Source organism: Convolutriloba macropyga, chromosome 6 (assembly GCF_964194025.1).
Source record: "Convolutriloba macropyga chromosome 6, txConMacr16.3, whole genome shotgun sequence".
In the NCBI taxonomy this organism is placed as follows: domain Eukaryota; kingdom Metazoa; phylum Xenacoelomorpha; order Acoela; family Convolutidae; genus Convolutriloba; species Convolutriloba macropyga.
In genome coordinates this window covers 25,657,079-25,729,167 of record NC_134473.1, presented here as the reverse complement: position 1 = coordinate 25,729,167, position 72,089 = coordinate 25,657,079, and the positions used below count along the sequence as shown (strand labels likewise).

The 72,089-nt window shown below is 34.8% G+C and overlaps 3 protein-coding genes across 5 annotated transcripts; all 3 read left to right on the top strand.

Moving 5' to 3' along the window:
• The first annotated feature begins 21,100 nt into the window (after positions 1-21,100).
• Positions 21,101-22,884, top strand: LOC142341593 (spliceosome RNA helicase DDX39B-like). The gene is made up of 2 exons (XM_075392663.1): positions 21,101-21,801; positions 22,008-22,884. Exons 1-2 carry the CDS (start codon positions 21,154-21,156, stop codon positions 22,632-22,634), a joined length of 1,275 nt encoding a protein of 424 aa, XP_075248778.1. The 5' UTR covers positions 21,101-21,153; the 3' UTR covers positions 22,635-22,884.
• Positions 22,885-27,351: 4,467 nt separating this feature from the next.
• On the top strand, positions 27,352-38,098 carry LOC142340893 (uncharacterized). Of its 2 annotated transcripts, XM_075391665.1 has the most exons (5): positions 27,352-27,489; positions 27,558-27,599; positions 31,632-31,769; positions 37,497-37,592; positions 37,647-38,098. In XM_075391665.1, exons 1-5 carry the CDS (start codon positions 27,402-27,404, stop codon positions 37,976-37,978), a joined length of 696 nt encoding a protein of 231 aa, XP_075247780.1. In that variant the 5' UTR covers positions 27,352-27,401; the 3' UTR covers positions 37,979-38,098. The 2 variants fall into 2 exon arrangements, with proteins under 2 accessions (XP_075247780.1, XP_075247779.1); XM_075391664.1 differs by having other exon boundaries at positions 27,354-27,489; positions 37,497-38,097.
• Positions 38,099-51,762: 13,664 nt separating this feature from the next.
• Positions 51,763-58,985, top strand: LOC142340892 (uncharacterized). 2 transcript variants are annotated; one of them, XM_075391662.1, is made up of 3 exons: positions 51,763-51,931; positions 51,996-52,037; positions 58,344-58,985. In XM_075391662.1, exons 1-3 carry the CDS (start codon positions 51,829-51,831, stop codon positions 58,604-58,606), a joined length of 408 nt encoding a protein of 135 aa, XP_075247777.1. In that variant the 5' UTR covers positions 51,763-51,828; the 3' UTR covers positions 58,607-58,985. The 2 variants fall into 2 exon arrangements, with proteins under 2 accessions (XP_075247777.1, XP_075247778.1); XM_075391663.1 differs by lacking the exon at positions 51,996-52,037 and having other exon boundaries at positions 51,769-51,931; positions 58,344-58,983.
• Positions 58,986-72,089: the final 13,104 nt, after the last annotated feature.

Below are 72,089 nucleotides of genomic sequence, written 5' to 3'. Positions count from 1 at the left end.
ACTTGTTTAAGTACAGAAAACAAAACGTGCAATTTGATAAGTGTTCCTCGACCCCTATAAATGTAACAAGCAGAGTGTCAGAGCGCTCAATACTGAGGGGTCGGTTGTTATTGATCTTTATTAACAATTTTCAATGAAACCTGTCAAGTAGCCAGAGAAATTGAACTCAGTGGAGATCGCATCTATATGCCGCGTTATATGCAGTTTTCAAAATTGCAACATCAACCAAACGCTGACAAATCCGAATAATTGAATAGGATTTATCGAAATTTTTGGACAAAAAAAATACGATTTACAGATGTCTGGCAGAAATTCTTAGGAAAGTAATACAGTCAATTTGCATGAATAAGAATTTTCGTGATGAAACAACCCAATAAACTTGTAGAACAGACAATTTATTGGCGCTCCTTCAACAACTGCAATTGTCTCGACAAGGGAAGTATCTTAGTGGTCTGCTCTGGTAGGTATCACTTAGGTTCTTTCCTGAAATCAGCATTCAGCGGCCTCCTCCAATACCGGTAACTCTAAGATTCCCTATTCAAATCCATCTGTTCTCCGTAGCCCAAGTATTTATACTATTCCAATACGTCTTTTTATGATCAATCGGTATAACACCAAATACCTAGAAAACTGGTCATCAAAAATCACAATCTAGTATATTAATTAACAGTATGCAAAACAACTTAGCCTCAATCAAGGAAAAAGCCACCTGCTACAAAGCTACTGCCTGAATGGTCACAAAGGTCAAAATTATAAATGCCACTGGCTTTCTAAGAAAAAATCAGGGCGTCTGCATGTGTGGTGTGCCAGAAAGCAACGGAAAACCTGAGATAAGACAAATGAGCAGTAAATCACTCAACTATCAAAAATTAATTTTTGCACATTACAATACTTTAAAGGAGGTAGTTCATCAGACAGTTTACGAGTGCCCCTTAAAAATCTGCAATTATACGTACTGAGTAAGAATTGTAATGGTATGTTGCGATGGGTATCAATTGATATTATATCCTTTAAGGCGAAATCGCTACTGTCCAGATCAACAACCAACTGTCTCCTCCAGTACCATTAGGTGAAACTGGAAGCTTCTCCAGTCAAAAATATCGGTTCTGAGTAGCCCAAAATTTTACCTTACTCCTATATATTTTTGTAAACAGTCAGTTTATATCCAGCAATGCTGGAAAAATTGAATATCAAATAAGAATAATTTGGTGAACTGTTTATCAGTAAGAAAAGCAACTTAACCTCAGCTACAGAGCAACTGGCTACATAGCAACTTAATGAAACCTCAAAACCTGGGCATCCATTTACGTGGTTTGCCAAAAGCGACAGCAAAACCGAGATAAGACGAAGGCATGACAACTTAGCAACAATTGAGAAAATATTACTCTACGACGACAAATCAACCCCGTAGAGGCAACGATATTCCACCGTGGAGGAACCACAGATATTGTTTGTAGCACCCATGGAAACATTAGCGAAAACCTAATAATTAATCCAACCTGAAAAACTGGACAATTTACCAGAAATGAATTTATCAGTCCGGAAAGAGCAAGTGGTTGTCCGAATGGTCGCCGACATGTTTTTTTGCGAGAATTCATTCAAAACTACTGAGAGTGCGAAATCCGATTCTAGCTGTGTTTGAATACAGCAAGCGCAAAGCTTTTGAAAAAAGTCTTAAAAAATAAACGATAGCTCTAGCGAAGGGCGGCATAACCCATGATACCAGTCACAAAAATCAATAGCAAGACAATAGAAGACTTAAATTTTTGCACAATTGGGAGACGTCAAAGAAAACCCAGAAGTACAAACCGGTGTAATGATTTTGGACTTAAAACTATTACAAACACACTGCAAATCTTTGTCCTCCAACAAAAATTACAGACAAGAGACATTATGTTAGACATTCTTAATGAACTGAAACTTACAAAGATCACAACAACACAACTGGATGTTTTCTTACCCAACAATCTGGATGCTGTCATATCATGTGAAACTGGCGCTCCGCTTGACAGCAAAGTGAAATTTTAATCGACAAGTTTTTTCGATCATTAATTAACTGTTTGCAAATATCATTTTAAGTTCCAGTTATCTCAGCGAAAAACTGCATAAGTGTGTATTCAAGCGAAGCCGACTGAGCTCAATTGAGTTTTTCGAGTGTAATTGAACCATTCCCTCTGTACTTCTAAAGCAATCTCAACAACTTTTTCAGACAGGTGTAGGAATGGATATTGGAGAAAATTGATGTTAAGGCCAAAAGTGACGAATCATAGGGCGTCCCTTCAGCCATAGGTCTCAAGTGCAACCTCGCATCACATCAAAAATTAGAAACATTAACAGGAAAAATGTAGGAAAGCCCACGCGTACGTAATCAAACAAAAAAATTGAAAAAAAAAATACAGATGTGAGTACAAAATCATCTAGAAGAATTTGAAAATGGCGTCTTCAAAAACGAAAACTTCTAACAGTGTTCACAAATATCTAAAATGAATTCGCAAAACATCCAAAATAACGCAGACCATCAGATATGGGAAAAGACAGATGCGAGTTCTCCAATATTCAATCTTTCAGCGTGTTTGGGCCTCTACATGCAAAGTTGGAGAAGCGGAAATTTGATTCAATAAAGCGGAGGTCTTCGATACTCTCCCGCGCAATTATTTGCTACTGCAGACAGCTTCCTTTAGAGTTGGTGTTTCAATGTCAAAGATTTAGTTTAAAATTTGTTTTATTACCTGATTTATGGCTGATACAAGGTTGATAAGTGTCAGGAAAACAAAATAGACATTTGAAAAGACAAAGCTTGAGCTTCGATTAATATCAAAAAAATTGACATATCATTGTTGACTTTGTAAATTTCCACGGTGAATGAACCGATAATTGTTACAAACCAATGAAAAGTTTTCTTTCAGATATTGAGCATCCATCCAACCAGCCGAGCTAAGCACTCTAAATAAACTGATTTTACCTTTATATTTTTTCTGCATATTCTACCTAATAATTCATCTCCTTCATTTTCATTAGTATTTTCACTGGTACCACGCTCAATTAACTCAAGACGAAATATGTTGTAACAGAGAAATATGCAACAGAGACGGGATGTAAATAGAAAACCACCACCCAATTATATTAAGCATTGTACTGATTACACAAATATCAAATTTTTGCTTGAAAACCAATTTTTAACTCAAATTTGATAAATCTAACTCACGACCAGGAAGAAGAATTGTGAATTGCGGTCGAAACTCAACAAGAATAGAGTGTACCTTTCACACAAAAAAATCAACCGGTATTTTCATTTACAACGTTACATTAAAGTCTCAATACAAAAAGTTTGTAATGTCCATATGGATGTTTTAATGTCAATTTTCAGTCTTTTCCAGTATAAAAATATTGTATTCTTCTCGCGCTGCATCATGTGACAAGACTTGAAGTGCACGATTGATTGTCTTGAAACACTCTTCATCCCAACCAGCATCAGTGTGCGTCAATAGGTTTTTTACGACAGTCGAGCGAAACCACTTATGTTGATAGGCATTCTGAGATTAGGGGGAAATCACACTCACCAAAATTTTTCAAATTAGAGCAACCAGTTTCAAACAGATTTTTTGCTAGCAAAGGAAACAACAATTTTACTTCACTTAAAAACCAATTTCTTACATATGGTTAAAAGCTAAGGATTTTGCTGTGTCATTCTTAACATTCTACCCCATACTTCAGTTGGTAAAAAAATTTTTTTAAAATGTTCATATACTTGCGTTCAGTCTTTATTGGAACTTCTTGGTAATAACTGTTGCGGAATCTTGACTACGTAACACGTCTGTGTAATCAATTACTCAAAATAAGTAATGTACGCCGAGAAAAGAAAATGACTGAAGAAAAAGGGTTATCGCTTGTCTAAAAGACTGAATTTGTCTGTGATTCAAGACTAAGAAAAATTAATATGTGTTTAGTTCAAGACCAAAAAAATGAATATGTTTTGATTTCAAGACCAAAAAAAGCCTTGTGGTCAAAACTAAAATTATGAACACGTTTTGAGTTCAAAACCAGAAAAACGAATATGTTTATAGTTCAAAAAACAATTACATCTTCAGTCCAACAGCAAGACGAAAAAACTTGAACATTAGAAGCAAAAAAAGTTTTCATTCGATAAAGCAGGCAACGGGAACCCAAAAATCGCTGAACATGTATATACTATACGCCCGAGTTGTGGAAAATTATATCCAAAACTTCCGCTGACGAGCTTCGACAAAAATTAAACAACTTTTGTGATGAGGCCAAATAGGAGACAGAGGAAACAATGGACAAACTGAGCACCGAATGTAGGGCGCTAAGAGATTATATGAACGCAGCGGCAGGCAGAAATGCCGAGTAGGAGAAATTAATCACTTTATTGAAACAGGATTTGGCCGATGGTAAATTCAATAGTGCTAAGAAGACCGAAGCCACGCAGATGCTGAAAAAAGAGAATGATCTCATACGGTCAGAGCTTAAGCCGCTAGAATATTGCAACCAGTACTTGGTCAACGATTGTCGAATAAAATTTACTGTCATTGGAAGACAGAAAAATCCGTTGGAAAACAAGAAAGCCGAAATAAAAGCGAGGAATATCTCTCAAATTCGAAACGAAAATATAATGCAGCGGCCTGCTCCGTTCTATGAGACCTTGTTGGTGCTTCTAAAGAACAAATGCTGAAACATTATCACAAGGTGAGCCTATTGATGCACATTGCTGCTAGATGGGAAGGAGAATTCAAGACAATTAATCGGGCATCCCAAATCATTTCCATTGATGCAGCGCAAGAAGCATGCAATTTTTTATTGGCTAGAGGAGGCTGGTAAATTTCTGAACGCCAAAAACTGAGATTAAAGTTTATTTATGACTAGTACAAACTTTTATACTGACACCTTCATGTAACTTTGTAAATAAATATACATTTTGATTTTTTTAGTGAATGGTTCACTTTTTTCCTAATAATTGTGAGAGGGGAGAGTGTGGCAGTTTTATGAAAAGATTACAAAGCTTCAATGTCAAAGATTTAGTTTGAAAATTATTTAATTACCTGATTTTTGGCTGACACAAAGTTGAAAAGTGTTAAGAAAACAAAAAAGACATTTGATTAGACAAAGCTCTGGCCAGAGCAATATCAATAAATTTGACAAATCATTGTTGAATTGATTAATATACCACGCTGATAGAAACGACATTTAGTACTGACCAAAAAAAAGCTTATTGAGAAAGTGAACATCCATCCAACCAAACAAGCCTACCACTCCAAAGAACCTTATTTTAATTTAATAATTGCTTCTGCATAATCTACTTCTACCTCTTTCTTAATATTTTTTACTTATACTACGCTCAATTAACTTAAAATATCAAATAATGAGCACGAGAGGCTACTATAATGAAAAACTACAGCACATAATTCTGTACTTTTGTGAGCGTATTTTTTGGGCATAATTCTGGTGACGCTTTGCTACCACAAAGCAGTACACGGAACATGGACTGTTCCTCAACTTAGGGAGAATGGAGTACCAAAGTACTACGAGCTCTACTGTCACTGCTTTTCATCAACGATCTACCAGAGAACCTGTCAAGTGTTCCATGCTTCGGTTACCTGATGGCTTTAAAAAAAATTCCAACTGACCAAAAAACACAAAAAAAACGAAAGCGATGGTAGCCCTTGTTCAAATCAAAAGAAATGTAACCCGCAATTGTTCAGTTCAGAGTAACCTAAAATCGTATACAGGATATGCAGTGCCATTTCCCATTATAGCTCCCCATGATATAATTACCGTGCTTGGTTTATACGATTTTTGAACAATAAACTACGACTTTTACTTAAACTCAATTTCATTGTTGTATCGTACGTTATCAGTGAAAAAAAATAAGATCAGCTATTGCTTTATAATTTAAATTCATCCCGGAAAGAGTTTATGAAGAAACTTCTCTTTGTGATAATCGTTATTGAGGATTTAATTTTTGGCTTCTTTTTCAAAACTACAAATTTGTTCCACAATTGATTGAAACATTACGCAGTAGGGGCTATATGAAATTGAATTTTCTTCAAATTAGTGTCGTCTTGCGTTGCCGTCTGTCAAAGTCAGCAAAATTGTACATTTGGATTACAAAGAGACAGAGACAACCCACCATCCAATTATATTGACTGTTGTTCTGATTTCACTTAAATCGAGTTTTCGCTTGAAAACTAATTTTTAACTAAAAAATTGACTGTTCCAAATCACGACCAGGAGGAAGAATTGTGATTAGCTGTCAAAACTCAACAAGAACAGAGTGCACCACTCACACTGTTAATTGTTTCCGAATTTTTTATCCCAACCAACATCAGGCTGCGACAATAGGCTCTGTTACAACAGTCGGGCAAAACCACTTATGTTGCGAAGCATTCTGAAATTCGGAGGAAAACAAAGTCAGCTAGTTTTTTTTAAATTTGAGCAACCAGTTCCAGCGAAAAATTTTCCTAGCCCAGGAAATAACATTTCTTTTCTAACATAAAAACTGAAATATTTAACATTTGGTTGGAGGATAAAAATATTGCTGTGCCAGTTTTATTGGTCTACATCATATTTCAATTTGTGAAAAATTTTCCGAAATAGTTCATCTATCTAGGTTTATTCTCTGGTGGAGCATCTTGGCAAAAACGGTTGCGGAATCTTGACCCGGTAGCGGGAACAAGTATGTATACTCAATTACTCAAATTAAGTAATGAACGCCGAGAAAAAAAATGACTGAAGAGAAAGAGTTGTTGCTTCGTTAAAAAACTTTAGGACAAAAAAATATAGGAATTTTTTTTGAGTTCAAGATAAAAAAAACGAAGGTATCTTGAGTTGAAAACCAAAAAATGAAAGTGTCTTGAGTGCAAGATCAAAAACTAAATAGGTTTTGAATTCATGACTGAAAAAAAATTTTGAGATCAGGACTAAATAAATGAATACGTCTTGAATTCAAGACAAAAAAATTGAATATGCCTTTAGTTTCAGACCAAAAAAAACTAGTCCAAGACAAAAACGTTAAATTAATAAAATTTAGAAGCAAAAAAGATTTTAATTCAATAAAGCTGTCAGCGAGACCCCAATAACCGGTGAATATGTCTACTAAATGCCCGAGATGAGCAAAATTGAATTCAAGGTTTCTCCGGGAGTATTCTGAAAGGGAATCTTGTCTATCTCGAAATCGGAAGCTGTCTGCGCTAGAGCTTCTGGCACCCGCCAAAAAAATGCCCCGAGTCCTACAAACTGAAGTGGAGCTGCAAAAACAGTGCGTGCAACTAGAGATGTTGAAAATTACTAACTTTTTACTTCAAAAAAACCTTGTCGGGTTTCGACGAAAATTAGACAGCTATTGTGAGCTGGCAAAAGAGAAAAAAAAACAATGAACAAACTGATATGGCGCTAAGCGAAAAAATAAGGCAGCGGCAGGCAGAAATGCTGAGCAGGAGAAGTCAAACACTTTACTGGAACAAAACTTGGCAAACTTTAAGTTCAATGCTGCTTAGAAGATCGAAGCCGCCAAGATGCTGTAAAAATTGAAAAACATCAAGTACTTGTTGATTTAGAGGTGGCATTGTTAGTGTGGCACGTTTATAGAAAGATCACAGAAAATTTGTGGGCTTCAAGGTCAAGGATTCAGTCTGAAAATTATTTTGTTTCCTGATTTATGACAGAAAAAAGGATGAAAGTTCTTAAGAAAACAAAATAGACATTTGATCACACAGAGCTGTGGCTTCGAGCAATGTCAAAAAAATGATATATCACTGTTGACTTGGTCAATTAACCATGATGATAGAACCGATATTTCGTACTGACCAAAGAGGGGATTTTGTTCAGACAGTGAACATATATCCAGACAGACGAGCTTACCGCTCTAAAGAAATTTATTTTAACTTCACAATTTCCTCTGCATAATCCACTTGTTAATTCAACTTTAATAATTAACAAATTTTAACAGTAAAACTTGTTTTAAAAAGTTTTATCCGCGTTTTTGCTAAATCAGCACAAGAAAGTACCCGCTAATAGACAAACTGTTCTTGGTGTTGTTGTTGTTGTTGTTGCTGTTGTTGTTATTGTTGTTGTTGGAGACTCAGAGTGGTACTAAATTGGAAAAGGTCCAAAATTTTAAATTAAAATAATGTCCTATTGTTTCTACAGTTTAGATAAAAACGATTGCCAAGTGCAAAAACGTACTGTTGGTCTATGCCTCTGAATTATAGAGAGGCACACTTGTCCGTTGCAAGATTTATTTTATTTTAAATTACACAGTTCTCAATCCAATGTAGATCATCTTGAAATTCCCAGTATTTTCTTTGCACAGCCAAAAATTTAAGATCATCAGTGATAATAAAGGGCTCAGAAGACATCAGGACATCTGAAAAATCGTTAGTAAATATACAGAACAAAAATGGACCTAGGAGTGTCCTCTGTGGTACACCGCTTTTTATGTCGAGTGTCTTTAAACTGATATTGTCCACAGGCACATATTGTCGTCGATCTTTCATGTAGTCGATTATTATTTCAAGTAAACATCCACCGAAACCAACGTCAATCAACTTGGAATTAATTCATAATGTGGTACTTTGCCAAACTTTTTTGAGAAGTCAGAATAGAAAGCAATTATTTCTGAGTGAGGGTCGTTATCAAGCGCTTCAAGTCTTCTTTTTAGGAAGAGCAGCATGTTTGTTTGCAAAGATCTTCTGCTGACAAAACCATGTTGACTCTTAGTCAGAAACTGTCGAAAACGATTGTACCAGGCAATGTATATACAATTTTCCAGAATCTTGCTATCAATGTCCAATATTGAGACAGGCCGTTAGATTTCAACTTTTCTGGGGTCTCCTTTTTTTAAAATTGGCGGTATGGCAGCAACTTTCCAGCTGTCGGGCATTTTTTGTAGCCTATTTATATTCCGAAGGCCTGAAAGCATGATATTGCACTATCCTCGGTAGCCTTTACATAATAACCCGGAGGTATACCGTTCGGCCCTCTTGATTCGGCATCATCAATATCATTTATTATATTGTTGATTGTATTCTTCGAGAAGTGAAGATTTTCTAGAGAGTGTTTTGGTACTTGCTGACATTGGTTATTGGGGAGAACACGGACTAAACGATTTCCTTCAACATATTTACCTGCTCGCATTGAAGCGAACTTGGCTTGGTATCATTCAACAAGACTTTGGGCATTGAATCCAAGGTGACATTGATTGTCTATGCCTTGTTCTTCTCGGGACATATAGAATGAACATTGAGAATTACTTTGCTCAATTTTGTTTATGTTAGTGTAACAAATTGCTTGGAACGGTTTTTCAACAAGAAATTCGATTATAGCGCCATAATCAGCATTTCGAAAACTTCTAATTTTCTCTATTGATGGTTTTGTTTCAGTGAGTGGGCTTTCTAAACATAGACGATTGGCTTCATGGTCAATTAGATTATAGATAGATGGGAAATATTTGTCTAATCCAACGGATAGATGACAATTTTGTAGAAGGCAGTATCCAAGATGTTGTTTCCACATATCGGGAAACCGATAGTTTGGCGAAATATTTTTTGTTCAAATATTACGATGACTTTGTCTTCAGTCTTGTTGAGACTATACAGTGTCTTCCTGTTTGCTTCTAACAATTAAGGTCCCCACTGATTGAAATTGGTTTATTTTCAGGAATGTTTCTCAGGAGCAATTGGAAATCTTCCATCGGAATTCAATATGGGCTTGATATGGGTGGATTGTAGAACACATATAGAAAGACTTGAGTGCATTAAAGGGTAATTTCACACACCATACTTGAAATGGGTGGAGCGCAATTCATTTCTTCCATTATCAGTGTTTTTTTACAGCAATGAGAGTACCTCCGTGCGCAATTTTAACTTCAATCGAAGCTCAATCACTTCTATGATAATTGTAATCGTTAAAAAAGAGATCGCAGTCATTGATGTTATTGTTCAAACAGTTTTCGCAATGATATCATAAAAAACACTATAAACTGATTTTATTACTACATTTATTTATTTTGATCTTTTTTTTGGTATTTACTAAATTTTTTGCATTTAATTGGTGGACAAAGAGAAAGCTTAGTCCCTGGGTAGGGGAATTCTGTATATCCAACTGCACTTTGGTTCCACATATAAAAAGTTCCATTTATCGAATTCTCAATTTTTCCTTAGGTACACCTCTTTTAACCAGCTCTCTTTGCTTTTCAACATTTGATTTGTTTTCAGTGCACCAAGTCCTTGTATATCCGTGACATGTGTATTTGCACCTATCGAATCTAGCAGATCGTTAACTTCACCATTCGTTTGCAGTAAATTTTCCTCTTTTATGTTATTAGGATCCTCATGTATCCCTTGTATTCTTATGCACTTCTGAAATTGTGACTTTGCAAGATTTTATCAGTTTACCTCTTTTAGGTTATCCTGAAGTATTGTTTACAGCAACAACAGCAGCTAACGTTTTTTTTTTAAATTTATCACATATCGTTTTTGTAGCATTCTCAATTTTCTCATCCAGTAAGTCGTCCATTAGGCGCCTTTCTATAGTCTTCAGTTTTTCTTCAAAATCCACGCTCTCATTTTTTACAGCAACTTTTGCCAAGTTTCGAAAACGAATAAATTAATCCTTTTCATTTTGTTCATTACTATCTTTGCAAATTAGCATGGCATTCATACCATGCTCTTTCATGCCAGTAAGAGCAGTTGGGGAATAGGCTGCACATTCAGGAATCAGATGCATGTTACAATTACATGCCACACAAGTAAAACTGTTTTCTTTTGCGTTAGTGGCCTTCTCGCAAGTTTTACAAGTTCTACAGTCATCAGCAATAATAAAGGGCTCAGAAGACATCAGGACATCTGGAAAATCGTTAATAAATATACAGAACAAAAATGGACCTAGGAGTGTCCTCTGTGGTACACCGCTTTTTATGTCGAGTATCTTTAAACTGGTATTGTCCACACGCACATTTTGTCGTCGATCTTTCATGTAGTCGATTATTATTTCAAGCAAACATCCACCAAATCCAACGTCAATCAACTTGGAATTAATTCATAACGGTATACGTTGTCAAACATTTTTAAGAAGTCAGAATAGAATGAAATTATCTCTGATTGAGGGTCGTGATCAAGCGCTTCAAGTCTTCTTTTTAGGAAGAGCAGCATATTTGTTTGCACAAATCTTCTGGTGACAAAACCATGTTGACTCTTAGTCATAAACTGTCGAAAACGATTGTATCAGGCACTTTATATACAATTTTCCAGAATCTTTTTTTTCGCAAGTGTGATACTTGTTGCGTGTTTATTTGCCAATGTTACTAATACCACTCTTGGCTGTTGTCTATCTTTTAGAAATTTTTCAAGTCCTTGTTTTTCCGTGACATGTGTATTTGCACCTATCGAATCCAGCAGATCGTTAACTTCACCATTCGTTTGGAGAAAATTTTCCTCTTTCATATTATTAGGATCCTCATGTATGCCTTGTATTCTTATGCACTTCTGAAATTGAGACTTTTCAAGATTTCATCAGTTTACCTCTTTTAGGTTATCCTGAAGTATTTTTTACAGCAACAGCAGCAGCTAACGTTTTTTTGAATTTATCGCATATCGTTTTTGTAGCATTCTCAATTTTCTCATCCACTAAGTCGTCCGTTAGGCGCCTTTCTATAGTCTTCAGTTTTTCTTCAAAATCCTTGCTCTCATTTTTTACAGCAACTTTTGCCAAGGTTCGAAAACGAATAAATTAATCCTTTTCTTTTTGTTCATTACTATCTTTGCAAATTAGCATGGCATTCATACCATGCTCTTTCATGCCAGTAAGAGCAGTTGGGGAATAGGCTGCACATTCAGGAATCAGATGCATGTTACAATTACATGCCACACAAGTATAACTGTTTTCTTTTGCGTTATTGGCCTTCTCGCAAGTTCTACAAGTTCTACAATCATCAGCGATAATAAAGGGCTCAGAAGACATCAGGACATCTGGAAAATCGTTAATAAATATACAGAACAAAAATGGACCTAGGAGTGTCCTCTGTGGTACAACGCTTTTTATGTCGAGTATCTTTAAACTGGTATTGTCCACACGCACATATTTTCGTCGATCTTTCATGTAGTCGATTATTATTTCAAGCAAACATCCACCAAATCCAACGTCAATCAACTTGGAATTAATTCATAATGGTATACTTTGTCAAACATTTTTGAGAAGTCAGAATAGAATGCAATTATCTCTGAGTGAAGGTCGTGATTAAGCGCTTCAAGTTTTCTTTTTAGGAAGAGCAGCATATTTGTTTGCACAGATCTTCTGCTGACAAAACCATGTTGACTCTTAGTCATAAACTGTCGAAAACGATTGTACCAGGCAATTTGTATACAATATTCCAGAATCTTGCTATCAATGTCCAATATTGAGACCGGCCGTTAGATTTCAACTTTTCTCGGGTCTCCTCTTTTTGACAATTGGCGTTATGGCAGCAACTTTCCAGCTGTCGGGCATTTTTTGCAGCCTCTTTATATTCCGAAGGCATGAAAGCATGATATTGCACTATTCTCGCTAGCCTTTACATAAAAACCCGGAGGTATACCGTTCGGCCCTCTTGATTCGGCATCATCAATATCATCTATTATGTTGTTGATTGTATTCTTCGAGAGTTGAAGATTTTGGTACTTTGAAATCTTTCAAGCTGAAAATGGTTATTGGGGAGAACACGGAGTGAACGATTTCTTTCAACATATTTACTTGCTCGTATCGAAGCGAACTTGGCTTGGTATCATTCAACAAGACTTTGGGCAGGCAGGTAGATCTGTTTACTATTTTTGGATGTTTAAAAGATCTGTCTGTATGTCTTTAATAATTTTTCTTGGTACACAACTCTGCTTGTTCAGCTGAATCAATGATTTGTTTTTCCAGTTTCAATGCCAACTGTTCTTGTGGGATGTTGGTTCATTCTCCAATAAAAATTTATGTGTGTTTAGCTTTTTAATCATATTTGAATTACTGCAGGAAATCCAAGGTGGCATTGAATGTCTATGCCTTGTTCTTTTCGGGACATATAGAATGAACATTGAGAATTACTTTGCTCATTTTGTTTATGTTTGTGTAACAAATTGCCTGTAACGGTTTTTCTAAAAGAAGTTCGTTTATGGTGTCATAGTCAGCATTTCGAAAACTTCTAAATTTCTCTATTGATGGTTTTGTTTCAGTGAATGGGCTTTCTAAACATAGACGATTGGCTTCATGGTCAATTAGATTATAGATAGATGGGAAAGATTTGTCTAATCCAACGGAGAGATGACAGTTTTGATAGAAGGCAGTATCCAAGATGTTGTTTCCACATATTGAGAAACCGATAGTTTGGCGAAGTATTTTTTGTTCAAATGTTACGATGACTTTGTCTTCAGTCTTGTTGAGACTATACAGTGTCTTCCAGTTTGCTTCTAAAAATTGAGGTCTCCACTGATGGAAATTGGTTTAATTTCAGGAATGTTTCTCAGGAGCAATTGGAAATCTTCTATCGGAAATCAATATGGGCTTGATATGGGTGGATTGTAGAACACATATAGAAAGACTTGAGTACCTTAAAGAGTAATTTCACACACCATACTTGAAATGGTTGGAGTGCAATTCATTTCTTCACAGTGTTTTTTTCACAGCAATGAGGGTACCTCCATGCGCAATTTTATCTTCAATCGAAGCTCAATCACTTCTATGATAATTGTAATCGTTAAAAAAGAGTTCGCAGTCATTGAAATTATTGTTCAAACAGTTTTCGCAAAGACATTATAAAAAACACTATAAGCTGATTTAATTACTGCATTTATTTATTTTGATCTTTTTTTGGTATTTACTAAACTTTTTGCATTTTTTGGTGGATAAAGAGAAAGCCTAGTCCCTGGGTAGGGGCATTCTGTATACCCAACTGCACTTTGACTCCAACATTAAAAAGTTCCATTTATCGAATTTTCAATTTCTCCTTAGGTACACCTCCTTTAACCAGCTCCCTTTGCTTTTCAACATTTGATTTCTTTTCAGTGCACTCCCCCCCCCCTCCCCCTCGTCTACGCTGGCAGAATGTAAATGTTTCTCTCGACCAAATTATTTATAAATTCTTGTTTTTTTGCAAGAGTGATTCTTGCTGCGTGTTTATTTGCCAATGTTACTAATACCACACTTGGCGGTTGTCTATCTTTCAGAATTTTTCCAAGTCTTTGTATTTCCGTGACATGTGTATTTGCACCTATCGAATCCAGCAGATCGTTAACTTCATCATTCGTTTGGAGAAAATTTTCCTCTTTCATATTATTAGGATCCTCCTGTATTCCTTGTATTCTTATGCACTTCTGAAATTGTGACTTTTCAAGATTTCATCAGTTTACCTCTTTTAGGTTATCCTGAAGTACTTTTTACAGCAACAACAGCAGCTAACGTTTTTTTTAACTTTATCACATATCGTTTTTGTAGCATTCTCAATTTTCTCATCCACAAATTCGTCCGTTAGGCGCCTTTCTATAGTCTTCAGTTTTTCTTCAAAATCCACGCCCTCGTTTTTTACAGCAACTTTTGCCAAGGTTCGAAAACGAATAAATTATTCCTTTTCATTTTGTTCATTACTATCTTTGCAAATTAGCATGGCATTCATACCATGCTCTTTCGTGCCAGTAATAGCAGTTGGGGAATAGGCTGCACATTCAGGAATCAGATGCATGTTACAATTACATGCCACACAAGTATAACTGTTTTCTGTTGCGTTATTCGCCTTCTCGCAAGTTCTACAAGTTCTACAATCATCAGCGATAATAAAGGGCTCAGAAGACATCAGGACATCTGGAAAATCGTTAATAAATATAGAGAACAAAAATGGACCTAGGAGTGTCCTCTGTGGTACATCGCTTTTTATGTCGAGTATCTTAAAACTGGTATTGTCCACACGCACATATTGTCGTCGATCTTTTATGTAGTCAATTATTATTCAAGCAAACATCCACCAAATCCAACGTCAATCAACTTGGAATTAATTCATGATGGGGTACTTTGTCAAACAATTTTGAGAAGTCAGAATAGAAAGCAATTATCTCTGAGTGAGGGTCGTGATCAAGCCCTTCAATTCTTTTTTTAGGAAGAGCAGCATATTTGTTTGCACAGATCTTTTGCTGACAAAACCATGTTGACTCTTAGTCAGAAACTGTCGAAAACGATTGTAACAGGCAATGTATATACAATTTTCCAGAATCTTGCTATCAATGTCCAATATTGAGACAGGCCGTTAGACTTCAACTTTTCTGGGGTTTCCTTTTTTTGAAAATTGGCGTTATGGCAGCAACTTTCCAGCTGTCGGGCATTTTTTGCAGCTTCTTTATATTCCGAAGGCCTGAAAGCATGATATTGCACTATTCTTGCTAGCCTTTACATAATAACCCGGAGGTATGGCGTTCGGCGCTCTTGATTCAGCATCATCAATATCATCTATTATATTGTTGATTGTATTCTTCGAGAAGTAAAGATTTTCTAGAGAGTGTTTTGGTACTTTGAAATCTTTCAAGCTGAAATTGTTTATTGGGGAGAACACGGAGTAAACGATTTCCTTCAACATATTTACCTGTTCGCATCGAAGCGAACTTGGTTTGGTATCATTCAACAAGACTTTGGGCAGGCAGGAAGATCTGTTTACTCTTTTTGGATGTTTAAAAGATCTGTCTGTATGTCTTTATTAATTTTTCTTGGTTTACAACTATGCCTTATTCAGCTGAGTCAATGATTTGGTTTTCCAGTTTAAAACTCAATTGTTTTTGTGGGATGTTGGTTTATTCTCCAATAAATGTTTATGTGTACTTAGCTTTTTAATCATATTTGAACTAATGCAGAAAATCCAAGGTGGCATTGATTGTCTATGCCTTGTTCTTTTCGGGACATATAAAATGAACATTGAGAATTACTTTGCTCATTTTGTTTAGGTTGGTGTAACAAATTGCCTGGAACGGTTTTTCAACAAGAAGCTCGTTTATAGCGTCATAGTCAGCATTTCGAAAAGTTTTAATTTTCTCTATCGATGGTTTTGTTTCAATGAGTGGTCTTTCTAAACATATACGATTGGCTTTATGGTCAATTAGATTATAGATAGATGGGAAGAATTTGTCTAATCCACCGGATAGATGACAGTTTTGATGGAAGGCAGTATCCAAGATGATGTTTCCACATATCGGGAAACCGATAGTTTGGCGAAGTATTTTTTGTTCAAATTTTAGATGACTTTGTCTTCAGTCTTGTTGAGACTATACAGTGTTTTCCAGTTTGCTTCTAAAAATTAAAGTCTCCACTGATGGAAATTGGTTTGTTTTCAGGAATTTTCTCAGGAGCAATTGGAAATCTTCTATCGGAAATCAATATGGGCTTGATATGGGTTGTTTGTGGAACACATATAGAAAGACTTGAGTGCCTTAAAGAGTAATTTCACACACCATACTTGAAATGGGTGGAGCGCAATTCATTTCCTCCGATATCAGTGGTTTTTTACAGTAATGAGGGTACCTCCATGCGCACTTTTATCTTCAATCGAAGCTCAATCACTTCTATGATAATTGTTATCGTTAAAAAAGAGTTCGCAGTCATTGAAATTATTGTTCAAACAGTTTTCGCAAAGACATTATAAAAAACACTATAAGCTGAGTTAATTACAGCATTTATTTATTTTGATCTTTTTCGGTATTTACTAAACTTTTTGCATTTATTTGGTGGATAAAGAGAAAACCTAGTCCCTGGGTAAGGGCATTCTGTATATCCAACTGCACTTTGACTCCAACATTAAAAAGTTCCCTTTATCGAATTTTCAATTTCTCCTTAAGTACACCTCCTTTAACCAGCTACTTTTGCTTTCCAACATTTGATTTCTTTTTAGTGCACTCCCCCCCCCCTCCCCCTCGTCTACGCTGGCAGAATGTAAATGTTTCTCTCGACCAAATTATTTATAAATTCCTGTTTTTTTGAAAGAGTGATTCTTGCTGCGTGTTTGTTTGCCAATGTTACTGATACCACTCTTGACTTTTCTCTATCTTTTAGAATTTTTCCAAATCTTTGTATTTCCTTGACATGTGTATTTGCACCTATTGAATCCAGCAGATCGTTAACTTCATCATTCATTTGGAGAAAATTTTCCTCTTTCATATTATTAGGATCCTCATGTATTCCTTGTATTCTTATGCACTTCTCAAATTGTGACTTTTCAAGATTTCATCAGTTTACCTCTTTTAGGTTATCCTGAAGTATCTTTTACAGCAACAACAGCAGCAAACGTTTTTTTTAACTGCATCACATATCGTTTGTGTAGCATTCTCAATTTTCTCATCCACTAAGTCGTCCGTTAGGCGCCTTTCTATAGTCTTCAGTTTATCCTCAAAATCCACGCTCTCATTTTTTACAGCAACTTTTGCCAAGGTTCGAAAACGAATAAATTATTCCTTTTCATTTTGTTCATTACTATCTTTGCAAATTAGCATGGCATTCATACCATGCTGTTTCATGCCAGTCATAGCAGTTGGGGAATAGGCTGCACATTCAGGAATCAGATGCATTTTACAATTACATGCCACACAAGTATAACTGTTTTCTTTTGCTTTATTCGCCTTCTCGCAAGTTCTACAATTTTTCACCACTTCGTGTTATGTTATTTTCTGAGCGAGACCAAGCAACTTAATATCTGGGAATTTCTCAAACGTAATTTTAACAACCGGGACTGGAGGCTAAAATTTTTGAATTGGACTAAGGAACCTAATCGCTACGAACCTCACGAAACTTAAACTAAACTCAAAGCTGACAATTTGTTAGGTGAGTTTTTTTTCGTAATTTCTGAGAATAGGTAGTCATCTTTTTGCAAATTTTCTTCAAATCACCGTTCTTTCGTGAAGAGTTTAATCAAATTGAGAAATGGATCCGTGTGTATCTTAATGTACTGTTTTAGCACTTTTTTTCCTTTTGGTTTTGGAGAGATTTAAGATTCTTGACAATATGCAACACTGGTATCTCATTCTCTTTTTTATTCTCAATTTTTTATAGATGTCAGGGGAGCCTTCTGTGACACAATAAATAATTCCAATTACCTCATTCGTTGTAGAAGTTCAATTTCATCTTTTTTCATCACTGTTGAAGTGTGTCCTTATATCGCTTTTCGGTTTAGTTAACGAGTTATTGATTATATCGCGCCACAATATAAATTTGGTTTTGTTTTCATCCTACCGCAATCGATTTTGAAATATGTTGTACTTATCTTTAGCGTTTGGATGTAAATTGTATCCCGTTTTCGAGATGATTTTCTGTTTGAGTTGTCGTCGAATAATATCCCACTTCTCCAAAGAATGATTCAATGAGCTAGCTCCAACAATCAACATTACAAAAGGGCAACCACGGCTACAATAAAATTCAGTTATATAAAAACTATTTAATATTGGGAGCCTTGAAATCCTATTTCTACCTATGAGAACGAAGATCCACAATTTTAAGATTATTAAATTAATAACAATACAGATTAATGTAAAAGAAACCAATTTGTCAAATTAAGGTTACTTCCGTTTTTTAAAGCAAAAGGTTTCGAAAATTACGTTCATCTTCATGTTAAAATGGTTTCACAAATTGTTAAAAGATAAAATGAATATGTCTTTACATTTTTTTTGCGACCAAAATTAAAACAATTCTAGGAACTATTATATAAAAAGCAATCAAAAATGTTTTCAAATATACAATACTTAGCCTATTTACAACTCTTATTTTTAACTGATATCAATTTGTTTAAAAACAGTCCTTTTCTGGATTTTTTGATATTTGCCATGTTTTGTATTTCTAAAGTATTCCAAATTAGCATATAACCCAAATTATCCATGTAGTGGAAGTGTTGCAAATTTCGTTTTATAATGATGATTAGAACTAATATTTTGGCGTGAGTTCCCACTCCTACCCCCTAAATTCGTCGCATTTGTTTAGTGCCGGCTTCAGCTTGTTGATGTAGATAGGTTCGATAGTCACTTGCTCTTTTACTGTCCGATAATCATCCAGTCCAGAATTTTTAATTCAGAGTCATTCGTGACACCCCCACTTTCAATAAGATGTTGACCCACCTGTGCACTCCTCCTTTGATAATCAGATGTCTTTGTGGTAACATGCCGGCTTGTTTGCCAAACATCGATGGATCTGCATGCATTCCAATTTAACTGCTATATCATGTGATTTCAGGTCTCATCGAAAGATGATTTCAGGGTGGGGAGGCTTGATCTTAATTTTCGCATAGATTCTTCAATTTGTAAGTCGCATAGTTTCTTCAATTTTTCTGCAGAGTTTTGAAAAATGTTGCCTCTGTTATGTAGAGAAATCGTTGGCTTAGCATGAGATTTAGTCTTGCTCTTGATGCTTTCGGTGTTGTTTTCAATTGATCTTTACCGCCACTTTTTATCTTCTATAAAGTCTGGTTCACTGTTTTTTATACCATTCTCTGGATACTAATTTTTGGTCTGGCAATTTTCGTTTTTTTTTAAGAGCCGGTTCGAATGCCAACTAATATGATGTTGCATTAGAAACACTGTGCAGCGTCCCTTGAATCCTTTTTCACTTAAGCTGAACCGGTACACAGCTGCGAAAATTCAGTATTATTCCAGTGTCAGTTGGATTTTGATACCAATGACAGGTGATATTACTTGTGCTTCTATCATTTACGCTAATGTCAAGAAAAGCCAAATCTCCTTTCATATTATTTTTTAATGGTAAATTGCAGGTTGTTGTGTAACGAATTTTCAATTTTTATATACTCGACTGGGTCACCACGCACCGTGCAGATAATGTCATCCTTAAACCTGTTGAACAGTTTTATCTCCTTAAACCGCTCGTCTGTCTGTTGATTGCTGCACTACGTACAAATCCAAACAACATCCTGCAGTTTAGCGTATTCCTCATTCGTTATATTTTGGTATTTTGCAAGAAACCAGTTTTTGCATGACTCACATTTTTTGCTCTTCCTCGGAAAGTCACTCTGTGGTTGCAGTCTTTGCAGTTCCCGTTTTGATCGGATCTAGAGATTTTTTCAATAAGTTCCGGTGTTTGCAGTGATGCCTCAAACAATTTCATCCACACTTTTGCTAGTATTACAGCCTGTGATGATTGTACATACCAGATCCCGTTACATTCAAAGTAAACATTTGTTACCGCAATTTTTAACAAACTTTTCATTGCGGATCTTGGGATCATTGGGTGCTTGAATAGAGTTATCTTAGAACAATTCTATAGCCTCGCCAACCGGCACGTTGGTGTACAAACTTACGTCAAGAGATACTCTGCTCGTTATCTTCAAGAGAGGGAGACTCTAAGGCCTTTCTATCATCTTGCGTGTTGGTTTCAATGTTTGCGCCCGGTAGTTTCTGGGAAAATGGTGCCAGAAATCTGTTCAAGTTTTCGTAACTGCTACCAGGTATCGAAAGAACAGGTCGGCGAGGACATAACTTTTGGTGATACATTACTACCACAAAGCAGTACATGGAACATGGTCTGTTCTTCAACTCTTAAGAAGAATGGAGTACCAAAGTACTATGAGCTCTACGGTTCCTGTTCTTCATCAACGATCTAACAGAGGACCTGGCAAATGTTCGATGCTTCGGGTACGCTGATGGCTTTAAAACAACTTCAACTGACCAGCAAACACAAAAAAGAAAAACGAAAGCGATGGGAGCCCTCGTTCAAATCAAAAGAAATGTAACCAGCAACTGTTCAGTTTACAGTGAACTAAAAGCGTATACAGGATATATAGTGCCCGTAGTAACCACAGAATTAACATCATTGGGGTGTTCCCATTATCGCCCGCCATGGTATAATTACCGTGATTGGGGGTTATACGATATCTGACCACTAAAGTACTACTTTTTCTTGAAGTCGACTTCATTGTGTTGTGCGTTATTGTTAGATAAAAATAAGATTAGATAATGCTTTATGATTCAAATGCATCCCAGGAACAATTTATGAAAAAGCTACTCTTTGTGATAACCGTTTTTGAGGATTCAGTTTTTGGCATTTTTCCCATTACTATTCATTTGTTCCAGAATTGGTTGAAATAACACGCATTAAAGTGCCATATGAAAGTAATTTTTTTCAGATTCGTGTCTTCTCGCGTCCCTGCCTGTCAAAATGAGCGAAGTTGAACTTTTGGATTATGAAGAGGAAGAGACAACCCAGGGTGACGCCAAGGATGTTAAGAGCACTAAAGAGGTCAAGGGTATGTATGTGTCTATTCATACTTCAGGCTTCCGTGATCTGCTTCTGAAACCGGAATTGTTGCGAGCGATTACCGACTGTGGTTTCGAGCATCCTAGCGAAGTGCAACACGAGTGTATTCCTCAAGCAATCCTTGGAATGGATGTCCTCTGCCAGGCGAAGTCCGGTATGGGTAAGACTGCCGTGTTTGTATTGGCAACTTTGCAACAACTGGAGGTTACTGAAGGACAAGTCAGTGTGCTAGTCATGTGTCACACTCGAGAGTTGGCTTTCCAAATTGCCAAGGAATACGAGCGATTCTCCAAGTACATGTCAGATATTAAGGTATCTGTGTTCTTTGGTGGTGTACCTATTACGAAAGATAAGGAAACCCTCAAATCAAACTGCCCATCAATCGTGGTTGGAACTCCCGGCCGTATTCTGGCTCTGGTGAGAGAGAAGGACCTGAACTTGAAAAACCTCAAGCACTTCATCCTGGATGAGTGTGACAACATGCTTGAGAAGTTGGACATGCGAAGAGATACACAGGAGATCTTCAAGCAAACTGCACATCAAAAACAGGTATACAACCATGTCATTTGAAAATCTGGTTATCAAATTGAGATCGTAGCTGTTAAATCTGCATAACATAATTTAGATAAAATTCAATAATTGTTTTCTAGCAGAAATTTTCAGGAGCAATTATTTTGAGCTAGCAAATGTGATAATACTTGAGTTAATTGTATGGCTTGTTTTTTGCCTTTGCAGTGGATGAAGTTTGAATTTAGGTGATGATGTTCAGTGCAACATTGGACAACAGTGTCAGAACTGTGTGCAAAAAATTCATGCAAGATCCTCTTGAAGTGTTTGTGGACGACGACACCAAGCTGACTCTGCATTGTCTGCAGCAGCACTACATCAAACTGAAGGACACTGAGAAGAACCGACGTCTCTTCAATCTCCTGGACGTTCTTGACTTCAACCAAGTTGTCATTTTCGTCAAGTCAGTGCCTCGATGTGTGGCTCTAAATGATCTTCTCATCGAACAGAACTTCCCATCGATTGCAATCCACCGAGGAATGTCCCAGGACGAACGTCTGACTCACTACAAGGAATTCAAGGACTTCAAAAAGCGAATCCTGGTTGCAACCAACTTGTTCGGCCGAGGCATGGATATTGAGCGAGTGAACATTGTATTCAATTATGACATGCCCGAGGACAGCAACACGTACTTGCATCGTGTGGCCCGAGCTGGACGATTCGGAACCAAAGGTCTGGCTGTGACCTTCGTCTCTAGCGAAGAAGATGCCGGCGTTCTGAACAAAGTGCAAGAACGATTTGATGTGCAAATTGGCGAACTTCCTGATGAGTTGGATACCTCGACCTACATGCCAGAGACCCAGCAAACCAAGTAAAGAAACTGAGAAGGATTCAACTCCCAACTGCGAATCCATCAGTCGGGTCTCTTGATGTCGTAACTTGCTATTGATATGCATGTCTGATTATTACATAAATCAGTTTCTGTTGATATTGAAATGTTCTGTGGTTAGTGAAGCGTGATTGCTGTGCCGTGTCAATGTTTTAATAGCTCTTCTATGGTATCCATTTGTGTTTTTATATCCATCCTTGAGTTTCTGTTTTTGAATTGATACTTTTCTGACGTTCTTTGTTTTGAGTGACTTCTTCAAGCTGTTGACTTTACTTGATCATCAGTTTATCCGTGAGCGCAAATTGTAACCTTTACTGCCTTTACATTTAGCACGTGAACAGAAGGTATAATATCAAACAACTTTTCGTACAAATCTTGCTCAAATGTGAACAGTGAAAAGTATGTTTCAGTTGAAAATGGCGGATTCTGATCAGGCTGAATTAATGAAAGATCCCAAACTCCAGTCATTCATATCTCGTGCCAGTCAGTTAGAACAGCTCAATTCAGTGATGCAAGAGTTGACATCGAAGTGCTGGGACACGTGCGTAGCTGACACAAAAATTAGTTCAAGTTTGAGTTCGAAAACTGAATCGTGCATTGAGAACTGTGTGGAGAGATTTGTAGATGCGAACAAAGTCATAGTTGAACATATAAGCAGCAAGGCACCCTCCGGTGGATCTGCATTTCAGTGATAGACGTGACATCGATGTAGTCACTCTCTAATTGTCAATTGGAATGACTAACTGTTTTGATTATATTAATCTTGTTTTATATCTGAGAAATTGATATTTGCCTGTGTATTCTTTAATTGCTCTCGAACGAAGTTCATAGCAATTATTGTAAACGTGTGTGTCTTTTTATGCAAAATTTTTGCTTGACGGTTTTGACTTTTCGAGTGACTTTTACGCCCTTGACTTTTTGCGTTTCGCGTGATCTAAAATTCTCTCTCAATCACAGTTTCAAGCAGCTGAACTCAATTAGCGGCAATTTAATACTAAAAGTCAAATGAAAGTGCGACGAAACTGGTGCCATTTTTCACTTTAAATTTTAATAGTGGTATACTATTTTAACCTCTGATGTTGTTATTTGAAGCCCACTATTGAACTTCTTAGTCCCATTTAGCCCCCCCCCCCCCGACTGAAGTAGGTTGCAGTTGATTAGAGCTTCCACTTGTCGTTCGAGAGCAATTCTTTCGACGTTTAGTGGGTTATGTTTTTTTGAGCTTTTCAGCGTGCTGCGTATCTTTTGTACGGTGACCTTTGTTGTCGGGTTAGCTGTCTGTAATCCATGGAGAATAAAGCTTGATTTCTTTTGCAAAATCAGAAGAGTTTTTTGTTCGTTCGCTTGATTAAATTTTTGGTCACACTTGACTTACCTCACTCTCAAAAATGACTTCCTCATTTTGAAATTGACTTTTCCTTTAATTCAAAGAGATAAGGTCAAATGGGTGTCTGTCACTAAATGAATTTTCATTGAGAGCAGCTAATAGATGCAGCAAAAACTTATACAGATTTTTAATCAAAATATAGCATATCGGCCTTCAATGAAATGATGAATTTTTTGGGTCCGTCCTTCAGACTGTTTTTTTAGACTACGGGTCTACGAAGCTATTGCAGCTATTTTCTTGCAATCTGCACATATGTTTTTTATTTCGTCGTCGTGATTTTCGTTACGACCATACGACGTCACATCCACTTCAAATCTGCTTTTTTTCATTCTTTCATGCAATTTCAACTGAAGTGCGTGCGTGACGTCATTTTTCGCTCTTAGTCGAGCGAGTTTTTTGTTCATTCGCTTGATTAAATTTTTGGTCACACTTGACTTACCTCACTCTCAAAAATGACTTCCTCACTTTGAAATTGACTTTTGTTTACTTTAATTCAAAGAGATAAGGTCAAATGGGTTTGTGTCATTCTAAATGAAGATTCATTAAGAGCAGCTAATAGAGGCAGCAAAAACTTATACGATTTTAATCAAAATATAACATATCAAACTTCAATGAAAAGACGAATTTTTTCGGTATGTCTTTTTTACTTTTTTTTTTGAGACTGCAGATCTACAAATCTATTGCGGCTATTTTCTGGTAATCTGCCAGCTATGCTTCAGCGACTGCTTCATATATGAAAATCAGTCGGGTTTCTCAGGAAATTGAAGAGATGTTTATGCTATCAATCAGTTTTAGAAACTTTGCGGTATTTTTTGCTTGTTTATATCCGCAGGTTTTTCATTCGTGTGAGAAGTTATTTCATACAAAATATTTGGATTGTATTTGCAATGAGATCTGTTTACACATTGTGGTCATTTCTGAAGTCAAATTAAAATGGTTATTGTAGAACTCCGAAACATTTAATGGAACTAAAAAACCTGGAAGCTCTGAGGGTGACTGTTGGGCATTTTTGAAAGATTAAGACTTCTGCCTCAGGTGCGACAGCTTTTCAACTGTCTAATTGCTCACGAATGAAGTTTGAATGCAAAATTGTTCCTTGATAGTTTTTGCGTTTTTCTTGTAGAACATTCTTTGACTTAAGTAACTTCACAATTGAGCTCTTCATTTTTAGTGATCTAAGTTTCGTTGGTAATAGCAATTTTGAGTGAAAGGAAATCAAATCCAATGTAGCTGAGTGGTTCAAATGTCAGACTGCCAATCTAGATGTACGGAGTGGGGTGCAAACCCATGTGGGGTCCTTTTGCATCCATAAAATATTTTTAAGCTACACCCCCCTCTAAAGAGCAGTTGATCAGACATAAGTCGGTTTGTGTTTTGTTTTTTTTTAATAGCCGCGAAGCGATAGCTGAGGCTATTATTGGCCTTTTCGATGATTTTGGCCACGCCAAAACAGGAAGTGGAGCGAAAAAGCGAGTGGTTTTGCGGCGTAAAATTTTTTCGCACTAATTTTAAATGTTAGTGATAAAACGTTGTTTCAACTAAAATTCGCTTTCTCGTTAGTGGTTTTTCTGTTCGCATGCGGCATTTTCACTTTGATTTTTTTGTTTTGATCGGATTTTTTTCTAAGTGGTTCCCCAATCTCCTCATAGTCCAATCAATGTCTAGTTTTTTTGTTTAGTCAATGAAAATTCTGTCAGTTATAGGTTAGGACTTGTTCTGTTGTTTTTTTTTATTTCGTCAAGATCTTTGTTGCAACCATATCACGACAAAATCACTTGAAATCTGCCTTTTGTTCATTCGTTCATGCAATTTCAATTGAATTGCGTGCGTGAATTCATTTTTTACTCTTAGTGGAGTGAGTTTTCTGTTCATTCGGGAGACTTCCCTCACTCTCAAAAATGACTTCATCGCTCAAAATGAATTTTCTATACGTTATTTCAAGAATACAAGGTCAAGTGCGTGCATCGGTATAAATGAAGGTTATTTAAAATTAGCTGATAGAATCTGTAATAAGTTATACAGATTCTTTATCGAAATGCACCATCTCACCGTATCGAAATATGCCATATGTTTAATGTTTTTCAGACTGCAGATCTACAAGTTAGGCGACTGTTTTCTGGCAGTCTGCCAGCTAATTCAGTACGTTGTCATGTTTGTATTAAAATTATGGTGGTCTTTTCCAGATATATAGTGACTGAGAGTCAAACAAACTCGGAGTTCTTTGGTTGAACTTGGTTGTTTTAGGAGTTTAGTTGGTCTTGAGATTTAATAGAATTTGATTTTCTGTTTGCTAAAAAAAATTGGGTATCTTTAATAAAATCCTTGCCCATTTTCGTTGTTTTTCAACATATTTTGCGTATTTAATCTCAATTAGGTTTTTAGTAATAATTTTACCTGATCTTTTTTTAACCTAGAGCTGTAACGAAGGATTTTTTTAAACCACGACTTGAGAGTTCAGGGTTTTATACATTGCAATTTTTACTTGAAAAAATTATAATTTCGTTCCTATGTTTCGTTGTTTGATTTTTTCATTTTCTTCCCCTTTCCTCGGTTTTCTGCATATAGTGTTTCTCTTGTTTTTTTTTTTAAAAATATCAGAGGGTGGTCAATTATTGATTTTTTATGTTGCGAGTGTGTTTGGCAATAATTGTTTCGAAGGCGCAACTTGAGATGAAATTTTGCCGGTTTTTCCCAGATATTGTCTTTGGCCTTTCTGATGTTATCCTTCCTCTGTTATTAATTAATAGTAGATTTACTTAGTAGGTTTTTCTATTTTTTGTGCCTGAAGAAAGGTGCACTTCGTGTCGCTTCCGGAGTCTTCGGCTTTTTTTTAAAAAAATCTTTTAAATCATTATCATGGTTTTTGAAGTCAAATCCGAAGTGCTTGTGGTCACGCCGAAAGCGGAACTGGAGCGAAAAAGCAAGTGGCTTGTTTGATTCAATTTTGATTTAAAGTGAGAAAGCGGTGTTTGAACAAAAGTTCGCTTTCTTGATTGATTTTTTTGTTCACTTGCGTCAATTTGACTTTCATTTCTCCTAATTTTTCAATTTTAGAATTGGATTTTTTGAAAATTGTTTTTGCAATCCATTATTATCCGTTCTAGTCAAGTTGTTTGTTCAGTCAATGAACACTCTTTGAATTGTGTTAGGACTCGTCCTGCTTTTTTTATTTCGTCGTCAAGATATTTTTACGACCATATGACGTCACATTTCTTCAAATCTTTTTCATTCGTTCATACAATTCCAATTGAATTGAGTGCGTTTATATGATTAAGTTTTTGATTTACTTACTCTCAACAACTAATGCTATTGATAGTTAAAAAGCGATTAAGGTTTTCATTGAATGAACTTTCAGGTTAATGAACAATGGCTACTGATGTTCAGAAACTTTCAAATGATCAGCTGAGAAATGAGTTGCTCAAACTGAATGCCTCAAACGTAGGACCCATCACTTGTAAGTGTATCTGCTACAATTTGATTTAAGTCCAAGTGTCTCAAAAATATTGTTCATTTCATTTTCAGCCACCACCAGAACTGTTTACGAGAAGAAATTGATTCAATTGAGTAAGTTTCTTGAAATGTTTTATGATGCGTGTGTTATTGCAGTTTAGTTTCCTTTTGTTAAAAATTCCAACTCTGTGAGCATGCTCTCTCCAATTGTTGCACTATTATGGACTTATGCTCCAAAAATACTGATACTACAGGCCTCTTAGTAAAAAAAAAATTGTGATCAGTTGTAAATTATCGGATGAAAAAACAATTGCACCTAGTTGCGAAATAATAATCAAATAGTAAACTAATATTAATCTAAATTTTTCACGTATTATGTTCTTTAACTAGTCGAAGTTATAAAACTAGAATTATTAAATAAGCAAGCTAAGCTAAATATATACTATTGATGAAAGTTGCAAGTTAAATGATGGAAATGCCGCATCGCTGAAGCCGCGATCATTTTGGTTTGGTTACTGCTTTGAAATGCCTATCATGGATTGGCTCCACTCTATGAATGATAGCAATTAATTACTTTCAAGCAAAGTTCATAAAATTCATGCTGACAGTCAAAAATCAGTTAAAACCTGAACTTTCTTTGCATTTAAAAATTCATATTTTAACTTTATACAAGATTACATCAATGCTTGGACAGTTTTTGATCCGTAGGCAGCTGTATTTTGAGTCGCACGTGAATTGTTTTAACTTGCTCATAAAGTTGTTGAATTCACAATGCAAAATCTTGTTCAAGAATATGGAGGCATGAGCAAGTTGAACAGATTTCCCATGTGACTTATAATTATAATACAGCTGCCTATGTAAAACTGGCCAACTTCTATCTGAATTTCCTCTGTTAGTAAGTTTGTCAGTTTATCCGAAAATAGATGTGTTAAAAATTTTGATGATTATGCGTCGATTGATCTAAAAATCGAAGAATTGGCTAGTTATATTGACTAAAAGTGGCTTCTGAAGCAGGCAATTAACCATGAAAAATTGAATTTTTACGTTTAATTTTGTCAAGGACTGCTTTTGGATTTTTTGGGTAAATGAGCTTTGCAGCTTAACTGAATTGTGAGGTTTTGAGTTTATGATGACTATGCGAAGATTGATATACAAATGAAAACAAACGGCCAAAGTTAGTCTGACTTAATTTGTCTTCAGAAATGGTGACGTTCAACTATGCCGACGTAATACTATGCCGATTATAAGAGTGCCGAAAATTTATTCAATTTTTATCTTGATTAATTTCTTAACCAATCACGTTAATTTACGGAGATGACGCAAAAAAATTATCGGCCAATCACAAACGAGAACCAATTTCGGCATTCTTATAAAACTTATTGTTTATTAGAAATCGAAAACTGCAGAAAGACAAACCTTAAGTAAACAAAAGTAATTGCGGGCAATGGCCATGCCTCAGCGGACCGTGGGACTTGATATGAATCTATCACAACCGAACATGTGATCAGCGTACCCTGAAAGTTTTTTAAATTTACTTTAGATGCTCTTGATTTCACAGAAAGACTCTTTTCATGATTTCGGCACTCCTGAAATAAATTTCACTTTCGGCACTCTTAATAACGTCGGCATAGTTTTATGTTATCTCAGAAATAGAGAAATAATAGGCACTTTTGAATGCAAAATTGCGATTACATTTACTTTTGCCAGTGAGTTTAGATATCATCTAGATCTAGCTTACGGGATCAATAGTGTAAAAAGGTATGTCAATAATGGTGACCGGACAATAGATCGAAAGGACAACAGATCGGAAACAGAAAAATTGGGACAATAGATCGAAAATTAATCTTTATCTTATTGGTTGAAATTAAGCATTATTTAAGAGCTGCAATATAATTACCACATTATGGCCATGCCTCGCGAGGGTGGCCGCCGTATTGGCCGACAGGGCGTTTAGCCGACAACCAAAAAATGAGAAATTTAGCCGACAATTTAAGTAAAATGAGCAAATAATTTTATTTTAAAGCTGTGATTGGCCAATTTAAAACACTATTTCGTAAGCGGACAAATATACCGCAGTTTTTTCATCGACTATTGGAACGAAGGTCTATCAACTAGCGTAACAAAGGTATTTAACCACATCTGGCCATGCCTCGCGGGCCATGGCCATGCCTCAGCGGCCCGTGGGACTTGATATGAATCTATCACAACCGAACTACTGAGACTTTTATGGACCAATGAGACTTTTATGACCAATTATGATAAAACTGTCGGCTAAATTTCCCATTTTTCCTTGTCGGCTAAACGCCCTGTCGGCCAATTTTCCTAGCATCATCACAACCGAACAAAATATCACAACAGAACATGTTATATGCTGTATAATATATGAGCGCTCAAATCTGATTGGCCAGGCCAATACGTAACTTGAATAATTTAATTTTCGATCTATTGTCCCAATTTTCGCTTTCGATCTGTTGTCCTAGCACCGTCAATAAACTATCCAAACATTGGAGAGTTAAATAAACTTTAAACTTTGAATTTATTTTGGGCGGGGAAATAAGGTGAATTGGCTAAATTTTTCAACTTTGTGGAAATTAAGCAAACCCATTTGAAAAATTTATGGCACTTCAAAATCCACTCGACAATATAAAGTAGTCCCCTCCAGAACGTTATTTCATCCGCTATTTATAGAAGACGATCCATTACATAGTGAATCATTGTGATAAAATAGCTCTTTAGATTGTAATTAGTATGCATCTACTAAGCTGGCGGGGAGAGAGAACGGAAAAGATCTTATTTTGTTGTCTCATGCAAAAAGTTCGAAGAAGAGAACACATAAAGCTTAATTATTTCTTCGAACTTTGGTGTAAATTTATCTCCCGTGCCCTCGGTGCTGTTTGATTCCAAGTTTGTCTTAACAACAAAAATAATCTCAATAGCTTTTTCTACAGATGTTTGGCAGTAATGCGGTAAATGTTGCTGAATTAATTTCAACTCGAGCGAAGCAAAATTCCGGATCATTTGAGCAAAATAAACTTCATATTACCTTTTTGCGACGTATTTTCTAGAGTGAAGACAGGTTTTGTGAACACTTGACCACTTTACGTTGTTTAGGTCTTCTTTTGTGACCAGAACACGTTAAGCACCCCACAGTTACGTAGCACGTACCATTACCAAGTAAATCATTTTGTATAACTTTGGCAAGTGCGCTTGGAGTTGCAAATACTATGCTCTCAACTGTTGCAATTGTTATTCGCCTAATTTTTGCAGTTTTTATAGTGAAAACTTTCCGCTAATGTCTACAAAATTTTATTTTGACTAATCAAGTTTTAGCCTAATATACTACCCCCTTGGCCCGAATCATTTGATCTTTCAATTGACGTTTCAGACTTGGCTTGTTTTTGTGTGATCCGAAACGCTTCTTTTAAATCTAAAAACAACAACTCAATTGCGCTCGCTTATTGTTGACTATTTACATAGTGAAATCAAAAATTCTGACCAGTGTACTTAACTTACGCAGTCTACAACGATCCCCCGTCCTTTGAGAGCAATTCGTTCTTCTTGAGTTAATTTTTGCTGTTTTCTTGTTGACTGTTTTCTTGCTGACTTAAGCATACGTTCGCATGATTTTAACTCCCTCTGCAGAAATGTCAATGTTACTGTATATTATGCAAGCGAATGAATGGTTGCATGACAAAGTACCCAATGCCAAAATACCCAATGCCATTATACTCAATTTACTTCCTTTCATCATTCCGTTCAATAGTCCGATTACAAATTAGCACTCGGTATTACAAGCATTTTTTCTCATAATTAATCTCGTACTTTAATCACATGTTCGGTTGTGATAGTTTCATATCAAGTCCCATGGGCCGGTGAGGCATGCTCATGGCCCGCGAGGCATGGCCAAATGTACTAACTAAATGCTAAATAATCGGTCTGATAGACAAAATATTGAGTATATTTTGGGCATTTTGTCACATTGGGTATTTTGGCATTGGGTATTTTGTCCTGACACCGATTGAATATATAAAAAAATAGTCTATTCTAAATTTTCCTCTGTTAATCATTGATGTTTGGCTTCTTAGTGTGTTTTTATATTGAACAGTTCCACGAAATGCTGAGTATGAGATATTGTTATTGTTACAGGAGGTGTGTCAAGCAAAGCCTCCGTATCTCCTGTCAAACCGGATGATGAGCTGAGAAAAGAGTTGGCCAAATTGGGAGTCACCGTCGGTCCAATCACTGACACCACCCGAAAAATGTATCAGAACAAATTGAAAACATGTTAGTCGTTTTCGATCTCTCTACTTCCATTTCAGCTGCATTTGTATTTTAATCGCTCTCAAACAAAGTATGAAGCATTTATTTGAATCCTGTTAACCTTTCATGCTAGTTCTCACTTGATTTTACTGACCGTTTTGACATCGAGTGACTTTTTTACGCTTCTCGTTCAGACATTTTAAGAGGCCAATCAAAGCTGTGCCGAAATTGGGTTGATTTTCGCTTTAAATCTTGGTAGAAGTCTATAATAAGCTCTAATCATTTCATTTTAAGACCTAATGAAATTATTGTCTCCCAACACATGACATGACTGAACACAACGCCTCCGAACACGGTCATGTTTGAATACAACGGTTCCAAATTGATTTCAGTGCTGACGCGGTTTTGAATGCAATGGATTGGGAAACAGCAGCTCTGAGATGAACAAACCAAGTGGCGCAATTTAGAATAATTAAAAATTCTGCAATAGGATCCCGACAAGTATACTTAAGTGGCTCATACGATCATATTGCCCCTCTTGGCCAATTGTTGGAATTGAATTTCTTAAATTTTTAGAAAATATAGCACAAGTACTAACCTTGCGATATTTCTCAGAAGTTTCGATTTGGATCAGAATAAAAGTATAATGGCTAAGTAAGTTAGGACTTAATAGGCGGTTTATTCAGCAAATTTTTATTTTGATAAGTAATGGCAGTTCTGCCTTTCTTCCAACAGAACATATTTAAACTTTTAATGAAACTTGTAATTCGCAGATAAAATTAGAGGTTATTTTCCAAATAGGGGACGAACTTGTTTTAACTATATGGGTTTTTAGGCGTTTTCTCAAATGATAAGGTTTAAAAATAATTCTCGGACTTGATTGTATCTTTATTATGTACAGGTATATATGCCTCTCATTTCTTGTATTTTTTCAGAGCTTGTTTTCGAATTTAGTTTTGTATGTAGATCTTCTCCTTTCTGTTGGTAAGACGGAGAGTCAATCAATACTTTGATTCGGCTTATTTTGATGTAGTTTTCTTAGTAGGCATATGCACTTGATGTTAGCAGAAGCACCTTAAGAGAATTAAAGTCGCCTAGAGGGCTTACTTAGGGAAAACTTAGGAGTACTTAGGAGTTATTTTCAAAATTTATTGAAATTTGGAGGCTACGGCTTGGCCCACCTTAGCTGAATTTTAAACTCTACAGTTTTGGTCTTTACTCGACTTGGATGCATGATCAATTGTTTTGAATAATCTTAACTGATTTGTATTAATATTAAGAACTTGCAATCGACTTTTTTCTGTTGAATATCATCGTAGATGAAGTTTAGCAGACGAATCACGAAAAAACAAACAGTGAACCATGCTACATCCGTAGGCAAATGAAACATGAGTTAAGCGATGGGCATCTAATGAATGCATGTGGAGAATTTTATCGATGCTGAGAGTTTCCGGAGACTCTGAAGGGTTAAAATTATCTACGCCTGAGATAAGTGTCGATCGCGATACATTTTGTTTTCCTTTGTTAGCAGCATTGAGTTGTCAGCCTTTCGAGTTTTTCAGCAGCATTATGTAGCTTGTGAATTTGAGTAGCTTAGTAACAAGAGCAACGTACAAAATTCGTTTATTGGTCTAGCCGAGGAAAAACAAAAAGACATGAAATTGAAAGTCTTGATATCAATTTTTTGTCTAAATTTTCCCTTTTATCAGTGTTCAGGGTAAAGTCAAAATTACTAGATCACTTCATAAACAGATAGATATCAGTGGGAAGATTTTCGTTATGGGCATTGATACAACTCAATGGGGAAATCAAGATTAGTGCCATCAGCGTAAATGAGTTATAACGCGCGATAATGGTGAATGAAAAATCAAAATTTAAAGGGCACCCTTGAACAACGATTCTGGGTATAGTTTTTTAATTATAAAAAGCTCAAACTGGGTATGTGTGTTAGTGATTTATCGATTAAAGACAGATTACAAGTTCCATAGCGTTTGAGAAGGAAATTGAATTTGTGACTGCGTGATATGATTACAATTTTCTCTGTCCCGTGAAATTATTATTAGTAATATTAGAGATTAATGTCATTCTGGAAACATGAACTAATAATATCCAAAACCTCAGCTATGGTAAATTCCATAAAAATTGCTAACTTGAGATATATTTTGACGGTTTGTTTATTTTAAAAATATTTTTTTTTGAACAAGTGACTGAACAAGCGAGAGCGATTAATTGACTACTGGAAGAGGAGTTTTGGTATTACGGGTTTCTTACAATCCAAAGATCTGGATTGTATTTGTGCGCTGTTTTTTGCGACTCGAAGAGGAGTATTGGTGGAGCATCTTTTTTATCGGTAATTTTGTTGGAATGTATTTGAAACAGGAAATGAAATGCGTAAATTCAAAGTGTTTAGCTCAAACTGCTGAAAAAAATTGAAGAGCAGAGAAAAGAAAATGGTTTTGCTGTTCATGTCTTTTTGAGAGTGTGTGTGTGTGTGTGAGAGAGAGAGAGAGCGAGAGAAGGTGTGAAAAAAATAAGCTGAGCGAGTTTGAGCACGTGCGCTTTTTCGAATCCGTTTTGTTAGTTCTAAATCCAAGATTTTCAGTCGAAGGCGCGTCTCTCAATTATCTAATCTAATATTCGTGCGTTCGGAAGCATTTTTGATCATCTGAAGTAAATAGTACACTTCAAGACATTTTGCCTTTTTCAAGTTTTTAGGTCAGTTTTTGCACATTTCTTCAATTTTTATTGCATATGGTGAATTTTGTGGTTGATATTATTATAATAGCTTTGACTGTCTTTCATTTTGAATGAGATTTTACCGATTTATGTCTTCCAAGTTTTTGTTTTTTTTCTGTAATTATGCTTTTTGCTGTTGCTACTATCAATTGACACTTGAAAGCTAGACATTGCTATTTTCAAGGAAATAAACTGACATCATTTTTTTCATGATCATTGCTTGGGAAAATGCATGTTAGAGTATTTTGTTAAAGATTTGGTTAATTTTTTTTTGTTTTGTCGTTCATCTCTTTTTCTCTTTAATTTTTTCTGTTCCTCATTTTTTCTTTATGAAACTAGTTTGATGGGATTTCTGTCAATTGGGTTTATTTATTTTTGCAAAATACTTGTTTTTCAAGGTATTCAGTCATTTTTTTTCTGGTTGCAACTTAAAGTAAATATATCAGATGCTATATCATTTTTTTTTCAGTTACTTTTCTCCTGTTTATTTCTGTTATTGTTTCCATACGCTAAGTCTAATAATGTATGTGAATTAGGTATATGAGGATGGCCATTTTTCTACTTCGAGTTGTTTCCGGATTTCTTCAGGCTATGTTTGTTATAAGATCTGCTTGCACTTTTTCTTTCTTTAAAAGTCCAATTATAGTGTTGAATTTGGTCACGCTTTAGTTGTACAGGGAACAAAAAAGCGAGTAGATTTGAAGCCTAATTTTTTTTCGAACTACCGTTAAAGATGGGGTAAGAAATGGATGTTTGAATGAATTTTCGGCCCCTGAGAGCAATTTGTTCTCACGTACTTGTTTGCAGTGCTTTTCTTGGGTGCTTTTAATATGATACATGTGGTCGAATTGCGCCTATTGGCGTTTGCGTTAATTCTTCAACGGACAGCTAATGCTTTTTTGACTTTGACACTCTTTGTTGTCATAAAATGTTAGTGATTTTTTGGAATTTTGCCCTTTGTAATTGTGTTGTCTTTTCACTTAGTCTTAATAAAGACAGGTATCATTGGTTGCAAATGAAACATATGTGAATATAGTTACTTGTTTGAATTCATAAAACCGTTTTTTGTGATTTGGTTACTTTTTATTACAAAATAATTTTGCATGGTTGTTGCTTATCTTGTGGTCTTATCGCTTAGTCTCAAAAATATTAATTCTTTTTGGCATTCTATTGAGGCCGAATTTGGGTCAACATTTTGGCTAGAACTTATAGGTAACGTTATCACTGAGAGAGATACCGTTTCTTTCTGAAATGCCTATGTGAGTTTGTAAATCTTTCCTTCATTTGTAGTTCTATTTGGCTTTTTAAGCCATCACAACTGCTAAAGGATATTTTATGACTTCATAAGTTTTTTCTGCTTGATGTTTATGATACTTAAAATTGTTATTTTTTTCTTTTTTTACTCTGCTGACTTTCAGAAAAGTACTCTTTTTTTGCAAATTTGTCGTTTTTTGCCTGTTTCATTGTCATTGTTTCGCAGTGTTGCGAACTCATTGTAAGGATGGATATTGGCCATTTTTTCATAGTTTTCTTTGGTGATTCCTAAAACACTAGATCTTTGAAAAAATGTCTAATTGCTTTTCGATTTTGTAGTGTTGCTTATATAGGGTCGTGAGCTTTGTTGAATGTCTGAGTTTAAAGTTGCTGTAAAGATGATAATTGTCAGCTCAAAAGACCGGCTATTTCTTGGATTACAATTCACAACTTAACCTGCTGTTTTTTTTAGCTGAAGCAAGGTTAATTAATTGAGTTTTGACTTCTTTCTTTTCAAACTTTTGCCTGTTTTTGAAAATTGACTTGTTTTCGATGATTGGACTTTAACAGCTACTTAGTTGGTTAAGGATAGAAAATAATAACTGCTGGAAATATTCAAAGTGAACAGGTCATTTTAGAGTTCTTGATCATATACAAGTCTCTCCTATTATCTTAACTACAGAACATCCACCTACATATCGACCCCCAACTACCTACCCCACCAACCCTCCTACACTTATCTAGCCCCAAATCGAACCCCCCTGGATACCCATCCACCGACCGCAATTCAATTTACCCCCTCTAACTACCTACCCCCAAATACCCAACCCGCGCAACAATCTACTTCTCCAACTATCTACCCTCCACCAACTCTCCGTAACATATATAACCCCCCACACCTATCACCTACCTAACCCCTGAGCACCTATCTAACCACCAACTTAGCCCCCCCCACACGCCTTACCACATTCCTAACTAAAAATTGGTTGTTTCTAACTTTTTTTGATATTTCTGAAATAGGTAGGTTTAGTAGTTTTTATTGCACTACTCTTCGAGTCGTCTCCGGTATTCTGTCGTCTGTTTTTTATGCAAACTTTTCTCCTGAACGTTTTGGCTCTTTAACTTCTTGAGTGACTTTTCACACTTGTTCATAATTTTTGAGTGATCTAAGTTGCTCTCGTTGGTAAATGCGATTGTGAACTAAGAAAATCAAAAGTGTTGTATCTGTGTGGTTAAGATGTCCGTCTGTCAACCTGGAGGTCCGGGGTTCGAACGACTGTGGGGTCGGTTTTTTGCACTCATAAAACATTTCTAAACTACACCCCTCTAAATTAAGTTGACCCCATCTGTCGTTTGAGAACAATTCATCCGACGTAAGTCGATCATTGGTCTTTGTTCTAAACAAATAATTAATCAGCTCTTTTCTGAATTTCGGAATTAGATGCTAAATGTATCAGGTTAATTTGAGTTCGATCTAAATCCGTAAGTCCTTCTTAATAAGTAGCAAAGTTCTTTAGCTCATTGGTAGGTGAAATTAGCGTGGCTTGTTCTGCTTTCTCAGTTAATGGTTAAATATTACGTCACTGCAAACGTCTGCTCATTATTAAACGGAGCTTTGCTAATTTTTAGTAAGCTCGAATTGGTGGTTTTTCCTAAAGCGGTTTTTCATGATAATTGCTTGATTTGAAAAACGTCATTTGCGCCAATTAAGGAAGCTGAATGAATTTGATAGTTGTTACGGTACGATCCTTGTTATTTCAGTGCAAAGCCAGTCACAGAAAACGCCTCCAACCACCAAAACTCCACCAACAACAAAAACTACACTAACAACAAAAACTCCACCAACAACGAAAACTCCACCAACAACGAAAACTCCACCAACAACGAAAACTCCACCAACAACGAAAACTCAATCAACTACAAAAACTCTACTAACGCCGACACATTCTACAAAAACAAATGCAACTAAACCTGCGCCTCAAGTTAAACACAAGTCGCAATTTAGTGTCAAACCAAAGACCTCTTCGGTTGCCCAGACACAGGATGACGATACCTCGGGAAAAGAGGAAGAGTTTCAAATGGAACCAGTTATGGATTGGGAACAAGCCCCGATTCCTTTGAAGGTAAGGGGAGGAAAAGGGTTCGGGAGACGGGAAAGTAATGAAGAGGACGAGGAAGGTGGTCCACCGATGTTATTCTTCGCACACCAAAGTGCGCATGTTGTTTCTGACTTTAGAAGATGAAATCATTGTAAAATTGTTTCCACTTATTAAACGATTACTTGGACATTAATTTTTATAAGTGGTCAAAATGCCGAACTGTTTCCCCGTAATAATTGAAGTGTCTTTGCAATCCTTTTGGCTGTAATCGGCCACATCAGTTGTGAGGCTTGAACTTCATGATACGAGTTAGGGTAACTATAGCGTTAGGGGTGAAAATGAGAAAATCAGTCTTCCTTTGAATCTCCAAAATATTCAACCTTGGGTGATTGTATGAATTCTTTGATATGGCTAAAGTAAAAGTTAAAGACTACTAACTATTGCTCAATTTCAACGAAACAGTTCCATTTGTCAAGATTGCGCTAGAAAATCATATCATATATTTACTTCGTATTAAATTGATAAATTGATCTATTAATTTAACTGTTTGCGTTCAAATTTTTCTCACAAAAGAGTTTATGGTCACAAGTACTTAAAGTTCATCTGATGAAAATACTGGTTATGAAAATGGATGCTTCATAAGTTGCCAACAGTGTGCGGATAGCTGCGAAATTGTGACAGCCATTTTTGCTTGTGCGCGTAGTCTTCGCGTTTATGTGATTTTGTTCTAGCTACTGACAAGGCGAACCGCTCGCCAGTTGTTTGAGGGTAAATCGCCCGACTTTAGTCGGTTGTGTTAAATCTGTTTGAATTACTGTATATTCTGGAAGCCGTCTATTTCAAAACAACTTCTTTCAAACATTTCGTTTTTTGGTTCTCGTCGATTTACGAAGTACGATGGTTCTGAAACAAATACTGTTCTGTTTTTTAACCAAATTTAACAGCTGCCAGAGAAACACGTGCACTTGTTGACGGGCATGCGATTGCAGAAACAACCGCACAGAAATCAGCTTCATTTTTTGAGTTTGAAAACTGGAAGGGGTCGTGCAGTATAGGTTGCGCGATTCTGCTTGAAGTCATTAAGAACTTCCGACGTTTATCGAGAACCGCGTAGCAGTTGGAGATGTTAAAACGAAATTTCGAAGAGACTTCAGTAGAGCCACGTAACCTTGCTTAAAACACGCAACTTAAAAGTTTTGAAATGACGAATGTGAATTTCTGGCTATATTTTGCAACTTCTAGCATTTTAGCTTCTGGTACTATAGACTTGACTTTCGGCAATTTATAACGTTCGTGGGTGTTGTAACCCTTGTGAAGAAACACAGAAGCCCTAATATTACTAAAAGTAACCTTTCTCAAAATATTTTGATGGTGCAAGATAGCCATTCAGCCTCGCGTGGGGAATACTTTGCTTAGATATAAAAATCAGGGTTCGCACGCTGAAGTAGAATGATTAGGGTTTTGTATTGCAAAATAAGGTGTCACAATTCAAACTGATCACCACCTAGTTTTCATTTCTCAAAGAACCAAAGAAATATCTGTCACAGTCCAACAATATTTCGCCTGTTTCAGGAATTTCTCGTCATTCCGTTTCGTTTATTGGTCAGTTCTTTTACAGACACCAACCCTCGGTGGATCAATTTTTTCTCAGTGAAAAAATGATGAGTCATCGTTTCTGTATCAAAGATAAAATGCAAAATCTAAAATTGAATTTTTAAAGTTTGTCCCAACGATAATTTGATATCTTTTATAAATATCAAATCAAAGCACTGCTCTGTTTTCTGTCCCTTGGTCCAACAAACTTCAACAATTACTTTTTTCAAATAAAATCAATTTTCAAATGTAGAGCAATTGTTCAGTTGTATCTCTGCGAACAGGATGTATGATGTTCTTACTGACCGAAAACTGATTTAAATGCTTCGAAATCGAAAAAACTTTGAATTTTGTTTTGAAAAATAGTTCACCTGAATTCTCGCAATAGCTAGTAAACAATTCTTATCCCGTGCGAATTATTGAGCTCAAATAATATATTGAGTGGCATCGGTACCTAATAAAAGCTTCAACAAAACAGAATAGCTTTGCATTTATCACTCCATTGTGTGGCGAGTGCTTTTTTAGTGATAAAGTACAAAAAATTTATATACTTTCTGCTGACAATTTTTTCAACTGCGTGTTCTGGCTTTATTCAGCTGTGTTCAAGCTAGGATTTATCTGTTCTCTTGTTTATCCTTTTACTGTATTTACACAAAATTATTTTATCGAAATTAGTTAAATTATTTAAATTAAATGAGAGTAGAGCTATTGATTTAATTGATGGTGTCATTTCTTTTCAGTTTTTCTTATATCTGGGCTTTTTCGTGCTAGGAATTTGGTCACTTTTAATCAAATTGTTAAAATTAATTATATTTTGTTTCTATTACAAAGCACATGTTTCTAGGTTTTCTGAAATTGCCGTTCTTTGCAGACTTTTTTTTCATGCTTTGCTCTGCGTACAGTTTTCGAGAACAGATCAATGTAAAAACGTTTTAACCAATGTAAAAATTTCCTTGATCGATTATAAAAAGTTTAAACTTTTCCCCGAAGTTATGTAAGGCACTTTTATTTATGCGTGCACTATAGTTACACAATTTCGTTCAATCAAATTTGGATACATCATTTAAATAAAATCAGAATAGCTGTGGACTTAACATAGGGTGTTTTCTTGGAAGCAATTTGCTCACTTTTATCAATTTTTTAAAATCTTTTAATTTTTTAAAATGTATTACAAAACACTATTGTGCAATTTTTTTTCGTAACACGTGTTAGTTTCTAGGTTTTGTGAAACTGCCATTCTTTGCGTAGACTTTTTCTAACCTTTGTTTACGTTTTTTAAATTTCCTCTGCGCATGGCTTTTGAAAACGGACCATTGTTGAGAGTTTTTTTAACCAATGAGTTCAAAAGTTTTTCTCTGAAAAAATTTTTTTCCCTGAGGATTTTTGAGTGTTGTTATTTGTCCGCTCCCTGTATCTACACTAATTTATTGCCATATATTTTATCGAAATTAATTAAATTTAAATAGATTGAGAGTAGAGCTGTTGATGTAAATTAGGATTTCATTTTTTGTGCCAGGCTTTTGAGCTTTCTCTTGCGAGGAATTTTCTCACTTTTAATTAAATGCTTTTCAGCTACCAACACCAAGAATTGATTATTAAATTTTTAAATTGTCGTATGAAGTAACACTATACTAACGGCTAACTGATGCCTTTTTGATAATGTGTTCCATTTCACTATATTTATTAAATATTAACGATAAAAAATAAAGCTCAGTAAAGTTTACACCTACCGACGCGTCAACTCGTTCAATATGCAAAAAATCTTATGAAATAATTTCTCTGAGCAACTAAAGGTGGGACTCGATGCGTTGCTGTTGTTTGCTGTAATTGCTACTTTCACTGTCTGTTGACGTCAAGAAATTGAACGGCAACACTCAGTGTTGTTATTTATCAAATGGGCGAGGATTATTGAAGTTCAAGAACTTTTTGAAGGTCTGACAAGAATTTTTTGTCCTAGTCTGCTCTAAAAAGTATTTTTAGTGCTTGGATTTTCTCAGCATGGGCTGCGCGACACAAGGCAGGTATGGCCTCACTTGGGCTAAATGCTGCTCTCACAATGCTTGATTATTTATCCGCCTACAATGCTTTATCCTCCCTAAATGTGGCTCCAAACCAATGATCAAGAGTATCACAGAATTCTAATTACAATTATCATGAAAAAACTATTAAAACTTGAAACAATATCTAAAAGCTAAGGGGTATTATATCCTTCCTAGCTCTTAAGTTCTCCTGTAAAAAAAAAGCAGAACAGTAATTCTTTTTGCAATTTCGTTGCAAAATATTGATTAATTACCATTTGATGCTCAGTTATCTACCGATTTTTAAGAATCAGAAAAACAAAGTTAAAATGAAATTGAACCTTCAAAATTTTCCGTTTTAAATGGAAAAAAGTTAAATTATTTTAGTTTCATTAAGTTCTATAAAAAACCACTTTTTTTCAAATTGCTTAAGTTTTTTTTTGAAATTGCTATCCTGTGCTGTTCGTTTTCTGACCTTCGTTTACATTTGTCCTTAAATTTTCTCGGCCAACAATTTTTACAAACAGATCACTGTGAAACGTTTTAGCCAATGAGTTTAAAATTTTTTATCAAATTATATTTCAAAACTATAATGTGCAGTTTGTTTACATAACACATATTAGATTCTAGGTTTCATGAAATTGCTAATGTTTGCATAGACTTTCTCTGGCTTTTATTTTTACTTTTCTTTATTCCGCGAATATTTTTTGAAAACAGATCGCTGTTAAAAGTTTTAACCAATGAGTTCATGAGTTTTCTTTGAGATATCTCGAACGTTTAGTTTTCCCTGAGGATTTATCTGCTGTTCTTTGTCCGATTACTGTATTATACCAATTTTTTGGCATGGGAAATTTTGCCATTTGTTCTTGCAAGGCTTTTGAGCTTTTCTCTTGCAAGGAGTTTGCCCACTTTTAATTGAATGCTTGTCAGCTACTAACACCTATAATGATTTATTCAAATTTTAAAATGACGTATGTAATAACATTATACTAACGACTAACTTACGCCTTTTTGACGATGCGTTCCCATTCATGATATTCATTGAATATTAAAGATAAAATTCAAGTCAAAACGTTCAGTATCCAAAAGATCTAATGAAGAATTTCTCTGAGCTACTGAAGATGAGGGTCGATACATTGCTGCAGTTTGCTTTAAGTGCTATTTCATCTGTCTGTCGACGTCAGACAATTGAGCTGCAACACTCAAGTTTTGTTATCAAATAATCATGGTTATATCGAATATTTTTTCTGTAGTGAAATATTACTTGCTGCTCTTTAGAAAAGAATTTTTAGTGCTTTAATTGTACCAAGATGAGTTCATCGACACAAGGCAGGTTGGCGCACTGTTAGGCTGGAAAAAAGGGGGTAACAATACACTTACGGCAGTGAAGAGTTGGGGACCAACTAATTGTTGGAGAAAATAAAATCAAAAGCCTAAATTTTTTTATGAGTTTATCCCATCACAATGCTTGATATCCTCGCTAAATATTACACTAAATCAATGATTAAGGCTATCATAGAATACTAATTACCTTGCTCCTAGCATAGAAACCTTCCTGCTTTTTAGTTTTCTTGGAAAAGAATCAATGAATCCCTGTGCTCTCAGCATTTATAGGGCAAACGATTGAATAACAGCTTTTTCATGCTCAGTTTTCTACAGATGTTTCACAAGCACAAAAACAAATGTTTGTGTGAAATTCAACATTCCAAATTTCCTCTGTTGTAGAAGAAAAAATTGTTAATCATTTTATTTTAATTTATTACAAAACACTGTTATGCAGTTTGTTTTTATTATCTAACATATTAGTTTTTAGGTTTTGTGAAATTATCATTTTTTGGATATATATTTCTGGCCGTTGTTTTCATTTTTCCTCGACTTGCTCAGTGCCTAATTTTTGAAAACAAATCATTTTAACCAATGAGTTCAAAATTTTTTTCTGTGGAACATTTAAGTGTTCCTTTCAGTAAATGGCAGAACTGATTATTTATACTACAAACAATTTATTTGACATTTTAAATTTTTGATCCTGAAAACTTAGTGCCTGCAATTTTTGCATGGTTTTCGCCTGGAGAACTTGATTCACATAGACAAGATTCTTAAAATTAAAATTCAATAGTTTCCATTTTTAATTTAGTGTGGACATTGTTTCTTTTACTTTTAGTGGAGGAAGCAAAAGCTACAGCTTTTTGCACTTTTCATGCAAATGAACGGCTTTAAGACAAGCTGATAGTAATAAGCATATCTTCTTGAATATGGATGACATACTTAACTAGAGTGATCACACTCTTATGGAAATATTTCCCGAACTGCGGAAGAAATATTGACATTCTTTATTAAATCTTTCACAAGATTTTTGTATATTTCTTGTTTTGGTCAACTACATCAGAAGCTATTAGGTTTAATACTCAGTATAAAAACTTAACTAATCCTGAATCCCCGTTCTATCACAAGTTAAACCCAAAAAGAAATTGTAAGTATAATGTCCAATCTGAAGCTGTTTGAAAGTAGATTTAGTCGACGACACAAAATGCGCTCCCAAGGTATTTCAATTCAAATGTTTTTCCTTTCGGCAACACTCCCACAGAGTTATTTAATTACGAAGCCTTTCAAAACTTTATGGACTTTTCACAATAAAGACTTCAAACAATTAACAGAGAAACAACTTGGCCACAGAGAAAAGGAGTCCCATGTTTTCTGTGTCATTCGGGGGCATGGCTCTGTGTACCACACATACCTGCTCTTGTTCTGTATCTGTAAGTCGATGATTATTGAAAAATTGTAGTGTGGCAATTAAGTGTCTAAATTGTAGGTGTCTCTAATTTTGAAAAGGAATGTTCATATAACAAAACAGACACTGAAAATCCATGGCGATCACGCTGTTTACTATGGGCGAGGTGCTGCAAAATCCAGTCATGATAGAATTTATGATAATTTGTCGAAATCATACCCCCCCCCCCCAGAAAAACAACAACCTGGTATCAAACAGCAATTCAGGGCCAGAAACTTCTTGTCATCGTAATAAAAAACAGGCATGCGGGCGGCCATTGATGTAACCATGAATGCTTTGGAAAAATCTTACTCAATTGAAAATCTGTCCGTGAAACCTAATCATTCTTTTAGAGCAGTTATGGTGGTAGTGAGTACTGTATTGGAACATATTTGCGGGCTTTAAAAACCGATATGTCTGATAATGATTACTTGAATTCTTTTATTATAGATGCAAAGCTGAGCTGAGCTATATTGCGTTGATCGTAGTTTTCTTTTTTGTTTCGTCGTCTGATGCTTTTTTTTCTCAATAACGGCGTTCGCGTGACGTCATTTCTCACTCACTCTATCAAAAGTTTTTAGGTCATTTGCGTGATTAGATTTTGATCATACGTGACTTACTTCACTCAATAAAATGACTTTTACACTTTAAAACTTTGCTTTAATTTGAATTAGCTTGAGGTCAAAGGAACTCATATGTGCAATAAAGGTTCCTACTAAAAAGGTTTTTGCGGAGTGAGTTTTAACAGGCACTATTAATTTATCGCTGAATGTTTTTTACAATTTTTTGAGAGGCGTCGATAAATTTTTCACCTTATGTCGTTGACTGCGCAATTCTGTTTCGCAGCTATTCCGGTAATCTGTCAGCTATATTTTTCAATTTTGCAAGCTTAATTAATGATACGTTTAAGTGAGATTTTGTAGCTTTTACTGTGAGTTTTATAACAGATACTTTTGTGAAGTTTGTATTGATTTTTGAGTTTGTTTTATTTTATTACTTACCATTGCGTTTTATTTACTAAGTGGCACGTTTTAAAAACATTTCAATATCGGTTTTCGCGTACGAATGCATTGGATTCTCGCTAGGAATGTGTTTGAAGTTTTTGGTAAAATTACTAACTTGGTTTTCAGCTAAAATAAGCAACTAGTCGCATTTCAACTACGAGTAATTAGGGAAAATTCTTCATATCGGAAGAAATTTCTTTAAAATATTTTAACTATATCGTAAGCAAGTTTAATCTAACGATTATTAGAGCCTAACATTGTTGCACACATGATGAGTTATTAAGTCATATCAATGCCTAAAAATGTTACATAAAGAATGAAAAGGACAAATACCTGCCGCCGAGCTTTTTTTGCCTACTCAACCTCTCTCAATTAAATGGTATCATCACTTCATTTTTAATTGAGCAAAAGTTATTATCGAGAGATTGATTATGACTACTTTATTATTTTTCACGAATTTCATGATATTCTGGAACCATTTCTTGCATAATTTTTGTAAATGACGCAACACTTTATGTAATTAGCTTTTCCTAGTGATTTGCTCTTTAAAGCCAAAACTTTTATAAGAAAAATGGTAATCAACTGGAAAACAATAAATTATCTTCAGTCAAATTGTCTCCAGCCTCAGAGTTGAAGTGGACCGACTAGGAAAAAGCTGCATTAGTACATAACCATGAAACCTCTACATTTTAGCCTGAGGTTTTAGATTGAGTTTCCGATCCGGGGATTTGTTAGATTGTAATTGGCTTCTTTTAATATACAATATATCGAAGGCCCTGAAATTGTTTCGAAATTTCGTCGAGAAATTGCATAAAATTACTCTATTTGCGGATTATCCGTTATTTTCAAATGCAGAGGCCGCCACCTGAAATCTCCACAAAACTACTGACGCTAATTCTTGGATTCCACTTCCAAATCGTGCGAGAGAAATCCGTTTTCCAAATCTCAAAAACTTAAAATATCCTCAAATGGAATTAAAATAACCTTTAAAATAGACGGAGGAGAAATTTGTTTTTGAGACGCTCTCGGCTATGATTAAAGATTATAAAACGGATTCAGTGTAAGTCCAAGTAAATTTAATAGACTTTGTGCCAATTTGTACTTTGCAACTGTCTATTGTGTTAAAGTGCATACAATTGCTCGCTTCTTTTTTTGTTTTGGGTTAGTTTATACCATTTTACGAATGCTTTTTTGAGTGCCTTGTCTTCTCTAATAACTATTCAAAACGATGAAGAAGTCGCTGCGAAAAAGTTTACACCTATTAGTTTATTTAAAACTGGACTTATTATATTTCTTCAGTTGTAAAACTCAGGATCGAGAAACGTATAGGCCAGACGGAAGGCGTCATTGAAATTTTATCCAGAGTATTAGCTCGCGTTTCACAGGAGTACCATGTCACTGACTGAACTTTGACTGACCCTTATCTGTCTTGAGACCTCATCCCGGAAAACTTAACTCACTATAAATTCAGTTCTAAAGAATAGCGCGCAATACTGCATATCAATCTTGAATTCTTGATTAATTGCTCTCGTAGAGAAGCGATTATTAAAAACTTGCGCGTCTTTTTTATGCAAAATTCTCGCTTGACCGTTTTGACTTTTCGAGTGACTTTTACGGCCTTGACTTTTTGTGTTTCGCTCGATCTAAGATTCTCTCTCAATCACAATTTCAAGCAGCTGAACTCAATCGGCGGCAATTTAATACTAAAAGTCAAATGAAAAGTGCGCCGAAACTGGTGCCATTTTTCACTTTAAATCAATAGTGGTATATGTTAACCTCTAATGTGGTTATTTGAAGCCCACTATTGAACTTCTTAGTCCCTTTTTGCCCCCCCACCCCCGATTGAAGCAGGCGGCAGTTGCTTAGAGCTTCCACTGGTCGTTCGAGAGCAATTCTTTCGACGTTTAGTGGGTTATGTTTTTTTGAGCTTTTCAGCCTGCTGCGTATCTTTTGTACGGTGATCTTTGTTGTCGGGTTAGCTGTTTGTAATCCATGGAGAATAAAGCTTGATTTCTTTTGCACAATCAGTTGTTAATTCCTATTTCTATTTTCAATAATCGAGAAATTGTAAATAGGGAATTCTATAAGAGTTTATCAAAAATTTATTTTTACCATCCAGGCACATCGGATAAAAAATGCAACTAATTGAGTTTCGCATTAGAATTTTGATAAAGAAAATCAGTCGTAGTCAATAATAAAAAATTGCAAAAGACAGACTTGACTATCGTACTAATTTGTCGGTTTCTTGATAACTATGATCAGATTACGAGTTGAGGATTTTCGATTTTCAAAAAAGAACTTGTCCGTTTTGCTTAGCAAAACCGATCAAAACCTTTAGGTTTTGTCATCGGTTTGATCATCTGTCGACGACTTCCAACGAAAGAAGCAGCAAATTTTGTAAATTTTAAACGTAAAAAGAGTTGGTATCTGTCGACTTTTAAACGTAAGAAGAGTCCGTTTTTGCCTACTTTGAACGTAGAAAGTGTCGGTTCCGGTCGATCTTAGAGGTAAGAAGCGTCGGATTTTCCTTTCCAGACCACTAAAATAAGAAAAATTAAATTTCGGTTTTGACAGTTTGCACTATAGCTACTGATGAAGCCAACCGCTCGCCGGTCATTTGGGAGCAATTCGCCCGACGTTGGTCGCTTATGTTTATCACTGATTTCTTCCTTCTATACAAAAGCTTTTGGTATTAAATAATTAATTTGTATGTTTTGTTTTTGAGGCAAAGCTCTACACCTGAGTCCTATATTCTATGAAGGCTTCGCGTTCGCAAGCAAAGATGTTGAACTTTTCCAAATTGTATGTTTTATTAGAAAAATTGTTGGCTCTTCTACTCTTGATCTGTTTTCGTTTATTGTTTGCTCTCTTTGTAAAGTTGTGTTTCCTTTAAACAAGAATTAATCATTTTAATTCTTCTATTAATAATGTATTTTGAACAAAATGACCCTAAATGATACAATCCATTAAAATAGTGCATTTAAGGTCCAATAGCATTTATAATTTTTGCAGTGCAAACTGTTTATTGTTTGCTCTCTTTGTAAAGTTGTGTTTCCTTTAAACAAGAATTAATCATTTTAATTCTTCTATTAATAATGTATTTTGAACAAAATGACCCTAAATGATACAATCCATTAAAATAGTGCATTTAAGGTCCAATAGCATTTATAATTTTGAAGTTTATTTAATACTAAAACAGATGCTTTCGAACAAAATTAATGGTTTTGTTCTGTATCAGATTAACATGAAACGAAAATGTTTTTACATTGTCATTGCCTTAATTTAGCTAGTTCTTCGAGTTTTTTTAAAGTTATCATTGAATTAATATATTCTACATTTTCAACGCATTTACATTTTAAAATTTTCAAATTAAATAATTTAATATTACTCATTTCTGATATTTTATCGAAAGCTTTTAGTTTTCGTTAACTGTTTTTTTAGGTTTTTTAGGCAAAAGTTGACAGTCTTCATTTTTACCATTTATCAAAATAAAATTCAACTATGTAAATAGTTCAACATGTAAAGCTTTCCAATCAAAAAACTTCTTGATGAGGTGTTGAATTGACAGACAATTTCGATTTTTTTCAGGTAATGTACCAAATATTGGCTGTTGAAAAACGGATTATTTCAGCTTTAATTCTGTCCATTATTTTTGCGCCTCCTAATGACTAGCGCGTTCCCGTTTATAAAATGGCTCACAATTTTTTGATCAAGATAAACATACGAATTGGTCGGTTTATTTGCTGCTTTAACTCGACAAAACTGGTTCGAAAATGCCGTTTGTCACCAGCTGCGTATCACACTTCACCACTCGAGTTGAGATTTTTGATATAGACATACCAAATCGACGGTTCTTAAAAAAACCAATGAGACCGAAAGTAATAGACTCTTCTTACATTAATTGGCGACAAAGCCGACAGTTCTGACAAAAAGGAACAGACGAAAGCTTAAAAACAATTTTTTTGCGTCGGTTTTCGCTTTCTCTCAACACGGGAGTTTTCGTCATCTTTTTCCGCGCTATTTTATTTTCATTTTCTTTTCAATGATGTTTTTTCATTATCCTTTTGCCTAAATAGTGTTTCAACTAATTTTGCCTCAACTAATATGCAGCTTGTACACTATATAGAGCTGATAACCGCTTTTTAAGTCGGGCCAGCATTTGTGTCCATATTTTAAAAGAAAAGAACAGAATTTGACTAGTTGATTTTTTTTAATCTATTACTTGGCAGTCGAGATTTTGAATAGCAGCTGTTCATTCGCAACCCATATTGTTAGTCAATCGAGTGAACAACTTTTTTCTTGGAAAATCAAAAAAAAACTTGCTGTGAAATTACTTCTTCTCATCCGTCCCCCTCCTCCTCCTCCATGTTAAAAGAAAAATTTAAAAAAGGCCACTTTTTAAAAATCAACCCAACTTTTTCGTTTCTGCCCCAACTAAAAGGGTGCATATTATCTGCACCCCCACCCCGGGTTCATTTGCTATAATATCCTATATTCCTATATGGTACGTGTTCTATATCTGGGGATCCATAAAAAACAGAGAGGACAAACGGAAAAGGTCCAATTAAAAAAATGGTTTGTATACCTGCCTTAGAAATAAGTTACACGCGCTTCACAGCCCTTTTCTGGAAAGCATGATATAATTTTACTCCAAAACTGAAGTTCATTTCTCCGATTTCCACTACAAAGTTCTTTTTTTGTTTACTGTTAATTGGATGCTAATAAGTATTTTAAATTGTTTTCTCATTTTTTCTTTTTCAAGTAAATTTTGGTCAAATTTAATCACATGATTTAAAGAGTGTTTACTCTTCTTTGTTTGGCTAGATTGGTATTTCCTACTATAGCCGACCACATACATACATTACATACATCAATTACAAAATCGTCGAAAAAAGTCGAGGGGCAAATGTTTCTCAGAATTGAAATTTTGAACCACAGAAGCAACCATTAGGAAATTCGTTTTTAACAGAGTTTAATGTCTCTCTAAAATATATTCGGCAGATTTGCTCATTGCATCATGTCTGTTGTTAAATGAATGACCTCTGCAGTACACTAACATTATGTGGGCACCACATGACGCTCTTCTATATTAAAAACTCAAGAAATCCTAGAGCACAAAATTCCGCCAAATTAGCAAAAAAAACAAGAGGAAATGCTATTTTTGCAAATGGGATTGTATAGCATGACAACCTTTCTTGTCTGAACTGAGCTTTTTTGCTAGTTATTGCACAGCGCACTTTTCAGAGTACGAGAAAGAGTAAGAGAGGGGAATATCCTGAACTCAAGAACCAAGTATTTTTTAACTCTTTTATGAATACAAAACGGTTCCGCCAGTAACATCAAAACATGAGATTAAAATCATTTCTCTGAAAGAGTCGAAACATCACAAACTAATGATTTTTAGGAGCAGCATAAGCGATGGATATCCTCAACACAAGTGCTACATATCCAGATGAAGCAGCTGCTGCAGAGCTCTTCGTCAGTAAGCAGGCTTCCACAGAAGCACACCATTGCGGGACACAATGGAATATTGTTTACTTAACTCTTTTTTTCCGAACTGTGGACAGACGTTTTGCCTTTTATAAAGTCAGTTAAATGATGCCTTGCTCAGATCTTTTCATTTTTACGACATACCCATAGAAGATTCTATGAGCGGTATGAACCACACAATTTTTGAGATTGCGTTTCCCTCGATCGGAGATGGCCTGCCTAGACAAGCTTCTCAAACCAATCGCTTCACTTTCACCTCTATCTTATTACTGAAAGCTCGATTTGGTCTCTTGTTCGTGCTGTTCAGTTAGTCTCACAGTCTGGTCAGACATCCGTGATAATTGCCGCCGTATAGTCTTCTTCTGTAATCAAACTGATTGCCTCCTCAAGATCTCTCTTGCCATAAATTTCATTTTTTTTGTTTTGGCGAGGCGGAGGCGTATTCTCTCTAACATAATTTTCTAATGTATAGAAAAACAACTGCATCCAGGGGCTAAATCAGGAATTGAGATTTATTTGGACCTATCAAAAACGTCCATATTAATCTCTTTGAACGATGATCAAATCAGGCTCGCAGGAAGTAATCATCTACTTTATGTAAGATACAAAGTAATACTAACTTTCTTAAATCCACAATAGTTCTATCGCTCATTTCCTGCACGAGGAAGTGTGTCAATTTATGAACCAGCGCCTTAAGTGTTTTGCATTTTTCAGTGCACCTGGGTACCCTCAGCAGTCACCCTTTGTTTATAAGTTATCTTCTCGACGAAATTTTTTGCCGCGATGATTTTCAAAAAGTTTTCACATCTGTAGGAAAGGTCATCTAATTTTGCTCAAAGCTGAACTGTTCGTGTTACAAATTGAGAACGAAATTGACTCAGACCTATAGAAGTCATCTGGATTAAAAATTTTACGAATTGTGTAAGTTGGTTAAATTTTAGTCCTTGAACATTTTAAACTATAATCAAATATTCTGGAAGCAAATGGGTTGACAAATGTATAATTCGGTGCCTGAAAATAACTTGTTTCTCAGCAGTTTTGTTTTACTTTCAATTGTCTCTTTTATGGGAGTTAAAATAGCAGTAAATAGTTGATTGAATGAACTTTTCAGTTTAATGAAGAATGGCTACTGACGATGAATGGCTAATGGTTAAGAAACTTTCAGATGATGAGCTTAGGAGTGAATTGATCAATCTAAATGTCTCATATCTAGGACCAATCAACTGTGAGTCTATATGCCACAATTTGATTGATGTCAAGTTCTCCATGATATTTTATTTCATTTTCAGCTGCCACTAGGACTGCTAATGAGAGAAAATTAATTCAACTGAGTAAGTTTCTGTGAAAAGTTTTATGACGCCTACGGTTCCTTTTTGTTTCCTGGAAGTTTCTAACAGTGTGAACATATTGCGAATAGTGATATTAGTGACCTCTCAGAGAGATAAGAATCAGTCATTAATTATCTGGTGAAAAATCATTTAAGCAAGCTCGAACTTCATTTGTCGTGATTTTCAGGATCTGGTATACCTCGAAAATGTGGCAACAATAACACCTTAGGGAAGACGAATGTTAAAATTTACAAGATTATGAAGGACATTTTTAAGTGGATTTCTAACGAGGTTTAATCGGATCACTCAAAGTTCTTCAGCTTGCCATTATCAACGGGTCACGACATAATAATTAGATGATAATACTCCATGAGTTTTGCGTTTTGAGTCTTTTAGCTGCCGTTTGCCTCGAGAAAATGGCTCTCTGACTATTAAAAGCAACTGTCAAATTAACAAACATTCTAGTTAAAGATCCAAAAGTTTTGATCACTATCGTCGACTTCCCACTCTCGTCGGCTACATTTATGTGACGTTGTGTTAGAGACAGCTGAGAGGAACTGTAATTGGCGTTATTAATTGCTCTCGAACGAAGTTTGAAACAATTGTTGTAAACATGTGTTTTTATGCAACATTTTTGCTTGAACAATTTTGCGCTTTTGCTCTAGAACCTTCTTTGACTTCTTCAGTAATTTTCCTTGAAATCTTAACTTTTTAGTGATCGGAGTTCTTCTCTTTCTGAAACAAGGAGACTCGTTATTGTGCGTTCGCACATCATGTTCCGACCCGCGCTCATCTACATTTTTGTCTTTACTGTCTTTTGACTTACATTTTTGACAAAGAGATAATCAAAAATAGATTTTTCAGATTTAAAAAAATCGTTACACAACCAAAATAATAATTGAATTAAATAATGCCATGCCTTATTACAACGAGATCTGCCATTGAAAAGACTGCGAGAATAAAAACAACAACAAAAAAGCAAAAACAAAACTCACTATCTCAAAAGCACCTAGTAACAACGTCAAATTACAATCAGACAAAACCCTAACGACACAGTTTTACGTTTTCCTAACTAAAACAGCCTATGAAATTTTTCTTAATGAGACTACGTAACATATCAACAAAAAGAGGGAATAATGACGCGAAATTAAAAAATCAATCAACATTTGTTAAACCTTGTAATTTCAAAAATCTTCAAAATCATTTAAAATCATTAGCTTTTAACAAAATAATTCAAGATAAATTTACTAAAAATTCAGAATGAAACCAATCTGACCTGTCTTTGTTTAGACGAAGACATAGGAACGGACTGAAGATGTAGAAAAGCTCAAAAAATTACCAACAACAAATTACAAACATTGCGAAAACACAAATTAGTGAAGCCATTAAAATCATTAGCTATTATCTGAATATAATATATTTTATTTCAATTTCTATTTATACTAATTCAGCTAAAATCATACTGATTGATTAAAAAAGTGCAAATGGGCTACATTTGAAAATCATTGGGATCTGTTATCACGCAATTGTGCTAAAGGAAGAGAAAAAGAAAGACAAATACACCACTCATATAACTTTTTGAAAACGCATATTGTCCAACAAACAAAACATCAGTTACCTCATGATATCAGTAAACATGTTAATTTTGAAAATACAAGGAAATATACGGAACCTCTCAAACTTGAAAAATCCTGAAAAATCTCCAAAATGTATATCCTTAACTTTAAGACTATTCGCTATAAACCGACTGCTTTGGGTAAAATCATTCATTCAATCCTCAAATACAAGCCTATGAGACCGGTCAGAATTTACGGCTACCTAAAGAATGAAAAACATTCAAAAACAGCAAATTAAAAAAATGAGCGAGAAAAATGAAAAATGTCGAAGCCAATTAAAATTGAAATTTTCAGTAATTTTTTTCTGATTCCGAATATTTTTTTAACGGCAATGAGATCGTTTTTTCAACAATTTCACTACAATGGATCAACAAACATGAACAAATATTTTAAAACCACGAAATTTTAGAGAAAACCCGTAGTCTCAACGCCATTAAATTCAATAGCTCTCAAAGAAAGCTAATATAAACGCTAACTTACGCCTCGATGAGACAACAAAATTGTTTTAATTTGCAAGTCATCAATAAGATTTTACGGTGTGTCATTGGCTCTGAAAACAACAACAACAACAAATACAGGCAAAAATCCAATAAATAAGTAGAAAAGTGTGAGAAGAGTGTCGAAGCCCTTTAAACATTAAGTTTTTCTGTTAACACTTTATGTATGATCCATTGAAAGTCTCCTCTAAGCCAATGGAACCCTTGATATTAGAATAATGGTTAGGATTCCAAATGGAAGAAAATGACAAAAAAATATCCAAATTTTTTTTTATAAAATTATGAAAACTCTTGCATCGAAGTCATAACACCAATAGCTAGAATATAAAACAGCTAACTAGATTAATTTTAGTTCAGATAGAACAGAAGGGGTCCGGTCATTACTGAGATAACATACAGTTCACGAAAATAAGCTTAAGATCGGTTGATGTTAAATTAGTTTCTCGAAAAATCATTTTTAAAGTCTCAACAGCAATTAATTTCAATAGCATTCAACGGAAGGTAGTAAATACGCTCAGTTATGACTTTAATGGAGGAAAAGGGTATTTTTCAAACATATGTTGTCAATCAGACATCACAATAAGTCTTATGACTATGGAAACAACAAGAAATACAGGCGGAAACCAAAAATTCAGTTGAAAAGTTCGAGAAGAAAGTTTCGAAGCCATTTAAACCATATGCTTTTATCTGAAAACTTTATCTTTGATCCAATGAAAGTGTTTCCTATGTCAATATCAGTATAATGTGATAAGATTTCAAGAGGAACCAATATTACGAAAATATCCGAAAAATTTTTTGAAAAATTTTGAAATCATGTGGCATTGAAGTCATAGGACAAAAAGATAGAAGGTAAAACCTTTAGCCAGATTAATTTTGGTTGCAGTAGAAAGGAAGGGGGTCCTGTTATTACTGAGATTGACAAAGAGTTCACGAAAATAAGTTTACGATCAGTTAATGTTGAAAAAATTTTCGAAAAATCAGTTTTAAAGTCTTCACAGCCATTATCTGTCCATTCAAAGATCTAGAGAGGTTATAGTGCTCATATCCAAAACCTATTGCACTTTTTGTTAACGAGGCTATGCCATAAGATTCCGAAATTTTAGTAAAACATCAAAAAAAATCAAAATTACGAAAACTCAGAGTCGAAGCCAAAAAAAACACGAGTGATTCCTTGAAAACTAATTGATTTTTCATTGGGCTTCATTAGACTGTAAATCAGGTTGTCATTAACGGAACCTCGATATGAAAAGTGTCTAGTCTCTAGGTGACTTGAGAAAACAAAATAAATATGAAAAACTCTAAAAAGAGAGCTTTCAAATAGAATTCGAATTTTTTTCATAGTACACTTCCCTATGAGATTAGAACTAGTCTTTCTATCGCCTTTCGTTCGTCTATCAAGAACTCAAAATTGATTCATTTTGTGGCTTGAATTGGAATTTTGAATTAATAATTTTAAAAAATCTTAATTTGAAGAAAAATTGTACTAAACATTGTAGAAAATCATGCCAATTATCCTGTTGTTCACACAACACTTCAACCCTCGATAACTCCTCAAAAAAGCGAAATTAAAAAAAAATCTTTTTAGTGTCCAATTCTGCGCTGGACGAGCTTTTTATTGATACTACTCACATTTCTCTACGATGAATATATCGATCGGCCAAAATTTTCTGAACAAAAAAACCCATTTGAGTGTATAGTTCCTCCCCCCACAAGTGGGGTCAGAACAATAAAGATTGTTGCTCGTGTAAACGCGATTTGAAGCGCTAAAGAATCAATGGCATTGTAGCTCACTGGTTAAGATGTTGGTCTGGAGGTCCGGTTTTCGAACTCTTGTGGGGTCAAAATTTTTTACACCCATAAAACGTTTCAAGGCTACACCCCCTCTAAGTCAAATTGCCCCGCCCGCAATTTGAGCAATTCATTTAACTTTAGTCCGTTTATGTTTTTGTTACTTTCAATCTATACAAATTTAGATTGCATTGGTGGTGTTTTTTTGCTGCAGCTGGTTTTGTGACGTCAGCCTCTCAACGGCTGTTATATAGGCGATCTCCTTGTTTAGGCGAGATCTGTCTTTTTGTCATCTCTTCACTCTTTTTGTTGTTAATGGGCTGTCAAATCAGAGTGGCGATTTTAGCCACGCTTGAGTTGTGAAGGGATTAATAAAAAAGCTAATTGTTTATTGCAAGATTTTTTCAGACTGCTTTTAAAGTGAAGTGAGAATTTGGTGTATGGTCAGGTATTCGTTTTTTGCAAGCTAGTTTTTTACATCGTCTGGTTGACTTGTTTTCAGGTTTTTCTTTTGATTTATATAGCCAAGTGTTCTATTGTGGTAATCTTTTTTTGAATGATATCAACTATCACAAATAATATGAGAATAATTATTCCAGTCATAAATTGTGAATAGTTTGTAAATTATTTTTGGTCTGCCCTCCGTTTCCTTAAACTAAGATTAAACGTTCAGATAAAGTAAATAAATTGTCTCACTGCGAGAATATGTGGCTGATTTATGAGTCTCGTTTCTTTTTTTTTTCAACTCCGGAATCTTTGAGTTATTTGTTTCATAATCATGTGTTCAAGACGTAGCCACAAATATTAATTGGTCGCATTTAAGAGAGAGCAAGAAAAGTAAATATAAAAAGTTTTTCGCTCAACGAGCATATTTTTAAAAATCAGGTGTGGAATTTTCAAAGCATTTTTTCAGTGATAGCTTCTTTGAGGTCATTTTTCACAATCTGAAGAAAATGGTATACTCAGTTTTAGCTGTTTTAAGCGTTTTTGCCACAGTGGACGCTTTCGTAGCAGTTTTTGTACTCCTCTTCAAACTTTTTTAGCAATTGGGGAGTTCTGTGGTTCAATTTTGTTGTACTTGATGTTTTAATTGCCTTTGATTCAATTTATGATTTTTTGAGCTGTTTGTGAAAGATGAATAAGCATTTTTAAGAAAATTATGACCGATATCGATCTAACATTTAAGTTTTTTGCCTATTTCTTCTTATTTTGTGCTTCAGATTTCCTTGTTCAATCTGATTTAGAGCTATTCAATAGGTGTTGCTTCTGAAAATTGCCGCTCGAAGCTAGGGTGCGAACTTCTTGCTGAAATAAATCATACAACCTTATTTGTTTCTGTTCTTCGCATGTTTTTTTTCGTTCACTGTTTCTTCCGGGGTTGGGTGGATGAATGCAGAGGCGAAGGAATGTTTTGTAATTTTGTCCTTCATTTAATTTCCCTTTCCTCTGTTTTGAAACAAATTTTAAAATTGCTTTTGTGTCAATTGGTAGTTGTTTAATCAATGAAATCTTTTCATACCGCAAGGAATTTTGCTAACAGTTGTTTTGGAGTAGCAACTGGTACACGAATTTTAGATGCTTTATCAGTTTTTGTGAGATACGTTGACATTGTTACTTTTAGTCTTTTTCTTTCCAAATTTTTGCGCTGAACAAATTGGCTTTGAAGAGTTAAGTGTAAAAAAGTAAACAAATTTGCTATGATTTTCGTTCTTCTTTTGAAGTTTTGTGAATGTTTCGTCACTTCCAATTTTTCTGAACTCAAGTAGTCATCATTTTGGTGAGCTGGGTGCTGTGTCCATGCATGAATTTTAAGATTACAGATTTTAAGAAAGTGTTGAAAGTTTTGACACCCGAAGTTCTAGTGGATCTTGGTATTCAACTCCTTGGCTTTCAATGCACTCAAATATGTACACTATGAATTATGTACGTAATTTTCTTGAATTTGAGAAACTACTTTTTTGGCATCGTTCAATTGGTCTGCTGGTCAGGTACAGTAGCTTTTAGTGTTTCACTCAATTCTTTGAATTGTATTTCAGGACTTGTCGTGCTATATTTTTAATATTTGTGAAATAGATATAGTTTGTTAAGTTTCTATTGCACGACTCCTTACTCGTTTCTGGTATTCTGCGGGTAAGTTTTTACAATTCAGAGAATATGAAATGTATTAGAGCGCTGTCTTTCTATTAGAATGTGTTTTGTGATGTGTTGTTTAAACTAAAAGCAATGTTGATCCGAGTAAAAAAACAGCTGCCAGTGCATGCTAGTCATCATTCAGTTGAGTTAAATGTTTTTCCACGAAGTGGGTCGAATTACAGCGAAAAAATTTTTATTCAAATATTTGCTGCATTTGCTAGCAAATAGAGATTGCAAACAAAAGAAACTGAGTTTCAAATTACGTGCTATTTCAGTGCAGAGCCAATCACATAAAACTTCACCAGCAACAAAATTTCTATTGTCTACAAAAACTCCACCAGCTACAGAAACTTTATCAATTTCAAATATTCTACCGCCGATACAGTTTACAAAAACAATTACCAGCAAATTTATGCCTCCAATGAACCCAAAAACGTTTTCGTCTGCCCAGACACAAGATGACGATGAGACGAAAAAGGAGGAAGAGTTTCAGATGGAACAAGTTATGGACTGGGAGCAAGCGCCTGGAGTTGGGTGAGCCATGAAGATAAAGAAAGTGAACTAGTGTTATTCTTTGCACATCGGGGTGAACATGTCGTATCTAACATTAGAAGATGAATAACTTCGAGATAGTTTTCAAACAATTATTTGAGGTTTTCAAAATACGGAACTGTTCCCGGGAAGAATTGAATGATTGTATTTAACAACTGTATTGATCACTTTTCGATTGTACCCCTTTGCATCGGCTTAGTGGGACTGGAACCTAAAGCCGCTAAATAACTTAACTTCAGCTTGATGGGAAGATGAGAAAAATCCGTCTTCACTTCAAATTATTTGAATAAAATATTCAATATGGGATGTTTGTGGAATGTATGACATGGATCAAAGAAAAGTTATTGAGCGCTTCATGGAAACAGTTCCTTCAATTTAACAGAAGTGCTCTTAGTTAATCATATCACATTTTTAAAAATAATAATAGTTAATTCACCTGTTTGCATTCAAATTTTCGGCGGAAAAGAGGTAATGGTCACTAGGAGCTAAGTTTAATCGAAAAAGCTGGTTATGTAAAATGGCTACTGTAAAGGTAGTTAACAATGAGCTGACAGCCGCAAAACGGTTACAGCCATATTTGATGTACGCGTAGTCTGTATTGATTAGGATATGTTTAATAGCCGCCGTCAACCTCTCAACGGCTATTACTTAATCGCTCTCCTTTTTTACAACCCAAAGTATTTGGATTGTATTGGTGTGCTGTCTTTTTACGTATTGGGGCGCTGTATTTTTACGACTCGAAGAGGAGTATTGGATAAGATTTTTACGACTCGAGGAGGAGTAATGGTGGAGCGACTTAGGACTCGAAGAGAAGTATTAGAGAAGTCCTTTTTTGTAATCATTTTTATTGGAGTGAATTTTGCAGCTGGAAATTTTTTAGTGCTTTGGGTGCTAAAGAAATTGAAGAGTGGAGTAAAAGAGGTTGTTTTCGAAAGAGAGAAATTGGGATGTGAAAAAATTTCTGTAAGCTAGCAATTTTTTACGTGCGGCTTTTTAAACCACTTTTTTCATAATTTTTTGGTTGAGAAGTTTGATTATCAGTTTCTAATGTTTTTAAGGTTGTTTTGATAGTGGTTTGAAGGTTCCCCGTAATTTATGCCAATTAGCAGGTTTTTCAGTTTTTGCTGAGTTTTAGCCATTTTTTGCTGATTGTTTTGTTTTTCATGCATTAAGTAGAAACTGAAAAAACGCCCATTACTTACAGAGTTTTTATATACGAAGGGCGTACAGTTTTGTTGTTAATTGTTTTTTGAGAATTAAGAGAAAAATAGTGAAATTTTCAACTGTTTTTCCTTTCTGTTGCTTTTTTCGTGTTTTCTATAGTCTTTGACATGTTTTTTAGCCTATTATGATTTCCCTATTGTTTTGCGAGCATTTTGATACTCCTTTGGTATAAAAATCTTTGTTCGTTTTATGTGCCCTTGCTATAAAAATTTGCGTTACTTCTAGTTTTTAAGTTCAATTTCTTTTTTAAAACTTTTTGTCATGATTTTACTTCAAATATTTTTTATAACTTCCCATGAGTAGGTAGTTACTTGTTTGGGTAGGTACTAGTTTTCTGATGGGGTTGTTTGTTTGTTTGTTTTCTTCCAGTTGTTTCAAGATTTTTTCCGGCTATTACGATTCGAAGAGGAGTATTGGAGAAGACAATACTGAAGAGTGGAGCGAAAAGTGTTTTTTGTGTCCAAGCGAGCAAAAAAATTTAATCACGTGCGCCTTTTTCGAAGCAGTTTTTTTAGTTTCAACTCTCTTTTTCTGTCGTATGTGTTTTTTTCAATTATCTATACCAGCAAAATTCTGTTTGGAAGCATTTTTGACGATATGAGAAAATTTTTAAATTTTAGAATCAATATTCAGCTATTTTTAATATTGTGCCTTGTTTTAAACTTATTTTAACAGTTTTGTGTTCTCGTTCTTTTTTCATAGCATTTAGGAAGTTGCGTGCAAGAAATTAGTTGTTCTAACAGTTTGTGGTTGTTCCAATTGATCGATTTTTTTGAATTGTTTGTCGATGAAAACTGAAAACGAATAATGTTGAACAATTTTGAGTTTTGTCTGTTTTTGAGCTTTGTTTTTCTTCTGAGTTAATGCTTTTTGATGTAGTTTTTTTGTAAATTCTGCACTAAGAGCTTTTTTATGGGTGTTTTTGCTATTAAGTGTCCTGAATGCTCCCGCCGCCCTTACATACATACCACCCCCTACCTACACTGCCTCTTACCTAACCCCCTCTATCTACTTAGGCCCCCCTCACCTACACATATTTCTTACTAAAAATTAGTTATTTTTAACTATAGATTGCTTCGTTTGTTTCTTTTTACAATCTTTTAACAAAGAATTTTTTTTATATTGGTGCCGTCTTTTTTTGTTTTCACACCTTTTTCAATGACTATGGCCTTTCAAAACGGGATAATTAAATAATGCTCAGTGGGCAATAATTTTTATTGGAGGCCATAAGCTGGCTTTAATGTCGTCCAAGTGCTGAACGTGCTGGGAAGGCCTAAATTTAATGTGAAAGGGTCAATTTATGTAGATTTTGTGTGCAAAAGTGTTTTTCAAAGTTCATAAAGTTGCTCTGCATGCTATAATTTCTGTTTATGTCTTTTTCTTTGTGCTAAAGTAGTTTGTGAATGCGAACTTAAACACCCAAAATGAAAGTTTTCTTTTCAATTTCTTTCAATTTTTTGTCGGTTTGTTGATCTTCGAGGTGTCAATGAATTATTTTTAGGGCTTGGAGATGGGTTAGTGGATGGTTTCTCCAGACAGTAGGATGGTTCTGAAAATTTCACTATCGACAATTTCAGCTGCGTTTTAATAACATTTGCTATTTATGTCAAACTTTTTAAAAATCTTCGTAGTTTATTGCATTTATTGTCCTTATAAGATCGTTTAGGAGCTATAGCCAGTTTAAAGATCGTTAAAGATAGTTTCTACAGACTAAGAAAGTGTTTTACAGATGTTAGTGTCATGATTTTTGACCATGTCATGATTTTTGGCCTTGTCATGATTTTTGGTTAATGTCATAATTTTCGCCAAGTTCTTTAAAACTTTGTCCTTTTATAGGTTTTAATCTTTATGAACTTGGTGATGGATCACTGGATATCCTCAGTGTCAATAAAAACGCTTTTTTGGTAATAGTGACATATTTTCTGAATTTTTCAAAAAAAATTCAGCTGTTCTTCGAACTAATCGGAAAGTGGTTTCCTGTTTATACTGCTTTCATCGAGAGAGCGAGAAATTGTGTAAAAAAATTTCTGCAAGCGAGCAAAAAATTTTGTTCACATTCCTCTTTTAAAGTTTGTTTCAGTTTTTTTTTTTGGTTAGGAGGCTTGATTATGATTTTGCACTATTTTAATGCTGGTTTTGGAAGTGGTTTGACTAAAAGTGATTTATGGTATTTAATATGAGTTTCTCTGTTTTTTTCTCTGTTTTGCTGATTTTTGGGTGAATTTTTGCACTTTTCGCTGTATGATTTTGTAATACGTTAAGTGAGATTTGAAAGTACGTTTTTGTGCTAAGGAGTTTTTAGATAATAAATAATTACATACCTGTTGCTATTAAACGTTTTTGTTGTTGAGAAAATCGAGAAACTTCTTTTACCTTAGACAAGTTTCTTAGACTATTCTGGCTTGCTTATTGCCTTTACTTATTGCCTTAACCATCTCACTATTTGTCTATTTGCTCCAACTACCTTGTTTGGTTTTTTTGAGCTCTCGTATCATAAAAACACTTGGTAATTTTCTCAAATTTTTTGTTCAATTTGTTTTTAAATGCTATTTGTGTTCAAATTTTTACAACATTTGGGGAGGTCTATGGTTCAAACTAATTGTTTTGGCTGACTTTTGATTGAATTGATTTTATTTTTGATTTGTTTTGGTGAAGATAATCGAGTATTTTGAAGCAAATTTTGACCGATTTTCGTTTGTTTTATGCCTTGTTTTGGCTTAATTTCTGATTTCGTGCTTTTCGCTACTTTTTCTATTGAATCTTTTATTTGGAGCTGTTCTAGGAGGTGTTGCTGGAAGTCACTGGAAGCTAGACAGGGTGCATGTCATTGAATTATTTAATACAAATTTCTATTTTCTGTTTTCATTTTGTTCCTTGAATCTTATTGTATAAATCTGCAGGGTGTTGAGTGGGTGAATGCTTGACAAGAAGCAGTGATAACTTTTAAATAGTGGTTGGGAAATATCATATTGCAAATTTTCAATATTTTCAGCTGAATTTTGTTAAAATTTGGCAATGAATATTTTTAATTTCTTATTTTCCTTTCTCTTAATTCTGTTTTCTCTGAATTGTTTTATTAGTTTTTTTTTTTGTGAATTGGTAGTTGTTTAATGAGTGGATCCTTTTTTGTCACATGGTTGCTTGCCAATAGTTGATTTGGAGTCGCAATTCATGGGGAGATTTTTATAAGATGCTTTATCAGCTTTTCTGGTCAGATACTTTTATAGTTCATTTTTTTGAAATTGTTAAACTGATGTTTTATCGAGTAGGATGTTCATTATGCTAGTTAGGGTGGCCAATTTTCTCCTTTGAGTTGTTTCCGGAATTCTTCCTGCTAAGTTTTCTAAAATCTTTTTACACGTTTTGATGAGTTTTGAAGTCAAATTGGAGTACTGATTTTGGTCACGTCAAAACAGGAACTGTAGCGAAAATCAGGTGTATTTGCGTTGATACTTTTATCGCACGACTCTTGAAGTCGTTCCCGGTATTCTACTGGCTATAATTTTTTTACCTTAACCAGCTCCAACTACCTACCCCCCACCACGCATATAACCCCTTAGTACTTACCCCTCCCCCGAGTCACCTATATCTGTACAATTTTTTTACTTTGTCCTTCATTTTCTTCCTCTTTCGCGGTTGTCTCCATTCGAACACATTTTCTGTTTTTCCGTCAATTGGTAGTCGTTTAGTGAAAGAGAACTAAGTTTTTTGTATTGGATTTTCTAAAATTAATGTCCTAATCTATTCATAGTCCGTTCTAGGTCTAGTGTTTTTTTAGTGAATGAAAATTTTTGATTTCTGTCAGGAGTTGTCCTGCTGTTTTTTTTACTTTTCACACTTTTTTCGCTTTTTTCACGTCAATGAGAAGCCAACTTAGAGTGGTGATTATAAGAACGCCGGAGTAGTAAAGAGAGCAAAAAACGAGTAGTTTCGAAGAGTGCTTTTTCCTCAAGTACTGTTAAAGGAGTGAGATGGTATTTGATTAACTTTTAGGTTTTTGAAAGCATTTTTTCACGTGCGGCAATTGGACTGCTGTTTTCAGTTTCTCTACTCTTGAGTACTATGGATATGATGCATTTGTGCTCTATTATAGCCTATTAGCAATTCACTGAACTCATCGACGGGCAGCTGGTGCTTTTTTACACTGATACCATTTGTCATAAAAAAATATTCTTGAAAATTTGAATTTTGCCTTTTTTCGTTATTAATTGGGTTGTTTTATCATCTAGTATCATTAATGACAGTATCATTGAATACGTATGAGAAATAGATAAAATTAATTAAGTGTTTCAGATTATTGTTAGTGGTTTTCATGACTTCGACACTATTGGTTCTCAATATTTTTTAACTATTTTTTTTAGTATTGAGGGCATTTGTTATACTTTTTGATCTCTTAGCATTTAATATCATTAGAGACAGGCCTCAAAATTTGCTAATAAGAAGAATTATTTTAATCGGTTGAAAACCTCAGTCCAAAGTTGAGCTTTTATTTTCAGTTCATAGCTAACTCTTTCTATGACTTTGACTTTCATTCTTTTCAAGAAATATTCTCGATTTTTTGAGGTTTAGGAGTTTTGTAATCAATTTGATGTCTCATCTCTTAGTCTCTTTATTGACCTCAGTTGCTGCCGATGCCTACATGATCGAATTAATAAATTCAGTTTTTTGTTTTTCTTTGTCTAATACGCTCTTCTTTTTAAAATCTAATTGTTCATTGAAATCGTTCATAGAAATTGTTTTTAAGATTCTAACTCCTGCTTTTCGAAAAATAAAAGCTGATTTTTGGTGGTTTTATTTCTTGTGGTCTTGTCGCTCAATCTCAAAAAGAACATTAAATTCTTATTGACCTTCTGGTCTGGTGTGGCGTAATTTTAGTCAATTTTTCGGCTCTTATTTTTAGGTAACGTTTTCTTTAAACGAGGCGCCTTTTGCTTTTGAAAGCTTTATGTGAATTTGTGAATCTTGCGTTCATTTTTAGTTCGTTCTTTTTTCATCCGCTAGAACTGCTAAAAAGCATTTTATGACTTCTGAAGTTTGATGAAATGCTGTAATTGAAGGTTTGGGCTTGTAGTTGTGAGGATTTCTTAGTTTAGGTCCACTGGTGTTCAAAGTTCTGATCTGATTTTTTCCCTTTTTCTGCAGTTTTTGCCTACTTTTTTTAATTTTGCTGTCATTGATCCTCAAAAGATTGCTATAGTGTCAATACCTTCCAAAAAATATTATTTTTTGGGGAATTTCAAAAAACTAAATCTTGAAAAGAGGAAGAAAGTTATCTAATTGTTTTTGATTCTTTTTTTCATTTTTTCACCTATAGTTTAATGGGCTTTGTTGACTGTTTTAGTTTGATGTTGCTGTAAAAACATTAATTGTCGGGTCAAAAGATAAAACAATTGTTTCCGTAACAAATTAAATGGCTGTTGATTTGTTAATTCATTTTGGATTGCATTTGGGACTTTTTCTGCTATGTTTCTTCATTTTGCTTTACTTTCTGATCACGTTTTTCGTTTTACATAAGTCACAATTTTAACGTTAGAAAAGTTCTTTACCTTTCTCACTGTTTCAATTAAATAGATTTTAGTTTTGCATTGAAATATGGAATATAGCGAATGAGGTCAATGTCAAAAGAGAAATAAAAAAACACTGGATAAACCGATAAAATCCGCTTATTAAGTTGTAGTGTATTAGGTTATCAAAGTTCATTAGCTTGCTAGCTGATATTAGTATTAGGCTTGATTTTTTTTCAGTTTAGAAGCTAAATTAAAAATAGTTTAAAAATCTGACTAAAACTACACACCTAATTAAAACACTTTTTGAAACTTTTTTCTGCGTAAAGTGCGTCAACGTCGGGTATTTTCAATTAATTCGGTGGCTGTGTTTAGTTTCTTAGATTTCTGTTGAGCGAACTTATATTATCTGCTTAGTAACAAACCTACAGACATCAGAAAGTCTATTATTGATTATCAGTCTTTTAAATAAAATTAATTTTTCGATTATTTTCACTTCTGAAGAACTTTTTTTGGCGGCATTTAGAAATGCGAAGTGAATTAGATATTGTTTCACTTTGTTATCGCTTAGGTAAAGCCCTGGGGTCATTTTGCTCTCTTAGATCCTTACGACTCATTAGTGTCTAAGTATGTGATTCGCCGGAACTGTTTGAGACGTAAAATTTTGGTGTTAAGGGTTGTTATCAGACTTTTTCCCTGTTCCACTTAACCGTCCCCTTCCAACTTCCGCCCCTCGCCACTTGACCCCCATCCACCTCATTCCACACATAGCCCCGCACACTTACTGCCACCCCCATATTGCTCGTAACGAAACCACCCTCCCTAACTTAAGCTAAAACTAGACTGCCTAAGATTCCGCTGGTTATTGACGAATTTCAGAATCATTTCATCTCAATGCTCCCGATGCTAGTCCTTTATGTTTGCCACCATTGGGCATTAAAAAAGTCCAATTTCGGGGAGACGTTTTTTTACCAGGAATAGCTTTATTCGTATAAAGAAGTTTCGAAAAATTTCTGCAATTTTGAGTATAAATGTTTCTCAAAATTGCAGCAATTTTAAATCTTAAAATGTCTTGCTTGATGTTGTTCTGAGGATTTATTATCATCGCCTGTTTTTTGTTACGGTGTGTTCTTGTTTTATGTAATAGAGTGACTTTAGTTTTCTAATTTGTTCAGTTACGCGAAAAATTGGAAAGTATTAGTGCCCTGTCTTTTTCTAAGATGTTATGAATTTGATTTTATCATTTGTGATGAATTTGATTTTTCAAAACGGGGTAAACAGGTAAAGCTCAGCTGGCATCAAGTTTATTTAGAGGCCCTTAGCTGGTTTTCGTAGTCCTTCAAGTTCGTAGTTGAAGGTCGTAATTCAATGTTAAAATGTTACTTTTATGGAATTTTTGAGCCCAAAAAGGTGCAGTCGATGTTTCACGGTGCAATTGTCACGTGCAGTTGACGTTTTTGCGTCATTTCTTGAGTTTTTTGTTTGACTAGTCTTGAACTGACGTTTGTAAAAGTTGATAAAGGTCTTTTGCTAGACAGAAATACTTTCGATGACCATTTTGTGAGCTGCGTTTTGTTACTCCAAACATAGCACGCAATGAAATGGCATTCAACATTTAATATTACAAATTTTGCAATTTTTTTCGATAAAATTTAGATTTTTTTCAATTTATCTGAGATTTCTTCTCATATCCCGAGTTTTTCGATCTTTATCTGCATGTGGGCTTAAAATCATGTTGCTGAATAGTTTCTGGAGACACTGAATTTGTTCTGAAGAAATTAATATCACGATGTTTAGCAACATGTTATTAAAATTTGCACTGTTTTTTTGACGAAGTGTCACATTCTGAGGTTATCGATCTTTAAGTGCCAATGAGATATAATTTGGGCCTTGCAGGTGGGTTTTTGGAGAGATTATGAGGATTTTCAGCATTTTATTATCACAAATTTTTCGCAATTTTTTTTTAATTAATTTGTAATTTTTTTCAGATTTTTTGAACTTTACTAAAATTTTCCATGTTTGATCTGTATGGGCATGTGAAGCTTTTTGATGCTTCAAATTAAATTACTGTCTGGTTTCCGGAGACAATGGAATGGTTCTACAGACAATAATATCAAGAATTGTATCAACATTCCATTAAAATTTTGCAACTGTAATCAATTTTTTTTAAAGATTTTTCTCATTTTCTAAGTTGATCGATTTTTAAGGGCAAATGAAACTGTTTTAGGCTTTGCAGGTGGTTTTGCAGATAGTATTTGAGAAACAAGAAGTGGGGTTGGACATAGTAATATTACGAAGTATACAAACTTTTAAAAGTTTTGCAATTTGTGTTTTTTAAGCATTTGTCAAATTTCACATATATCTTTATCCTGAATGTTTATGCTAAATCTTTAGTGGCCACTTGACCCATTTCAGGGCTTGTGCGTGGGTTAATGGGTATAATTGAAGAGATCAAGTATTGCTTTTAGGGTAAGTATTGCTTTTAAAAGTTTTAGCAATGATGGTGTTTTTGTTTAGTTTTTTTTTGAATATTTGAGTTTGTAAACTGTTGAGACTGTTTTTTTCTGACTGGCATTGTTCAATTGATCTGCAGGTCAGATAAATCAGTTTTCAGTTTGTCATTCAGTTTTTTGGTTTGTATGTCAGGACTTGTCCTGCTGTTTATACAATTCAAAGAATTTGAATTGTATTGGGGCGCTGTCTTTTTTTTACGATCTGTTCACACGTTTTCATGATTTTTGAAGTGAAAATGGAGTAGTGATTTCGGTCACGCCGAAACAGGAAATGGAGCGAAAACGCGAGTGGTTTTGCGGCGTAAAATTTTCTTACTCTAATTTTTAAGTAGAGTGAGAAAACAGTGTTTGAACAAAAATTTGCTTTCTCGCTGGTGGGTTTTTGTTCACATGCGGCAATTTCACTTTGGTTTTTACTGTTTTTTCAATTTTGTGGATCGCTTTTTTGTAAATGGTTTTCCCAATCCATTCATAGTTCATTCTAGGCCTAGTTTTTTGTTAGAATCAATTGTACATTTTTCGCTAGTGGTTTTTTGTTCTCGCTTTGACATTGATTTTTTTTTGTTTTCTGTTATCTGATTTTTTAGAAATGGTATCCGTTCTGGGTCTAGTTTTTTGTTAGTCAATGAAAACTTTTTGAATTGTACCTCAGCACTTGTCCTGCTATGTTTTTTTTCATTAGCTACTTCAAAACGGTTTTTGGGGTTTAGTGATTTTAATTAGTGATTTTAGTTGGTGATAAATGTTCGAGTTGGACAGCTTGGCAGAGACGACTCTTCAAGATTTTGGTCAATTCGAAGTAAGAAGTTTAGTAAAAAGTTGTTTTTGACTGTTATTACTCTAATTTTTAATTAGAATGAACAATTGTTCTCAACAGATATTAGCCTTTTCTGTCGTTGAATTTCGTTCAAGTGCGTCCATATAGGTTGTCTAAGAGCCTTTAGGCGTCCTATACTCTACGAATGCAATTGATCGAAACTGTGTTGGAGTCACAATCTCTTAGTGCGACGGGCGGTTCTTAAAGTTTTACGCGTTCACCGTTCTTTCTTGGAATATGCTGCTGTTTTATCAGTGTAATTTTTCTGTATTGTATTTATCTATTTCTGCTCTGTGTTTTGTTTTGTCGTCTTACTTTCTTTTTTGTCGTAAGATTGTTCACACAGAGAAGTTGAAATTCGAACTATTTGAACAATTTCATCCTCTGATTAACAAAAAGGTGAGTTTCCACTTTCTTTCTTCAGCGAAAATTTTTGAGGTCATTCGCGCGACTAGGTTTTTATCATACGTGACCCACATCACTGAAGTTGGCTTTTGCCTTTTGAAAATTAAGGTCAATTTAAATTAACTTGAAGTCAAAGAAAGTCATGTATGATGGAAGTTCTGAACGAAAAAAGTTTTAAGGAATGAAGTTGAAAAGTACATCGCTAATTACTTTTTGAGCGGCGTCGATCACCTCGGCAACGTAATTTTTTATCTGTTCTTACCCATTGTACGGCATGCATAAAATCGTTCAGATATTGAAACATCTTTTGTGGCTCCTTTGGATATTTTTCTAAAAAAATTGTTTGAATATTTTGCTTGGTCATGGATAGGAAAGAAATTCGAATGTGACTCTAAATCAATTCTTAAAAAGGCTGCCAAAACAAATATTTATCAAGTAAGTTATATTTTATATTTTGGACAAAAGATGAGCCACTTGATTTTGGAATCATATAAAAACGTGAGTAAATCATGATCAACTATCGCAATCGTTTTGAAGATTTTCAACTGCCTAATTGAAACAAGAACTTCAAACTTTTCAAACGTTTAATAATATTTTGTCAAAGTCAAAATTGCATTTATTGCATTTTCAAGTCAAGTACTTTTTTTGTTTGAAGTTCAATACATTTTACTAACTTATGGCTGCAATTTGGTTGATCGTTGTTCCTTCAAAAAAAAAGAGGGAGCTGAAACAGAAATTGTTCCAAAAATGGAAGATAATGCGCCATTGACGGTCAGTGAGAGCATAGCTCGACCTCAAGCAGGATTCAAGATGATTCTTGCGAAATAACCATTTTTTTTATGGCAGGCGTTTTTCGCAAGGTTGTGCTAGCATGCCATTCTGTGCTAAAATTTCCAGATGTTTTATTATAGCAATTCAATTTCAACTGGAGTTCTGAAAATCCAAATGAAGGAAAACTTTTTCATAGTGAGTGCATCCTCAAAAAAACCCAAACATTTATCTCCCTTAGCGCTAATCACCAGCAGTTTTCATTTCGAATAACTGTATTTGACTGTGTGCTGTCGCATCGATTAAATATTTCAATTCAGTTCAGCAAAGTTTTCATTTTTACGGACATTTAGGAAATAAAACTATAAAGTTTTGTATTCATATTTGAAATATGAGTGTTCAATTTTATTTCCATTGGCAGCAGAATAACAGCAGTAATGAAGTTAATTATTGGAAACTTAATTTTGCAGGAGCATTGAATAGTTTTTACTATAAGTTGATGGAAAGAAGTTTTTTGCTTCTGTTGTCAGCATTACTAAGGAAAAATTGTGATAAATGGAATCCCGGATTGGCCAGCATTCAAAACGCATCGCAAAATCAGAAAAACAAGGAAACAAAGCGCAATTAACATACAGCATATGAGAGTGTACCTAAATTTTTTCAACATCTAAGTCATGATAAACCGAAATCATCCTGGGCAAATATGTAATTGTTCCGACCCCTCTTGAGGGGGGGGGGGGGGACTAAATACTCAAATGGGTTTTTTTGTTCAGACAATTTTGGCAGATCGATATATTCATCGTAGAGAGTGGAGACTGGTATCATTAGAAAGCTTGTCCAGCGTAGAATATGGAATAAAAATAAGATTTTTTTATTTTCTTTGTTTTTACGGAGTTATCGAGGTTTAAACTTTTGAGAAAATAGAGTGAATTCCGTTGATTTTATTCACATTTTCCGGAATTTTTTACTAAAATTTCGCTAATTTTGCTAACATTTGTCAAATTTTTTTAAGAAAGTGTTGTTGATTTTATTTTTAAAGACAAAAAAAATATTGTCGGCTGTTTTTATTTAATTTTTCGGATCTATTCTGTATCGCCCCCCCCCAGTGTTTTTTATGACACCCAATTACAAATTATGTGTTGTTAAATAGCACGTTACCATGTAAGAAAATAGCACGTGCGCCTGGGGGTCATTAAAAAGATATGCTCACTAAGCTGTGGGGGGGGGGGGGCGAAACAGAATAGATCCACTTTTTCTGTCAATAATTCTGGCTAAATATTTCAATATTCAGACTTTTTCATCAAAAACAGCACGAAATAAAATTCTTTAGTCCACTTTGACTGAAATTGCAGGAAGTACACACCCAAACACCACTAAATCAACTTTCGTAGTCTGAAACGGGGGCTATTTTTGCTTCAACATTCGTTGCGAGTGCTCCGTAATCAAAACTTTGCCGTTTTTTGCTAACTTTACTCGTTGATTATCAAAAACGCTGCATTTATTTTTGGATTTTTGACTAACAAAAAATCTATATCTATAACATTCGAAGAATTAAGTGTTTTCATTGGACGAACAGCATTAGCAGAGCTAGTTTTGGACCAATCTTGGACTGTTACAATCCAAAAAATAATTGTGACTGTAATCAGTCGTTCTTTTTTATAAGAAAAAATTGATCTGTTTTATATATTAATTAAAAAACAGAACATTTCAAATCAAAACCCACTAGTGATAGGTCCGATTTGTTTTCTAATTAGCTCCAAATTATTGTATCTAGTTTATTATTTGAAAGCTTATGGTCGTTTTGACATTTTAAAATACTGGATTTTTAAATAAATAAAGACCTATTGAACTTTGCCTCCATTTTAAAATCTTTAATGAAATAGACCTTGGTTTTCACGACTTCGACGACGGTTTTTCGGAGAATTTTTTGAATTTTTTAATTTTGTCTTTAACAGTCGTCTTTTAGTCGTATGAAATTTCCTGTACAATAACCCAATTTCATTAAAGAAGCATGGGCCAATTTTTTTATATTAAAAGATAGCTGATGGCTTTCATGACTTTGAAAAAAATTGTTTTCCAAAATAAAAAAAAAAACATTTTAATTTCGCAATTTTGTTCTTTTTATTGTTTGATTATTATCTAGCATCGTTAATTACAGGCAAAATATGACAATGTTGTTGTCAGAAGAAGGTGTCTAGGGGATTGGTGTCACGAAATCTAATGTTTTTAAAGAAATCG

What these genes read in the sequence shown, in the direction of transcription:
- LOC142340893 (XM_075391664.1), top strand. Translation starts at nt 27,402, where the DNA reads ATGGCTACTGATGTTCAGAAACTTTCAAATGATCAGCTGAGAAATGAG. An exon ending in AAACGTAGGACCCATCACTT is followed by an intron (nt 27,490 to 27,557) that starts GTAAGTGTATCT and finishes TTTCATTTTCAG; the next exon opens with CCACCACCAGAACTGTTTAC. An exon ending in GAAGAAATTGATTCAATTGA is followed by an intron (nt 27,600 to 31,631) that starts GTAAGTTTCTTG and finishes TTATTGTTACAG; the next exon opens with GAGGTGTGTCAAGCAAAGCC.
- LOC142341593 (XM_075392663.1), top strand. Translation starts at nt 21,154, where the DNA reads ATGAGCGAAGTTGAACTTTTGGATTATGAAGAGGAAGAGACAACCCAG. An exon ending in AAACTGCACATCAAAAACAG is followed by an intron (nt 21,802 to 22,007) that starts GTATACAACCAT and finishes GTTTGAATTTAG; the next exon opens with GTGATGATGTTCAGTGCAAC.
- LOC142340892 (XM_075391662.1), top strand. Translation starts at nt 51,829, where the DNA reads ATGGCTACTGACGATGAATGGCTAATGGTTAAGAAACTTTCAGATGAT. An exon ending in ATATCTAGGACCAATCAACT is followed by an intron (nt 51,932 to 51,995) that starts GTGAGTCTATAT and finishes TTTCATTTTCAG; the next exon opens with CTGCCACTAGGACTGCTAAT. An exon ending in GAGAAAATTAATTCAACTGA is followed by an intron (nt 52,038 to 58,343) that starts GTAAGTTTCTGT and finishes GTGCTATTTCAG; the next exon opens with TGCAGAGCCAATCACATAAA.